At 40.7% G+C, this 62,794-nt stretch overlaps 1 protein-coding gene and 1 non-coding gene across 2 annotated transcripts; both read right to left on the reverse strand.

Annotated features, from left to right (window-relative positions):
• Positions 1-3,647: 3,647 nt before the first annotated feature.
• LOC130939697 (uncharacterized) lies at positions 3,648-4,142 on the reverse strand. The gene has a single exon (XM_057867789.1). The coding sequence runs from the start codon at positions 4,140-4,142 to the stop codon at positions 3,648-3,650; it is 495 nt and encodes a 164-aa protein (XP_057723772.1).
• A 48,967-nt stretch (positions 4,143-53,109) lies between these two features.
• LOC130942982 (small nucleolar RNA R71) lies at positions 53,110-53,217 on the reverse strand. The gene has a single exon (XR_009071523.1). It is a non-coding gene; the product is annotated as a small nucleolar RNA R71 (small nucleolar RNA).
• Positions 53,218-62,794: the final 9,577 nt, after the last annotated feature.

Genomic DNA, 62,794 nt, shown 5'->3' on the forward strand with positions numbered 1-62,794 from the left:
TTGACGTGTTTTGGGCGTTCAACTCCGGATCATGACGTTTTTCTGGCGTTTAACTCCAGACAGCAGCATGTACTTGGCGTTCAACGCCAAGTTACGTCGTCTATCCTTGCGCAAAGTATGGACTATTATATATTGCTGGAAAGCCCTGGATGTCTACTTTCCAACGCCGTTGAGAGCGCGCCAATTGGACTCCTGTAGCTCCAGAAAATCCATTTTGAGTGCAGGGAGGTCAGGATCCAACAGCATCAGCAGTCCTTTTTCAGCCTAAGTCAGATTTTTGCTCAGCTCCCTCAATTTCAGCCAGAAAATACCTGAAATCACAGAAAAGTACACACACTCATAGTAAAGTCCAGAAATATGATTTTTGCTTAAAAACTAATAAAATTCTATTAAAAACTAATTAAAACATACTAAAATCTACATGAAATTACCCCCAAAAAGCGTATAAAATATCCGCTCATCAGTCGGGAAGCCGGGCACTGCCCCGAGGACACCGACCCGAGAGATAGTACGCTTTGGGTGGTAGGTTGGTCGGGTTTTGGGTCGGGTGTTAGGGACCGACCCACTGACACCCTTTGCGGGAGGTTTGGGCCTAGGTGGTGCGGTGCCCCGACTCGGTGACTACTTAGGCTGGAGTTGTCAGCCCGTAACAGTGCTCCCAACGCGCCGGCCTTGAGGTTTGGCACTCGTGGTTGGGCACGTTTGTCCTATTCGCCAAGGCGGCAAACTTTCTTCTTTTTCGGGAACTCGTTGATGGCGCTTTGTGTCCCTCACGCGTGGTCGCTTCGATCCTTGTGCTGCTTTCTTGGCTTTTATGCTGTGCATTAAATGCCCATCATTTCAATGATTTGAAATTTTGGGTGAATTGGCGAATGTGCCCCTGCCTTTTGGCACTCTTCCTCGGCGGTTACGCTTTTCTCCCCTTATTTTTATTTCGTAACCCCCTCCTCCTACTTTTCTTTTTCCTCATCCTCTTTGTTCTTTCTTATTGCTACCGCTCCTGGTTCTTCTTCTTGCTGTGCTCAAATATTCTTGCTTCCAGTGCCCATCTTCCTTTCTGGGTTCCTCGTTCTTATCCGCTTCTTGCAGACTCTGATTTCCTAGTAAGTTTTTCAAGGCTTTCTTTTTTAGTTGCTTCTTCCTTTTAGTTTTCGTGCATTCTTGTTTGTGTATACCTGGGTTTTTGTGTTTTCCTTGTTGCTTTTTCTTCTTAAAGGGGGTGCCATTGGGTTTCACATGGGTTTTTTTCTTGCATTCTGGGTTAGTATAGGGGGCCTAGAGGGTGATTCGTAGTTTTCCTTTTTACTTTCTGTTTTAAGGGTTTCCGACTTCCCGTCTTGACTTAAGTGGTGCCCCCACTGTAGGTATGGCCGAGCGCCTTGCTTCTTCGAGTCAGGCTCAGTACCCTTTAGCCGATTTTGTCGACCACTATGCATGGGTTTCCTCCGATGTGAAGGATACCCCTTCTAGAATGACAAAGGAGGGACTCCAGCAACTACGCCAGTCAGGGCTCTTGTGCAGAGGGGGTCCCGAGGAGGCGCTTTATCAAGTTTATGTTCCTGCTGGTTGGGAGCGCGTATGCCAAAAAACTTGGCTTCCCTACGAGTTGTTGATTGGTTGTGGGTTTACGAGCCCATGTTCACGACCTTGGGGCTTTGTCTGCCTTTCTCCCCCTTCGTTATGGCTTTGATAAATCGTTGTGATGTTGCTCCATCGCAGCTTCACCCGAACAGTTGGACTTCCATCCGATGCTTCGAGATGGTTTGCGAGTATCTAGAGCTGCCGTCTTCAGTGAATGTCTTTCTCTACTTCTTCCTGCTCACGAACCCTTCTAGCCAGGGGAAAGTTAAGAAGGGATATATGTCTTTTAGGACCCAACAAGGCCGCAGAATCTTTGGCTTTTTTAGGACTCTTATCATGGCTTTAAGTATACTTTTTTTAAAGTTAGGCTAGTTGAAGGTCACCAACCTTTCTGGCTTACGACCGAAGGAGCTAGGCGGATCCTGACCTACTGGTGCTTTGGGGCGGGATCCGACTATCTGATAAAGGTCTCTTACGATTGGCTTAGTCCAGAAGATCGCAATATTGCTGATATTCTACTGGCCATTTTTGGTGAAAGGAACCTTAATCTTCGTATGGTCATGGGGGATCGGGAGGCCGATCGGTCGTATGTTGGTGAGTTTCTTTTCTTCGTACTTTTTTAAGCTTTATTCTGCTATTATTCACACATTTGCTTTCTTTTTCTTTGCTCGTAGTTTCCATGACTGGCGGGAAGAAGACTTTGGCTGATTTGATGAGCCTCATCAAGGGGGATGATGAAGGTGAGGACGACTCCTCGGCGACTCCTTTGGTGAGTCCGGAGCAGGGGGAAGTTGGGGAGGCCGGTGGTCAGGTGGGCGGGGCCGACCAGGTTCAGCCAGAGAAGGTTATTCCTCCCGAGAATTCTGCGGGGTCCTAGGGTGTGGAGCCGGAGATTTTAGAGGATTTTGGTTTTGGTGGCGAGGAGTTGAAAGCTGCGGGCAATCCAAAGAAGAGGAAACGGGATACCGAAAGGCGCTCTTGGTCATGGAAAAAAACTTCGATGCTGGGGGTTTCATTGAGTCCCAATTGCTTTCTAGTACCGAGGGGTTTTTTCACAAGGCCGACCTTTCCAGTCAGGCTAGGTGGATCTACCGCAGTCTTCTCTGTGCTGCTGCTATTGCCAAGAAGGTGGAGCCTAACTTGGGCAATTATCATGCTCTAGAGGTAAAGCTTCGGGACTCTCAGAAAGATCTGACGGATTCACAATCTCGGGAGGAGTCCCTGAAGACCAAATTGTTCGAGCAGAAGAAGAAGGCTGAGGAGGATGCCAAGGAGATTAATAGGCTGGTGGATCGGGACCTGGCCTTGTTGAAAGACTTGAACGCTTCCCGTGGTGAGGCTGCTGCTGCCAAGAAGAGGGTTAAGGAGTTGGAGAAAAAATTAAAGTTAGCTGAGAGCTCGGCAGAGGCCGCTTCTCAGAAGATGGCCGCTTTGAAGAAGAAGAACAAAAAGCTTGCAAAGGGGGCTCGGGAGGCCGTTAAGCTGACCGAAGAAGGAATTAAGCTCCAAGTGGCTGTGCTTGCTCCCGACCTTGACCTCTCCCAAGTTGGTGCTATGAAGACGGTGGAAGGCGGGAAGATTGTTGACATCCTCAAGCGTTAAATGGATACTTCTTGGCTTTTTTTGTAATCTTGCTTTTTTTTCGGGGCCTATTATAAGGCGCCCTTTGGTTGTATCGAACACTTTTTGTTTTTATTTCAACTGCTGTTATCTTGTTTATTGCTTGTTTACTCGGGCCATCGTGGCTTTGCTTTTTACTATTTTTTGCTTGGGCCGTCGCGACCTTTTGGTTTACCGTTTTTGTGGTATTTATCGGTTTTATTGCTTGTCTCGGTCGTTTTTTGGTCCCTATGGTTCCCGGGGTGATCAGTCCCGGGTTCCCGTTAGGTCGACCGTTTGCTATTTTCGTTGCTTTGTTATTTCGATGTGAATCTTGCAAAAGGTAGACTTATCATATTTGTTAGAACCGAAACAAGGAAATAATGCAATGTGTATTTAAATAAATAGAGTAAACGAGGGATATAAGAGGGATGTAAAAAGGGGAACATAAGGGGAAACTGGGGCCGTCAAGTCGTGTGGTCGCTTCTTCTTATGAGTAGAACCTCTTTAGGTTTGTCATGTTCCATGTTCTCAGCACCTCGCTTCCATCCAATTTTTCTAGCTTGTAGCCTCCTTTGCCGAGGACCTGTCTTACCCTGTAAGGACTTTTTCAGTTTGCGGCTAGCTTGCCTTCCCCTGGGGTTGGTAGCCCTATGTCGTTGCATTGTAGGACCAAGTCGCCTTCTCCTAGACTTATTTTTAGCACTTTGCCAATGTACCTTAGGGGTTATCCTTTGTTTTATTGCCGCTTCGGCTAGGTGTGCCATTTGCCTTGTTTCGTTGACCAGGTCCTTTTCGACTGCTTCACTTCTTCCTCCAAGGAGTAACCTTGGGCTTGGTTCCCCGACCTTGACTAGGATGACTTCGTCGACCCCGTATGTGAGTCGAAAGGGGGTTTCGCCGGTGGATGACTGGGGGTGGTCTTGTAGGACCATAAGACCGAGGCTAGCTCGTCTACCCATGAGTCCTTCTTTCCTTTAAGTCATTTCTTCAATCCTTTTAGGATAACTTTGTTGGCTGCCACTACTTGGTCGTTGGTTTGGGGGTGCTCGATTGAGGAGAACCTCGGTTTGATCTTTAGTCCTTCTAGGAACCCTTTCAACCTTTTGTCGGTAAACTGTGTCTTGTTGTCCGATATGACGGTTTTCAGGATTCTAAACCTAGTGACCACTTGCCTCCATATGAACTTTTGGCAATTTGCTGAGGATATGCTAGCTAGTGGTTCTGCTTCCACCCATTTGGTATAATAATCTATGGCCACTATCAAGTATTTCACTTGTCCAGGTCTAAGTGGGAATAGTCCTAAGAGATCGACTCCCCATTGGGCGAAAGGTCGGGGGGCCATCATTAAGCTGAGCTCTTCGGGCGGTGCTTTATGGAAGTTGGCATTTTTTTGGCATTTTTTTGCATTTTTTCACGAACTCCTGGGCGTCAGAGATCATTGTAGGCCAGTAATACCCTGCCCGGATGATCTTTCTTGCTAGGGATCTTCCCCCGACGTGGTGACCACAACTTCCTTCGTGGACTTCTTTGGGGATGTAGTCCGTCTGGTCGGGGTGCAGGCATTTGAGTAGGAGCTGGTTGAGACCTCGCTTGTATAACTGCCCCTGTATGATTGTGTATTTGGGAGCTTCTCTCTTAATAGCTTGTGCCTCCTTCTCATCTGGGGTGTTTCTGCATGCTCTAGATATCAAAAAATAGGGTCTATCCATGAGGGGAGGTTCGGCATCTGGGTTGTTCACATGACGATTGCAGGTTCAGTTGCTAGCCCTTGGATTAGGGATCTGTTCTCTGTCCCGGATTTGGTGCTTGCTAGCTTAAAAAGGAGGTCGGCTCGGGCGTTTCTTTCTCTGAGGACGTGCTGGATTGTGATTTCTTCGAAGCTTTTGCATAGCTCTTTAACTTTTTCCATGTATTTTTGTAGCATCGCGTCCCTGGCTTGGTAGCTGCCGTTTACCTAGGAAGTGACGATCTGGGAGTCGCTACTGACCTCCACCCTTGACGCCCCGACTTCTTTGGCTAGTACCAGTCCCCCTATCAGGACTTTATATTCGGCTTGGTTGTTAGAGACCGGGAAGTCAAACTTGATGAATTGTTCATAGGCTACTCCTACCGAGTTTTCGAGGATGATCCCGGCCCCTCCGGACGCATGGTTGGATGCTCCATCAACGTAGAGTTTCCACCGTGTGTTCGGTGTGTCAGGTGTCTCTCTTGTGACTTCCACGAGGAAATCTGCCATGGCTTGGGCTTTGATTGCCTGCCTGGGCTCGTATTGCAAATCATATTGAGAAAGTTCTATTGCCCATGCCATCATTCTTCCCGCCAGGTCGGGTTTCTAGAGGATTTGTCGAATGGCCTTATTGGTTTTTAGGATGATTTTGTGCCCTTGGAAGTATTGTTTTAGCCTTCTGGATGAGATCAGTAGGGCATAGGCCAGCTTCTCTAACTTGGTGTACCTCATCTCCGCTCCTTGGAGTATTTTGCTGATGAAGTATATTGGGCGTTGGGTTTTGTCCTCTTCTCGGACCAGTACTGCCGCCATCGCTTGCATGGATACAGCTAAGTACAAATATAGGGGCTCCCCTTCTCTAGGCTTGCTGAGTACGGGAGGTTTCGAGAGTATCTTCTCGAAGTGGCTGAACGCCTTTTCGCACGTCGGGGTCCATTCGAAGGCGATTCCTTTTTTCATTAGGTTGAAAAATGGGATGACCCTTTCTGCCGAGGCGCCGAGGAACCGAGACAAGGCCGTGAGCTTCCCGGTGAGCCGCTGTATGTCTTTGATGCACCCAGGGCTTGTCATTTTAAGGACGGCTTCACATTTGTCCGGGTTAGCTTCTACCCCTTTTTGTGTTATCATGAACCCTAGGAACTTCCCTGCTTCCATAGTAAATGCGCATTTAAGCGGATTGAGTCTTGACGGACGCAGAAATTGACCGATTAAGAATTTAATGGAATAAATATGTTGCAAGTACAGTTCTTAACTAGTGAAAATCCGCTTATCAATTTAAAAGGGTTGTCACAAAATTAGAATAAAAATACCAGGTCATCTCCCAACGAGTTGACAAAAGAGTGCAGCTTATTGGTCAGAGGTTTTTCAAGAAATTTTTGAGTTTGAGAAAGAGGAAAATAAATAAGAGAATTTCTATAATTTAAATAAAGATCTTGACCGGGAGAAGATTAATTGGAAGTTCTATCCTTATTGGATTTCTCTCAAGATCAATTGATAATTAGTAGTTATTTCCACTTAGTTATCCTTTACTGAATAAAGGAAGGTCAAGTAAGTTGGAAGTCAACTTCTATTCACAAGTTCTAATCATCTCCCTTGGGAAGGATTAGCGTCAGTGATTAGAGATTCAACCAACAATAAACCCAATTACAATTTGACTCTTGAGTATTCCAACTCAAAGTTCTCCTTTTAATCAACTCCCAATCAAGTTGGGAAACTACTCCATTATCATAAATGTAGACTTCATAATAAAAGGGAAAATAAATAAAGACATGATAAACAATAATAAAAAAGATAAATTAAAAATAAAAATAATTCTTGTATTAATAAACTCTAAAAAGAATCCTATTGTAACTCTGGACAAATTAAGGATATGAAAGAGTAAGTGAAAAGTAAGAAAACAAACTAGAATGACGAAGTCTTGGCAGAGATAACAACTCTTCTCAATATCGAAATCCAAAAGGAAATAAAAATTCTAAGAATTATGAATGTGTTGTGTCAAAACCTAGAGGAGGAGTAAAATCAGATCTAAAAACTAAAAACTATCCTAATGAGAATCTCTTTGAGTCTCTACATGTTCCCCGACTTTAGTATGTGTTTCTGGGCCAAAAATTGGGTTAAAACGTGGCCCAAAATCGCTCCTAACGTGTTCTGCAAATTCTGCAGATCGCGCACGTCACGCGTACGCGTCATCCGGCATTTTTCCTTGCCACGCGTACGCATCATCCACGCGTTCGCGTCATCCGTGCAGATTTCAATCTACGTGTTCGCGTCAGGCATGTGAACGCGTCACTGCGATTTTCTCCATTTCACGCGGTCTCGTGAGCCATGCGTCCGTGTCGGTGTTCGCTGGTTATCTCCTTGATTTCCTGTGTTCCTTCTATTTTTGCAAGCTTTCTTTCCATTCTCTAAGCCATTCCTGTCCTATGAAATCTGAAACACTTAACACACGGATCACGGCATCGAATGGTATAAAAGAGAATTAAAATACACAATAAAAAGATCTCTATGAAGCAAGTTTTTCAACTATAGAACAACTTTGAGAAGAAATTGTAATATCATGCTAATCATATGTATAAGTGGGTAAAAACTTGATAAAACCACTCAATTAAACACAATATAAATTATAAAATAATGATTTATCAAGTCTCATGTTAAATTTCCTTAGTGCCTCAAAGACATCCTGAAGGTCGTCTATTAGCTTGTTCGGCTTTGCTGTTTTTACCAAGATGTCGTCGACGTAAACCTCTACTGATTTGTCGATGAGGTCATGGAAAACTCGGCTCATTAGTCTTTGGTAGGTGGTCCCTGCGTTCTTCAGTCCAAAAGGCATCACTCTGTAGCAAAAGGTGCCTCCTGGTGTTATGAATGCCATTTTGTCCTCGTCAGGTCGGTGCATCGGGATCTGGTTATAGTCAAAATAGGCATCCATGAAGTTAAGAAAACGATATCCTGTGGCCGAGTCAACCAAGGTATCAATGTTGGGGAGAGGAAAGGAGTCTTTTGGGCATGCTTTGTTTAGGTCGGAGTAATCGACGCACATTCTCCACTTTTCGCTGGCTTTTTTGACTAGGACGACATTGGACAGCCATGTCGAGTACTCGAGTTCCTTGATGAACCCTGCTTTTAATAATCCTGCCGTCTGCTTGGCGACTTCCTCAGCCCTTTCTTGCGACATCTTCCTTCACCGTTGGGCTACCGGTTTGGCATCAGATTTTATGGCTAGTCGGTGGAACATGACCTCGGGATCTAGTCCCAGCATGTCTGATGGGGTCCATGCAAAAAGGTCGCCATCTGTCCTTACGATCTCTATAAGGGGGCCTTTAAGTTCATGGGGCAGGTTTCTATTTACGAAGGTAAATTGGTCTGCCGTTTTCCCTATCTGGAACTTTTCCATGTCTCCTTCTGGTTCTGGTCTTGGCTTGTCCTCCATCCTGACGTCTAGATCTTCCAGGAATATGCCGGCTGCCCTCTTAGATTCTTTCCTTAAGGAGAGACTGGTGCTGTCGCAGGCGACTACCATTTCTAGGTCTCCTCTTATGGAACCAACTGTTTCCTTGTCCGTTATAAACTTCATTGTTAGGAACTTGGTGCATATTACAGCTGAGAATTCATTAATCGTTTTTCTTCCTAGGATGATGTTGTAGGCGGTGGAGTCTCTAAGGTCTACGAAGTCTGCCATAACAGATTTCCTGGCGTCACTGGTTCCTAGGTAGATTGGGAGAGAGATCGTCCCGTCGGGTTTAATGTAGTTATCGCCTAGCCCCATGACTCCATGTTGGTGATTTTTGAGGTCGGATTCCCTGAGTCCCATGGCGTCGAACACGTTTCTAAATAGAATATTGGAATCTGTTCCTATGTTGATGAGGATACGCCTGACTAGTCCTGTCCTGACCATCGCGGTGACTACTATGGGGGGGTTTCGGGGAGGTCATTGAACCACTTATCTTCTGGGCCAAACGATATTGTGGGATGGCTTTTGCTGGTGGTGGGGCCATCTGTCGAGATGGAGAGTACTTGGGTGTCTCTTTTGGCTGCCGACTTGGATTTAGGGGGGCTGTCGCGTCCGACCACGATGTTGACCACGAAAGTTGGGGGTTATTAACATCCCCTGTGGGTTCTTGTCTTGGTTTGACAGTCCAGCTCCGATCTTCCTTGGAGCGTTCCCTTTCCCACCTCCTCGGTTCTCTGATGAGCCGGAAAATTCGCTCAACTTTCCTTCTCTGATGGCTTGTTCCAAGGCATCCTTAAGGTCGAAGTAGTCTTGGGTCTTGTGGCCAAACCCCTGGTGATAATCGCAGTAAAAGCTCTTATTGCCTCCCGTTCTCTCTTTCAATGGCCTAGGTCTTGACAGGATTCCCTTGTCTACAATTTGTTGGTAAACTTCTACTATGGGCACCGCAAGTGGTGTGTAGTTCGTGAACCTTCCTACCCGTGGGTGCTTGGGTGGTTTGTTTAGGGTGCCGTCCCTGGGAGCTTCTTTGTACCTGTCGACTTGGGGGGCCTGCCAGGCTGACGAGCTAGGGAGCTGCCGTTTGTTGACTGCTACAACCTGACTGACCTCTTCATCATTGATGTATTCCTTGGCCATGCTTTAAATTTCCTGCATGGTCCATAAAGGCTTGCTTGTGAGGTGCTTCCTAAAGTCTTCGTTTAGCAGGTCGTTCGTTAGGCATAGACTAGCAACTGAGTCTGTGAGGCCGTCGATCTCCAAACACTCGTCGTTGAACCTATCTAGGAACTTCCTAGTTGGCTCCCTGGGTTTTTGGGTGACCCCCAGCAAGTTAATTGGGTGTTTTGCTTTGGCTATGCGTGTCGTGAACCGAGCTAGAAAGCTTCGAGATATGTCTGCAAAAGTTGTGATGGACTCCTGCGGAAGGGCGTTGAACCATCGAATGGCTGGACCAGCCAGTGTTACGGGGAATGCCCGGCATCTGACTGCGTCACCTAACCCTTCCAAGTTCATCCTTGCGTCAAAAGCTGTGATATGCTCCTGGGGGTCGTTAGTCCCATCGTACCTCATATCTGTCGGCTTGTCGAAGTTTCTCGGGAGCTGGACCTTGAGGATTGAGGGGTGAAAGGGGGTGGCTCCCATAATAATGGGATCTTGTTGTCTCCTGGGTTTCCTTTTTGGGGATTCCCAGCGGCTTTCCGACTCGCCCTGAGTAGGTCGGGAAGTTGCTTGTGTGTGCGCCTCTTCGTGCCTTGTTAGGCTTCTTCCATGGCTGATGTGTTCTCGGGAGGGGGATCGGGTGCGGGTGTGGGACCGGCTGACGCCACCGTGCAAGTGGCTGACGTCTTCATGGGATCGGTCCCTTGCCGCCAGCTCCTGCTCAAGGTTTTGTAATCTATGCCTGAGTTCTTGCATGATCTTGGCGCTGTCGGCTCCCGTTCCCCCGAAGGGGCGCCTTTTAGGGGTCTTGGTATACATTTATTGGTTGGGTTGAACGGAGGATCTTGGTTGTTCGGTAGCGCGGGTTGTCGAACTCACCCTGCTCAGACGGTCTCCGCCTCCCTCGCGGAGCTCCTCCAAAGTGATGGGTCACTCCATGTCTGCCCTAGGTCCCCACAGACGGCATCAATGTTCTCGTCAGGTCGGATGGAAATGAGTAGGGAAGAAGGGAAGATCCCGGACGGTCGTGGAGCGAAGGCTGAAGTGTACTAGCGACGCCAAAGGTTGGACAGAATGTGCGGGAGGGGGAGTGGCCACCTGCAAGGACACTCCGACGATCAAGTCAGAATCCGTACCAAAGGATGGCTGAATTAGATAATGATGTGACGTACCTTGGGGAGAGAGCTGTCCTCCCCCTTATATACTATGTTATGGGTGGGCCTAGTGATGGTCCAGCCCATTGGTAGAGGAGGTGAGCTGTCGTATTCCACGTGGGCAGGTTGTCCCGGACTCCGGGTCGGGAAGCCGGGTGCTGCCCAGAGGACACCGACCCGAGCGATAGTACGCTTTGACTGGTAGGTTGGTCGGGTTTTGGGTCGGGTGTTAGGGACCGACCCGCTGAACCCATTTGCGGGAGATTTGGGCCTGGGTGGTGCGGTGCCCCGACCTGGTGACTACTTGGGCTGGAGTTGTCAGCCCGTAACAAATTAAATTTACTATTTATACAGCTTATTGACATTTCTTTTTTGGGTCAATCTATGATACAGATGCAAATTGGTACAGATTTACAGATATTCCTTTTGAATGAATATGGGATTGACACCTGGTGCTATTTTCTAGGGCTTGTTTGTCTTAAGGTTGGCTGAGCCAGTTAGCCAAACTTGCTTGATTTAAATGTAAGCTAGTGGATTTGTTGAAGTGGGCTTTAGCAACAGTGGATTGGGTAGCCAAAAAGGACCTGAATTTTTTTTTTTGTGAATGGAATAAAAAGGAAAAACCAGGTTCAGCAGTATCGATGGAGGGTGAAGTAAAAACAAAGATTTCCCCAAAAATGAAACCCTAGGTTGCAAGGAGAGGGATACAATCGCCGTGGTGGTGCTGTCGCGGAGGATCACGTCTATAAACCAATATTGATCGAAGACTCGGATTCATGTCATAGCCTGGTGGGCGTTGCATTGCCTGCGTATGGCCATTCATGCTTTTGCTGCCGGCGCGATCGGTAATTACGGCTGTTCTAGTTTGGTCCGTAACTGAAAAAACACTAAATTTTAACTATCATCACCACAAAAACAAATGGCCACCTGTATGTTCGATAAAGTCAAAGATTCCCTCCCCCCACACTGATCGGAGCCCTATTTACCAGAGAGGGTACTCTTCTTGTACCAGGTTCTTAGTTGTCTCGGTTGCTCCTTTCTTCAGGCTTGGCAAGGAGGAAGGGATCAGAAAGTCTTTCCTCTCGCTTTGCTGGAGACCTAAAGCCCTCCTATTCATTGTTTTTATTTGTTTTCAATTACCTTCGCCACGTGCCACGGAATGGAAGGGGGCTCGATCTGCCATCCCAAGGCGCTAAGGGGCTGAAGTTTTTGAAACAGACAGCAATGTTTTGGTGACGCCTTGAATCAAGCTTTTGACTGAGACCAACGATGTCTTTCTTATTCTGAGTCAAACACTTTCCTACAGGTATGAATTTCATTGTTTTTGCTTTGTTCGATTTGATAGTATTCAAAATGTCATGCTGACGTGATTAACAAGTGTCTAACGTTCAAATCTTCCTTCCATATTTAGTTGCTTCCACAAATTAAACTCTGAGGATTGTAATGTAAATCTAGTAAGTCTGTCAGTCTTACCCTTTTCCTAGTCTCTAATTCTGTCATTACCTACTTGTGCTGCTTATATCTTGTATAATTCAATGGTTAAAATGTTATTAATGGATCTTAGTTTTCTAGAATTGTATATAATAGTAGGGGGTGAACTTGATTTGGTTTGTTATAATATTCCATCATGTTAAATCCCTTTGGGCTTGAAGCTATTCATTTCAAAGTGCTTAATTTTGATATAAGATTGTGCCACAAGGGTTGACCTGTCGCTTTGTCGATAGTCTAATGTCATGTAATGGCTCTACTTTGTTTTAAATATTAAGTCTGCGATGCAAGTCAAGATTTGTTCAAGGTGAATTTTTTTCTCTGCCTTATGTAACTCTAGATTTCTATACTTAAGTCTCGGGCTTTATGAATTCTTGCTGCATGTTTTGTTATTTAGAGGAAAAAATCTGTGATGGTGACACTTTTCTTTCATAATATTTGTCTTTGTTCAAAGGTTGTAAAGCCTAACTTCAATTACAGTCAAGTCAAAGTTTCAAATATACAATATGTCATCAGGTAAGCTAAGCCCGTTCTTGTTTGCTGTGAATTTACTTACATACCTATCAAAAGTAATCTGATGCTAAACCTACTATTTACGAATTACAGGAAACAGAGTAAGATAATATCAGCTTTGGAGTGAATATTTGGTTACCTTTGTAGAGTTCTGAATTTACTATGAATGGTTCTCATGTACCAGGAAACACGCAAACAGTTGAATCAAGTTCAAGGAAAAAATGTTTCATGGTTATAGAGATCAATACAGCTTTTAGTAGCAGAAAGCGAATAGATTCTTTTTGTTCAACTTGGATGCCACAAGGTGATCAAGTGACATTTTAGCCCATTTTCTAGTTTTTCCTTTCTTATTCATTGTATCTGATGAATGGTTTAAAATGGAACGTCATTAGTTGAGGAAAGAAAAAATTGAAGATTTGATTACTGTACAAAATATTTTAAAACTGTTTTTTTTTTTTCTTGTGGTAGTACCATAGTTACATTTTAGCATTTTTCTCGTAATTTAAACATTTCATTATAATTTGGATCCAATAAAATTAAAGACAAAAAAAGACAACCAATAAATATTATCATGTTAAAATTTTAAATACATTATACATATTATATAAAGTTTTTTAATTCACATATCAAAATATGACAAGCTGATAATCCCACCACCGTTATAAATTCTCTTAATGATTTGTAAATCTCACTCACTCACACATACATACGTGCTGCTTTGCATATACTTCTTTTTCTTAATATTCTTAAGAGTATAGCTTAAAACTCATCTTGAAAATTGTAAGCAGAATCCAAATTCTATTAAATTCTCAACTTTTAGAAATATTTACACTTCATGATTTAACCTAAATCTTTGACATTACAGTAGGATTTAATTAAATCACAAAACATAGTATCAATAATCAGATAGCACTTACAATTTCACAAACAACAGACAAAATTAAATAAATTTATTTTGAAGCGAAGAGAAATGATTGCTTTTTTCAATTCACAAAAAAAGAGAAAATTAAATGTTGGCATGAGAAACAAACGGAAGGAAAAAAAGAATTAAAAAAAGAAAACCAAATTTATAAACAAATATTGATTATCTCTCACTCAATTTAAAAATATATTTTTATTATAATATTTATGACATAAAAAATAAGTTTATTTTTCTGTCTTCCTCCTTCCAGAAGATTAACTATTACTTTTGTTAAAATATTGATCTTCTTCTTTCTTCGTTAAATGCTTACGCACGCACGCACACACAGAGATATATATTACATCACATAACTATTAATTAAAAAAAAGATTGTTTTCAAAGTTCAAAACTTTTAAAAAAATTAATCGAGATAATTCAATTCAGTTTAAATAATAACTATTTCAATTATATTATTGGTATGTTCAAAATTGACTATATACTAAAATTAATTTATACATGTAAATAGTTTTTAAAATATTTTCATATTAATTTTTTTTGGCAATAAAAGGGGCCTAGGCCCAAGGAAGGAAAAACATTAGCTACAGTCTTGAATTACATCAAGAGTACGAGGGAGTACAATCTCCTGAACATTTTCAAGGAAAAACATTAGCTACAGTCTTGAATTACATTAAGAGTACGAGGGAGTACAATCTCCTGAACATCTTCTTGTAATAGCGTTTCTAAATTTTTAGGAGCTATGTCAAGGAACCTAAATCCTAAATCCCCATCCAAGCTTATCTTTGCCAACCAGTTAGCACTTCGATTGACTTCTCTGTAAATATGGCAGAACTTTAACTCCCATAGTCTTTGTTTCATTTTAACAATTTCTCTTATTGTCTCATGATGGATCTAATTAATTCTTCTTTCTTTGGTGATAGACATGAGAACTTCTTCTGCATCATTTTCCAAAATGACTCGGCGCATACTCATATCCCAAGCCGTTCGCAACCCATGGAGAATCCCAGGCATCTCCGCTTGCTTTACACTGCAATAACCTGTGTTAGCTTCAAATCCACCAACCCACTCTCCCAAGTAAGTGCGCAACACCCCTCCACATCCTGCTCTTTGTGTTCGGTTGTTAGATGCTCTGTCTGTATTAAGTTTTATTGTTGTTCTTGTTATCTATGACTGCTTTTTATTTACGAGTGCTTGCTTATAGTTTGTAATGTATTCTAGAATTTGGAATTTAGGATTGTTAGGTCTAGAGTACGGAGGGTTGAAAATTTCCTAACATCTCCATTTCCAGATCCACCAGCAAGTAGTTAGAAAGACATCTGTCCATTCATATTGAGAGTCCTTCCCATATCTGTTTCTCATATTATTCACTATCCATTCCTCTAAATCTGATTAAAAAAGTGGGGGACAGCTCCAGGATTTAGCATTTGTATCCACAGTCTTGCTGCCTTGGGGTAGTCTCTTAGGATGCGTTTGTTTCTGAGAACAGGACAGGACAAGACACTGAGAACAGGACAGGACAAGACATTGATGGAGAGAGACACAAAATTGTGTTCTTGTATTCTGTTTGGTGATAAACTAGAACAAATTATGAAAATCTAATTTATTTTCATTTTTTCATTCTAAAAATTTGAGATAAAAAATATAATAATGAAAAATTAACAAAAATAATGAAAAAAAGAATGAAAAATAAGTTGTGTCCCTTGTTAGTGTCCCCATGTCCTTCATGTCATGATGGACACAAAAAATACACTAATTCAGTGTCTCTGGACACACTGTCTCTGTCCATATCTCCTCTGTCAAACATGATTTTGTGTCTCTGTGTCCATGTCTCAGTGTCCTGTCTCTGTAAACAAACGTAGCCTTAATGTATGTATTGTTGTCTCAGCTTGCTCTAGGCAGTTATGACAAGAATCATCCGTATTCATCATTCTAGCCCCTCTACTTGCCGTGAAAAGTCTGTTGTGTGCCATTTGCCAAGCAAACACCTTTATTCTTTCTTGTCCTTTCCATTTCCAAAGACTCTGCCACAGGATATGCTTCTTGTTTGTTATCCCAGCTAGAATCTTATAAGCACTGGCTATAGTAAATTCTCCATCAACACTATGATTCTAGCAAAAATTATCTTGTCCTTGATTTTCAGGAATAATAAACTTATTAATCTTGTCCATATTCTGGTTAGGAGATATTTTCTTAAGAATACCATATCCCAGCTACTATCCTCGAGTCTATAAGATGATATTGTTCACCCCTCCTCATCCCTAGGCACTTGATTAATTGTCTGATTGGCCAAAATTCCTTCCTCTTTGAGCCATTTTTGCTTCCAAAACATAACCTATTTTACATCACCAACTATCCAGTGTGAGTTTTCCTGCATGAAACTCCAGAGTTTAGTCAACTCCTTTCAAAGGGGGAATCTATTTTCTTGCTATAGGGTACTGTCCTGAAACCAGATTCTCCTTCATACCGGTATTGGTATACTTTGGCCCAAAGGGTATTCTTCTCTGTTATAAGCCTCCAAATTAACTTTAATAGAAAAGCCTCATTCATCAGGTTGAGGCTTTTGAGTCTTAGACCTCTCTGTCCTTTCGGGCGACACAGAGTACTCCAACTAATGTGATGAACTCTCCTCTGGTTTCCTACTTCGCACCATATAAACTTTCTTTGCATTTTTTCAATTTCATTGCAGATTTCTTTTGGGATTCTTGTGTGTTGCATTTCATAGTAAGCAATAGGGGTGATGGCAGTACTTGCCAGGGTTATTCATCCTGCTAGAGTTAGGCACTAGGCCTTCTAACCATTCAGTTTTTTTTGTACCCTCTGAAGAATATCTTTAAATATTTCTTTTCCTTTTCTTTGGTTCGTGAAGGTCGCTCCTAGATATTTGCCAAGCTGTTGCTATTCTTAGAATTGACACTTATTAACTATCTCTCTTCTATTATCCTGTTTCATATTCTTCGAAAAACATATTACAGTTTTGGTTGTATTGATTTTAAAGCCGGAGGCCTGATAAAATCTTTCCATCACTTCACAGACTTCCTCTATTTGATCTACTGAAGCTTCAGTAAAAACTAGTAAGTCATCAGCGAACAGCAAGTGCGATATAGCAGGCCCTTGTTTTCCAACTCTCATCAGCTTCCAATTTCCACCAGCCACTTTCTCCTCTATAAGCTGGGATAATTTGTCCACGACTATTACAAAAAGGTAGGGGGATATGGGATCCCCCTGTCTTATACCTCGGGAGGGTAAAATCGTGCTGGTCTTCCCTACATTCCAAAGTAAGTTATAGGTCACAGTAGAAATACAAACCATAATGAGGTTGATCATCTCTTCTGGTAAGCCAAAATCTCTAAGACACCTTTCTATGTAACTCCATTTCAGCCTATCATAAGCCTTTTCAAAATCAAACTTTATAGCCATAAACCTTTTTTTTTCTTAACTATTTTCATAATGTGCATTATCTCCTTTTCAATAAGAATATTGTCTTGTATTCTTCTCCCTGAAACAAAGCTCGATTGGCATAAGGAGATTCTGTCCTCCAACAAAGGTTTTATTCTCTCCACAATAATTTTACTGATACCTTTATAATTAATATTACAGAGAGCGATAAGGTGATATTGAGCGATGAACTCAGGATTTTGGATCTTTGGAATCAGGGTGAGGAGAGTCTGGTTGCAGAACTCCAGAAGACTTGGGTTCCTCCATATTTGTTGAACAAATTGGTATGTGCTGTTTTGGACGACCTCCCAGTTTTGTTTGTAGAATAAACTTGGATAACCATCCGGCCTAGGGGCTTTTAAGGATTCTATAGAATGAATGGCTTTTTTTACCTCTTCTCTGGAAGGATAAGCATACATTCTTCTACTCATCTCTTAATCAATTTGGGGAAAGTAACTCTTTATGATGTGAGGGCTTGGCACAAGCCCTTCTTCTTTATATAGGTTCTCATAGAAGTTCATGGCTAGATTCATCAATTCCTCCTAATCTTCCTCCCAGTCCCCATTCTGATTCCTTAATTTAAGGATTTAATTTTTCCTTCGTCTTATAATAGTTCGTGTGTGAAAATATCTTGTATTCCTATCACCTTCGATGAGCCAGTTTTCTCAAGATTTCTGAAGCCACATCATATCTTCTCTATCTAAAATCTCTTTTAATTCTTTATTCAGGTGTTTTTCAAGTATCTCTAGAAATAAGTTTTTTTCATAGTCTGTTGCTCGTTGTATTCCACCCAGTCTTTTCATAATCTCCTTCTTCCTCTTATTAATTTCCCAAAAGTTTCCTTGTTCTACCCTTTCAAAATAATGGTTAGATATTTAAGAGATTACTTTAAGTCCATCTAATGCTTCCAATTCTGAGCAATACAATTACCAGAATCAGGATGAAGGCTCCACATAGCTTCATATCTGAATGGTCGATCCATGCGCTGGTTTTGGAAAGGGTTTAATGTGATAAGAATTGGGTGGTGATCCGAATACGTTCTGGTCAGAACTTCAAGCTTAGCCTCATCGAACCTTATCCTCCAATATGCATTAGATAATGCCCTATCTAGTCTCTTAAAGACCCTTTCCAAACCATTCCATTGAGGGCCTCTCCATGTGAATTTAGCACCAACAAAGCCTATATCAGCCCAGTATTCTGAATCCAACTAGCAAATCTTCTACAAGCATTTATGTCAGTCCTAGCTCCTCCTTTCTTCTCATTAGGGTAAGCTATTTCATTGAAGTCACCCACCAAAAGCCACTCCCCGTTCTGGTTTAGGCCTATTTCATTTAGCTCCTTCCATAAGCTTCTCCTATTTTGCTCTTGGGGACTTGCATATACAGTAGTAATAAACCAGCTTCTATCATTATTAGGTCTAATCTCCATATGTACATATTGCCTTTTAGACTTTAAAAAGGATACATTCATCCTTGGGTCTCTCCACAGAATTCATATGCCTCCGCCAAAACCGTTTGCCTCCTCCACATGGTGATAAGGCATGCCGATACTATTTACTACACTTAAAGCTTTCCTACCACTACATCTAGTCTCCATAAGAATAACTATATCATGATTATTTTGCCTAATAATCTCCTTAAGGGTATGGCAGAAAGCTCTACTAGCTGCCCCTCTACAGTTCCAAGATAATATAATCATGGTAACAAGAGAGCTGGTACCTCAACAAGAAAAACTCCTTATATACTCCCCTCTACTGGGTTTTCTTCAATCATCTGGAATGTTCCCATATCTTCTTTATTCTCTGCATCCATGCCTATCTCTCTGCTTATGTTATTCCTTCTGTTCTCTCCTCCGAGGCCTTGCTCCTTTTCATATGCTTCTAGTGCATCCACCAAAATTTCTGATTCAATAGAATGGAGATTTAGGGAGCTATAGTTTGGAGGGTCACCCATGTCTTCATCCATCTGTCCTGTTTCTGGTATGAAAGATTCTTCCATGGGGTATCTTGTGATTAGGACTGAGATATGGTCCAATTGTGTTGATGATGCATGGTATTAGGCTGGTTATGGTCATTGTTTGTGTCTTGCATAGTAATGAGCTAGTTGTGGTCATTGTTTGTGTCTTATGAGGGATCTTGTTTCTTTACTGGTTCTGGTACTTTTGGGATCTCTATTATTTTAGTCAGGTTTAAAGTCTGGTTTGGATCATGATTTATTAGGCTTTGTGGAGCTAGATTGCCTTCACAGGATTTGGTTCCAAGAGGGATTCTAGGGGTCTTAGTCTGGGTTATTTTAGAGGTGGGTTGTTTTTGGTTCTGAAGGGTGTTTGCATTTTGTTTGTGCTGATTTATAGGTCTTTGGCTCTTATCATTAATGTTTCTGGTTGTTGTAGTCTTGTTTACAGCTTGGGTGGCTGATACGACCAAGTTCTTTTCTGGATGATTCTGTTCGCCGTTATTCTTATCTTAGTTTTTCTCATTGTCCTTTTCTTGCAGTACATCATACCTAGTACCTGTCACAGTAGCTCTTCCGTTCATCCCATTACTGCCTTCTCCACTTCCACTAGCCTCACCTTTGCCTGCCCTTCTTCCACATGTCGGTCTTTGGACCACCATCCAAGGACCATAGTTGTCACTTTCTTCTATCATGACTTGTTTGCCTTTATCTTTTTCTATAATTTCTACACTGATTTCCTCATTTCTAGGGTTGCTGATCTCCTAGTTGTGTCCTCCTCCTCCTCCTACTATGCTTTCTTTCTTCTCATTGGCTACCTTCCTGTTAGCTTATGTTCTAAAATCTTTTGGGCAGGCACTCTTCTCGTGTCCCACCATACCGCATCCAAAACAGATGTTGTATAGACCCTCGTATTCTACCTTGTAGCGAACCCAATTTATAGAGTGTTGGGAAATTAGAGGCTGATGTAGATCCAGGTGCACACAAAGCCTTGCAAACTTTCCTCTGCTTTTCTCAGCCGTATTTGTGTCCACTTTAAGAGTCCTTCCAATAACGTCATTAATCTTTTTCAGCATATTTCCATCATAATATTCCATTGCCTAATTGAGAGATAGTGGTAAAAAATCTTCCAAGGGCCTTCAGTTAATGCGAAATTGAGGTCTTCTTGAGAATAAAATTTCACTATAAAGAAATCATTTCCTATATCAATCACATCTATGCTTTCCATCTTGCTCCACATAGTCTCCAATCTTCTAGTTAAAGCCATTAGATATATCTTCCTCCCCAACAGCTTAATGATCAAGGTCTCCCACCAGGGATTTCTGAGTTTCTTCATGGCTGCCTCATTAATGGCAAAATTTACAATGCCTTCCACTTTTTCCACCCTAATCTCCGATTTTTCTTTTTGAAGGTTCTCTTTCTCTTGTTCTTCTTGACTCCTCCTGGCATCATCCTCTTCCTCCATATACTCATCATCTTCTGAAGAGGAGGATATATCATCTTCTTCGATTTCCACAGGTAGCTTTCCTCCCTTAACGGTTGATAAACCACTGTTTTATGGTTTACAATGTGTTTAATTGTGTGGTTTTATCATGGTCTTTACCCACTTATTCATATAATTAGTATGCATTTATATTTCCTTCCTAAAATTGTTACATGATTGAAAACTTACTTCCTGGAGACCCTTTAATTAGGTATTTTAATCCCCCTTTATTCCATTCAATGTCGTGATCCGTGTGTTAAGTGTTTCAGGCTTTATAGGGCATGAATGAATGAGAGATTGGGAAGGAAGCTTACAGAAAATGGAAGGAGTACAAGAAATTGAGGAGATGACCAGCGAGAAGTGACGCGTACGCGTCAGCGACGCGACCGCGCGGAAGAGAGGAATTCGCAGTGACGCGGCCGCATGAGTGACGCGAACGAACGGATTGGAAAAGCAGAAGCGACGCGGAGGCATGGACGACGCGCCCGCATGGAAAAGAAAAACGCCGAATGACGCGTCCGCATGACGTGCGCGATCTGCAGAATTTCAAAAGTCGCTGGCAGAGTTTCTGGGCCGGATTTCAACCCAGTTTTTGGCCCGGAATTACAGACTAGAGTCAAGGAACATGCAGAAACGAGAGACACAATTCATTCTGCATAATTTTTAGTTTTAGATCTGGATTTACTCCTCTCCTAGGTTTTTCACTCACTTGAGCATTCATAATTAGCATTGGAAGATTTTGGCTTTAGCTTTTGAGAAGAGTTTACCTCCGGTACTAGTCATCTTATTTTGTTATTTACTTTTTATATTTATTCTTCCATATTTTTAATCCCTCTAGAGTTGACTTTGGCTTATTTTTACAAGTTATTAATATAGACTATTTTTATTTTCAATTAATCCTTTCATTATTGTTTATCATGTCTTCTTTTATTTTCACCATTAATTCTGTGAATTTTATAATTATGATGAGTGAGTAGTTCCATGACTTGATTGGGGATGATTGAAAGGAACCCTTGAGTTGAACTACTCAAGAGAGAAATTATAATTGGATTTATTATTGAATCACCCTCTAATCATTAACTCTAGTACTTCCCAAGGGAGAGGATTAGGACTTATGACTAGAAATAGATTTCCAACTTGCTTGACTTTCCTTTACCTAGTAGGGGTTAACTAAGCAGAGTAACTTCCAATTATTAATTAATCTTGAGAGTATTTCAATAAGAATAGGGCTTTCAACTAATCTACCCCAGTCAAGGCTTTTATTTAAAATTAATTAAATTCTCTAATTTAAATTTCTGTTTATCAACTCAACCATTTTTGAAAACACCCGATTGATGAAATAGCACATCTCTCTGCAACTCGTTGGGAGACGACCTGGGATTCATACTCCCAGCATTTTAATTTTCAATATTGTGACAACCCTTTTTAAATTGATAAGCGGATTTTTGGTTGGTTAAGGACTGTACTTGCAACGTATCCCTATTAATAAATTCTTAACTCGCCAATTTCCGCCACGTCAATTTTTGGCGCCGTTGCCGGGGAGTTGCAACAGTGTGCTAATTTATTGATTGGTATTTATTTTAATTGCAATTTTTCTTTTTATTCTATCAGTATGAGCTATACGTTTCTTTCATTAAATGACGCATTCACTTCCTGATCCAAGCTTGCCAGTATTTGACCTTGAGATTGAAAAAACTCTTTCACGTATAAGGCAAGCTCGGCATCGGTGACTCCTCTTTGAGGACGAACCTGAACCGTCATCTAAGGAAGAAACAAGCTCCCTCTCTACTGATCCAGTTCATTTACGTGCAGGTGACATGACAGCACCCAGAAGAGTCACTATCCAGGAGGAAGGAGCCTCTGATTTTACGCTCCAACCATTCCAGGCACACCACCCAGCAGTAGCTGTAGATTTTGAAATAAAGTCTTCACTACTCAACTTGATGCCCAAGTTTCATGGCTTACCTGCTCAAGAGCCTATCAAGCATCTTAGGGATTTTCAGACTGCTTGTTCTACTCTTAAGCGTGATGGCACTGATGAAATCTCCATTCTGTTGAAAGCCTTCCCGTTTTCTCTGGAGGGAAAGGCAAGAGAGTGGTACTACACTCAATTTGGAGCAACTGTTTCCAACTGGGATACACTTAGGAGAGAGTTTCTGGAGAAATTCTTTCCCGCTGAAGTTGTCGATAAACTGAGGAAGGACATGTCTATGATCGTTCAGGATGAATCTGAGACCCTCTATGAATACTTGGAACACTTCAATAATCTTCGAGAAGTATGCCCCCATCATATGATTGACAAGATAGTGTTGCTTGGCTACTTTACACAGGGTTTGAAATCTCAAGATAGGACCACATTGGAAGGTGCTAGCAATGGTTCTATGAAAAAGTACAAGACTACGGAAGAAGCATGGCAATTGATCAGCGACTTAGCTGACTCTACTAGGAATCATAGGCAGAAACAAAGTCGGTCAAGAGCTGTTGCAGAGGTATCCACTAGTAAAGAGACTGCTGCTATAGCTTAGAGCTTATGTGAAATGACTAACTTGCTGAAGCAGATGGAACTGAATCAACAACAGCCTCAGCAAGTTCAGCCTTCTCCACTACAGCACAGCCAGCAATTGGTTCCACAAAGAGTATGCGGAATTTGTGCAGATTACAGTCACTATATCGATGAGTGTCCGTAACTCCAACCAAAAGACAACATTGTAGCAGCCACTCATAACTTTCATGACTGCCCCAATCAAGGGTACAATTAAGGTGGCAACTATAACCAAGGATGGCAGGATAACTCTAATCAAGGTTGGAGAGATAATTCTAATCAGGGTTGGAGGGACAATAATAACAGAGGAGGTAGAGATAACAATGGAAATCAGAGGTGGAATAACAATACCAACTTCAGGCAGTAGATTCAGAATCAGACCTACAGAGCACCTCATTTAAGACAGCCTCAAGCATCTCAGCAGACCTCTCAGATCACTTACCTCTCTTCATCTCCTAATGATGAGTTACTACAATCTATTGATCAGAGACAACAGGCCATGGAAAACAACCTTACTTCTACTCTGAATGGTTTGAATTCTACTTTGCAAGCCTTTGTCTCACAGATTGGATCAATGAACAACTCCAAAACCCAGTCCTCAAGCTCTGGTGGACTCCCCTCTCAACCATTACCCAACCCAAAGGGTGGTATTAATGCCATCGCCCTAAGGTCCGGAACCACACTGCAAGAGAGGAATCAGGAAGAGCCAAATCCACCTGAACACACCTCAGCTGAAGAGGTAGTGGAAATAGAAGATGTTGAAGAAGAAAAGAGCATACAAGACATGGCTGAAGAAGAAGACGCCAAATCACAGAAAGAAGAACCAAAGGGCACAGACACTATAGAGGACGTCGTTCCTATTCCATTTTCATAACTTGCAAGGAAGCCCAGGAAGCAGTTGGAACCTGATCCCAAAATGGTAGAAATTTTCAAAAAGGTTGAGGTAACTGTTCCCCTTTTTTATGTTATTCAACAGGTACCTAAATATGCAAAGTTTCTAAAAGATTTATGCATACATAAAGACAAAATTAATGAATTAGAAACTATTCCTTTAGGAAGTTCTATATCTGCTTTAATGGGAAATATACCTGAAAAATGTAGTGATCCAGGTCCATGCATGGTTAACTGTACCATTGGAGGTGTGATATTTTCTGACTGCATGTGTGATTTAGGAGCATGTGTTAGTATAATGCCTTTATCTGTATATGATGTTTTGAGGCTCCCTCCCTTAAAAAGGTCGGAAGCTCGTTTTATGTTAGCAAATAAAAGTATTATTACAGTGGCTGGAGTTGCTGAAGATGTATTACTGGGAATTAAAGGTCTCACTTTCCCCATTGATTTTTACATCCTGGAGATGCCCCAAAATGACTCAGAGAAGCCATCGTCTATCCTACTCGGAAGACCTTTCTTGAAGACCTCGAAGTTCAAATTAGATGCTTTCGCAGGCACATACTCTTTTGAAATAGATGGCTGAGTAGTAAGCTTCAATCTGAATGGAGTTATGAAACACCCTCCAGAAGATTGTTCTATCTTCCAATGTGATATCATAGATGAAACCGTAGCTGAAGTTCACTGATAAACTACTATTTTATGGTTTACAATGTGTTTAATTGTGTGGTTTTATCATGGTCTTTACCCACTTATTCATATAATTAGCATGCATTTATATTTCCTTTCTAAAATTATTACATGATTGAAAACATGCTTCCTTGGTCTTAATTTAGCTAATCTTAATCCTCTCTTATTACCATTCGATGCCTTGATCTGTGTGTTAAGTGTTTCAGGCTTCATAGGGCAGGAATGGCTTAGAGAATGAAGAGAAAGTGTGCAAAGATGGAAGGAATACAAGGAATTGAGGAAATGACCAGCGAAAAGTCACGCGGTCGCCTGGCTCATGCGACCGCGCAAAATGGAAGAAATCAGAGTGACGCGATCGCGTGCCTGACGCGACCGCGCGGATTGAAGCTGCACGAACGACGCGAAAGCGTGGACGACACGCACGCGTGGTACGAGAAATGCTAAATGACGCGAACGCGTGGACGACGTGGACGCGTGACGTGCGCGATCTGCAGAATTATAAAAGTCGCTGTCAGAGATTCTGGGCCGCATTTCAACCCAGTTTTCAGCCCAGAAATACAAATTAAAGTCACGGAACATGCAGATACTCAACATGCATTCATAATTCATAATTTTAGTTTTAGATGTAGTTTTTAGAGAGAGAGGTTTTCTCCTCTCTCTTAGGATTAGGATTAGGATTTTTAGAACTTAGGAATATTTTTATCTCATCTTTTTATCAGGTTCAATATCTTTTTATTTCGACTTCTCTTAATTGTTGATTATTGATGTTGCTTATTTGGCTTATGACTCTTCATATTTGGATTGATTTTATTTTATTAATGCAATTGAGGTATTTCAGATTTATGATTGTTTTCTCTAATTTATGTTATTGATGCTTGTGCTCTATCTAAATTATTTTCATTCAAGTAGGTTTTATACAAACTCATTGTTGACTGAAAATTGGAATTCTTCAAGAATTAATTCGAGATCCAATAATTCTAACTTTTCCCAAGGAAAGACTGGAATTTGAAGATTCGAATTAATTCATCCACTTAACTTACCTTCATAGTTAGAGGTTAACAAAGTGGGAGAAAAAAATCCAATTCTCATCACAATGATAAGGATAACTAGGATAAGACTTATAATTTCTCATACCTTGCCAAGAGTTTATTTTACAGTCAATTATTTATTTTATTCGTCATTTATCATAATTGCCCCTCATTCTTAAAACCCCCAATTTACAAACTCATAACCAATAATAAGAACATACCTCCCTGCAATTCCTTGAGAAGACGACCCGAGGTTTGAATACTCGGTTATCAATTTTAAAGGGGTTTGTTACTTGTGACAACCAAAACATTTGCACGAAGGGATTTCTGTTGGTTTAGAATCTATATCTACAACGCGACTATTTTTATAAAATTCTTTACTAGCAAAAATCCTAACGTCAAAATGGCGCCGTTGCTGGGGAATTGCAAACGTGTGCCTTATTATTGGTTATTGTAAATATTTTTCAAAAAAAAATTTTTCAGATTTAAAATTTTTTTATCTTATCTTATCTTATTTTTCAAAATTCAAATCTTTTTCAAAATATTTTCTTTTTGTTAATTTTTGTTTTTATTTTTCTCTCACTACTATGAACTCTCACCCCTTTGGCCGTGAGTCTGGTTACAACTATGTTGCAGGAAGAGGAGATTATAATGAGAACCAGCATCAAGGTTGGAACAATCAAAGATGAGAGGAGCCACAAGGATTTAATCAACCCTCATGGCAACAACCACCTCCAATGGACTATCAACAACCGTTTTGTGATGCATATCAAGGCAATGGCTATGGTGAGCATTCTTCTGATTATCAACAACCACCACCATACGCCTATGAGCCCCCTCAACATAGCTTTGGACCACCATACTCACAAGCTCCTTTCCACCAAACACCTCCGTATGACTCTAATCCATATCCACCATACCAACCACCTTATGAGCCAAATGAACCATACATAGAACCACCACCTCAATATACACCATCTCCTTATCATTATCAAATTGAACCCTCCTATCCACCCCAAACCTCCATGGAGAAAGTATTTGCCGAATTAAACTCTACTATACAAGCTCTGGTCACCCAAATTGGACCACCGAATACCTTCAACAATCAACCCTCAAGCTCTAGTGCACTTTCTTTTCAACCATATAATGATCTACCCATCCCATCACCACCATCCATGGAAGAGCACCCACATCCATCAATCCAAGAGCAAGATGATCTCAGTTATGCTATTGAAATGGAACAAGAGTCAAGGGATCGTCTCAAGGAAATAGTAGATCAATTTTATGCAACCCTTCATCAATTGGAGCAAGCAATAAATCAATTACCTTCTAGACGTTCGGACACTCAAGAAACCCCCATGGCTTCATGTGAAGAAACTAATGAAGAACGTAGCATGAAGGAGACACTAGAAACTCCAGTGGACAGTAAGGAGCATGACTTTGTACTGGAACAAGTGGAGGAAGCCATAATTGTTGAAGAGAAAGAAGCGGTTGCAGACTTAGGAGATGTAGAACCTCCATGAGAAATTCAAGTCATAAAGCCTCCTTCTAAGGTATTTGAAATTGATGTTGAGGAGGGTGTACAACCTCCAAGGCATGTCATAATAGAAGACTTGGAAGAGGTTAATCAAGAGATGGGGATTCAAGAAGAAGAGGCACAACCTCCCATGCCCTTGGTACGCAATAAAGAAGAGATTAAATTGGAAGAAAGCTACCAAGAGGAAGAAGTTGAAATTGAAGAAGCTTACTGATGAGCGGATATTTTATACGCTTTTTGGGGGTAATTTCATGTAGATTTTAGTATGTTTTAATTAGTTTTTAGTAGAATATTATTAGTTTTTAGGCAAAAATCATATTTTTGGACTTTACTATGAGTTTGTGTGTTTTTCTGTGATTTCAGGTATTTTCTGACTGAAATTGAGGGAGCTGAGCAAAAATCTGAGTTAGGCTGAAAAAGGACTGCTGATGCTGTTGGATCCTGACCTCCCTGCACTCGAAATGGATTTTCTGGAGCTACAAAAGTCCAATTGGCGAGCTCTCAACGGCGTTGGAAAGTAGACATCCAGGGCTTTCCAGCAATATATAATAGTCTATAATTTGCGCGAAGATAGATGACATAAACTGGCGTTCAACGTCAGTATGATGCTGCTGTCTGGCGTCCAGCGCCAGAAACAGGTTACAAGCTGGAGTTCAACGCCAGAAACAGGTTACAACCTGGCGTTGAACGCCCAAAACAGCCCCAGGCACGTGAGAAGCTTAAGTCTCAGCCCCAGCACACACCAAGTGGGCTCCAGAAGTGGATTTTTGCATCATCTATCATAGTTTACTCATTTTCTGTAAACCTAGGTTACTAGTTTACTATTTAAACAACTTTTAGAGATTAACTTTGTATCTCATGACATTTTCAGATCTGAATTTTTTACACTTTGACGGCATGAGTCTCTAAACTCCATTGTTGGGGGTGAGGAGCTCTGCAGCGTCTCAATGAATTAATGCAATTATTTCTATTTCTCCATTCAAACGTGTGTGTGTTCCTATCTAAGATGTTCATTCGCGCTTAATTGTGAAGGAGGTGATGATCCGTGACACTCATCACCTTCCTCAATCCATGAACGTGTGCCTGACAAACACCTCCGTTCTACATCAGATTGAATGATCATCTCTTAGCTTCCTTAATCAGAATCTTCGTGGTATAAGTTAGAACTGATGGCGGCCACTCTTGAGGATCCGAAAAGTCTAAACCTTGTCTATGGTATTCCGAGTAGGATTCAAGGATTGAATGGCTGTGACGAGCTTCAAACTCGCAATTGCTGGGCGTGATGACAAACGCAAAAGGATCAATGGATCCTATTCCAACATGATCGAGAACCAACAGCTGATTAGCCGTGCTGTGACAGAGCATCTGGACCGTTTTCACTGAGAGGATGGGAAGTAGCCACTGACAATGGTGACACCCTACATACAGCTTGCCATGGATGGAACTTTACAAACAATTGAGTTGAATATTACATTGCAGGAATTCAGAGGACAAAGCATCTCCAAAACTCCAACATATTCTCCACTAATAAAGTAACAATTACTTATTCCAAACACTTTTACTTCTTACAATTAAATCCAAATAACCTTATTGGCATCCTGACTAAGATTAATAAAATAAACATAGCTTGCTTCAAACCAATAATCTCTGTGGGATCGACCCTTACTCACGTAAGGTATTACTTGGACGACCCAGTGCACTTGCTGGTTAGTTGTGCGGAATTGTCAAGAATTGTGATTTTCAATTTCGTGCACCAAGTTTTTGGCGCCGTTGCCGGGGATTATTTGAGTTTGAACAACTAAAGGTTTATTTTGTTGCTTAGATTAGGAAGAATTTATCCTTTTTTTTCACTAGAATTGCATCTTTTATTATCCCTTTTTAAAAATTTTTTAAAAATATTATTTTTCTTTATCAATTTTTAATTTTTTTTTCGTGAGTTTAGTGTCTTGTTCTAAGTTTGGTGTCAATTGCATATTTTATATTTTTCTTTAAAATTTTCGAACTTGTGTTCTTTGTTTTTCATTGATCTTCAAGTTGTTCTTGTTTATTTTTCTTGTTTGATCTTGAGTTTTTCTTGTTTTGTGTCTTTTCTTGTTTTTCTTGTGCTTTTTCAAAATATTAACTTTCAAAAATTATACTTTTATCCATAAAAATAATACATCTTTAAAATACGTTACATTTTTAGCTCAGTTGGTTATAGCGTTGGCTTATGTTCTTGGCAATTGGGCATCTTCTTTTTAAAATCTTTTTTTTTAAAAATAATTTTTCTTAATTTAATCTTGTGCCAAACTTTAAGTTTGGTGTTTTCTTGTTGATCTTTCTTTAATTTTCGAAAATTTATCTTGGTTTTCTAAAAATTTTAAGTTTGGTGTTCTTTCTTTTGTTCTTAGTGTTCTTGTGAATCTTCAAGGTGTTCTTGAGTCTTTCTTGTGTTTTGATCTAAAAATTTTTAAGTTTGGTGTTCCTTGGTGTTTTCCCTCCAAAATTTTCGAAAATAAGGAGCATTAGATTTAAAAATTTTAAGTCTTGTGTCTTTTGTGTGTTTTTTCCCTTTCATCAAAAAATTCAAAATTAAAAAAAAATATATCTTTTCTAACTAATTTTAAACTCTAACTTCAAAATTTTTTTATATAAAAATTTCAAATTTCAATTTCAAAATTTTTTTCGAAAATCTTTACAAAATATTTTTAATTTCTTTTTTTTATATTTTATTTATTTCGTTTTTATTTATTCCATTTTTATTTTATTTTTATTAAATAAATAATATTAACATACATATCATCTCCCTTGTTCCATCATGGAATTAAGTGGAAATGAACAGTCCAGGAGGACTCTGGGGTCATATGCTAACCCCACTACTGCTTCATATGGGAGTAGTATCTGTATACCCTCCATTGGAGTTAGTAGCTTTGAGTTGAATCCTCAGCTCATTATCATGGTGCAGCAAAACTGCCAGTATTCCAGTCTCCCACCGGAAGAACCTACAGAGTTTCTGGCACAATTTTTACAAATTACTGACACAGTACATGATAAGGAAATAGATCAGGATGTCTACAGATTATTACTATTTCCATTTGCTGTAAAAGATCAAGCTAAGAGGTGGTTAAATAACCAGCCTAAGAACAGCATAAAAACATGAAAACAGCTGTCAGAAAAATTCCTGAATCACTATTTCCCTCCAAAACGGATGACACAGCTAAGGCTAAGCATCCAAGGCTTCAAACAAGGAGATAATGAATCCCTTTATGATGCCTGGGAGAGATACAGAGAGATGCTAAGAAAATGCCCCTCTGAAATATTTTCAGAGTGGGTGCAATTAGACATCTTCTACTATGGGCTTACAGAAAAAGCTCAGATTTCTCTAGACCACTCAGCTGGTGGATCTATACATATGAGAAAAACAATTGAAGAAGCTCAAGAGCTTATTGATACAGTTGCCAGAAATCAGCATCTGTACCTAAGCAGTGAATCTTCCATGAAAGAAGAAGCTAAAATAGTAACTACTGAACTCAGTCCTGTGGATCAAGCTAACGAATTCAATCAGCAATTAGACTTTCTAACCCAGCAACTAGCCGAATTCAAGGAAATACTACAGGAAACAAGAATGGCTAACAGGAATATGGAAGTACAGTTAAAGCAAACAGAAAAGCAACTGTCAAAACAAATAGCAGAAGAATGCCAAGCAGTTCAATTAAGAAGTGGAAAAACATTAAATACTTCACTTCAAAGCAGCAGGAAGCCAAGAAATGAACAAATAGCTACTCAAAATCCCTCTGAGGACAATCAGAGCCCAGAGAAGAATAATGCTGGCGCTGAACGCCCAGACCATACTCATTCATGGCGTTCAACGCCATAAACAAGCATGAATCCGGCGTTAAACGCCCAAAGGGAGTACAGTTCTGGCGTTCAGACGCCAGTAACAGATAAGGAGTTAGCGTCTAACGCCACTCCAGCTCCCACCCCTGGCATTCAAACACTAGTGGGGGATCAGTCACATACAAGTGCTGATAACAACCCTTCTAAAAAGGCTTCCCAATCCACATCTGTAGGCAATAAACCTGCAGCAACTAAGGTTGAGGAATACAAAGCCAAAATGCCTTATCCTCAAAAACTCCGCCAAGCGGAACAGGATAAGCAATTTGCCCACTTTGCAGACTATCTCAGGACTCTTAAAATAAAGATTCCGTTTGCAGAAGCACTTGAGCAAATACCCTCTTATGCTAAGTTCATGAAAGAGATCTTAAGTCATAAGAAGGATTGGAGGGAGACTGAAAAAGTTTACCTCACTGAAGAATGCAGTGCAGTCATTCTGAAAAGCTTACCTGAGAATTTAAAGATCCCGGGAGCTTTATGATACCATGCACATTAGAAGGTAATTGTACCAAGCAAGCTCTATGTGACCTTGGGACAAGTATCAACCTAATACCTGCATCTATTATCACAAAGCTCGGTTTGACTGAAGAAGTCAAACCAACCCGGATATGTCTTTAACTTGCTGATGGCTCCATTAAATACCCATCAGGCGTGATTGAAGACATGATTGTCAAGGTTGGGCCATTTGCCTTTCCTACTGACTTTGTGGTGTTGGAAATGGAGGAGCACAAGAGTGCAACTCTCATTCTAGGAAGACCTTTCCTAGCAACTGGCTGAACCCTCATTGACGTCCAAAAAGGGGAAGTAACCTTGAGAGTCAATGAGGAGGAGTTCAAGTTGAATGTTGTCAAAGCCATGCAACATCCAGACACCCCAAATGACTGCATGAGTGTTGATATTATTGACTCTCTGGTAAGAGAGGTCAATATGGCTGAGAGTCTCGAATCAGAGCTAGAGGACATCTTTAAAGATGTTCAGCCTGATCTGGAAGAATCAGAGAGAATAGTAAAACCTCTAAAAATCCCTCAGGAAGAGGAGAGACCTCCTAAACCCGAGCTCAAACCATTACCACCATCCCTAAAATATGCATTCCTGGGAGAAGGTGATACCTTTCCTGTAATCATAAGCTCTACCTTAGAGCCACAGGAAGAGGAAGCACTAATTCAAGTGCTAAGGACACACAAGACAGCTCTTGGGTGGTCCATCAGTGATCTCAAGGGCATTAGCCCAGCCAGATGCATGCACAAGATCTTACTGGAGGGTGACGCCAAGCTAGTGGTTCAACCACAAAGGCGGCTGAATCCAGCCATGAAGGAGGTAGTGCAGAAAGAGGTCACTAAGTTACTAGAGGCTGGGATTATTTATCCTATTTCTGATAGCCCCTGGGTAAGCCCTGTCCAAGTCGTCCCTAAGAAAGGTGGCATGACAGTGGTTCATAATGAAAAAAATGAACTAGTTCCTACAAGAACAGTTACTGGGTGGCGTATGTGTATTGATTATAGAAGGCTCAATACAGCTACCAGAAAGGATCATTTTTCTTTACCATTCATAGACCAGATGCTAGAAAGACTGGCAGGTCATGAATACTACTGCTTCCTGGATGGATATTCAGGTTATAATCAAATTGTAGTAGATCCAAAAGATCAGGAGAAAACGGCATTCACATGTCCATCCGGAGTATTTGCATACAGAAGGATGCCATTTGGCCTGTGCAATGCACCTGCAACCTTTCAGAGGTGCATGCTCTCAATTTTCTCTGATATGGTGGAAAAATTTCTGGAAGTCTTCATGGATGACTTTTCAGTATTTTGAGACTCATTCAGCTCTTGTCTTGACCATCTAGCACTTGTTCTAAAGAGATGCCAAGAGATTAACCTGGTTTTAAACTGGGAAAAATGTCATTTTATGGTGACTGAAGAAATTGTCCTTGGGCACAAAATCTCGAACAAGGGAATAGAGGTGGATCAAGCTAAGGTAGAGGTAATTGAAAAATTACCACCACCTGCCAATGTTAAGGCAATCAGAAGCTTTCTAGGGCATGCAGGATTCTATAGGAGGTTTATAAAGGATTTTTCAAAAATCGCCAAACCTCTGAGCAACCTGCTAGCTGCTGACATGCCATTTGTGTTTGATAAGGAGTGTCTGCAGGCATTTAAGACTCTGAAAGCTAAATTGGTCACAGCACCAATCATCTCTGCACCAAACTGGACATTGCCATTTGAACTAATGTGTGATGCCAGTGACCATGCCATTGGCGCAGTGTTGGGACAAAGGCATGACAAGCTTCTGCACGTCATTTACTATGCCAGCCGTGTTCTAAACGACGCACAGAAGAATTACACAACCACAGAAAAAGAGCTACTTGCAGTGGTTTACGCCATTGACAAATTTAGATCCTATTTAGTAGGATCAAAAGTGATTGTGTACACTGATCATCCTGCTCTTAAATATCTACTCACAAAGTAGGATTCAAAACCCAGACTTATAAGATGGGTGTTGCTTCTGCAAGAGTTTGATATAGAAATAAGAGACAAAAAAGGGACAGAGAATCAGGTAGCAGATCACCTGTCCTGAATAGAACTAGTAGAAGGGGCGTCCCTCCCTCTTACTGAGATCTCTGAAACCTTTCCGGATGAGCAACTCTTTGCCATCCAGGAAGTGTCATGGTTTGCAGATATTGCAAACTACAAGGCAGTGAGGTTCATACCCAAAGAGTATAGTAGGCAGCAATCAAAGAAATTAATCACAGATGCAAAGTACTATCTTTGGGATGAACTATATCTCTTCAAGAGATGTGCAGACGGAGTAATCCGTAGATGTGTGCCTAAGGAAGAAGCGCAGAAGATCCTATGGCACTGCCATGGATCACAGTATGGAGGACATTTTGGAAGTGAGCGAACAGCCACAAGAGTCCTCCAATGTGGCTTCTACAGGCCTACTCTCTATAAAGATTCCCGAGTGTTTGTACTTAATTGTGACAGTTGCCAAAGATCTGGCAATCTGCCTCACAATTATGCCATGCCTCAACAAGGGATCTTGGAAATTGAGTTGTTTGATGTATGGGGTATTGACTTCATGGGACCTTTCCCACCATCATACTCAAACACTTATATTCTGGTGGCAGTGAATTATGTATCCAAATGGGTGGAGGCTATTGCAACACCCACTAATGACACTAAAACAGTGTTAAAATTCCTCCAGAAACACATCTTCAGTAGATTTGGTACCCCTAGAGTATTAATCAGTGATGGGGGTACTTATTTCTGCAATAAACAGCTTTACTCTGCTTTGGTTCGTTATGGAGTTAGCCACAGGGTAGCTACTCCATATCACCCACAGACTAATGGGCAAGCTGAAGTCTCAAATAGAGAACTCAAAAGAATCCTGGAATGGACTGTAATTAACCGTAGAAGGGATTGGGCAAGAAGCTTGGATGATGCTCTGTGGGCATACAGAACAGCATTCAAGACCCCTATAGGGACCTCTCCATACCTGCTTGTATATAGAAAGGCGTGTCACTTGCCAGTGGAACTGGAACACAAGGCCTACTGGGCAACTAGATTCCTAAACCTTGATGCCAAGTTAGCTGGGGAAAAACGATTGCTCCAGTTAAATGAGCTAGAGGAATTTAGACTCAATGCTTTCGAGAATGCAAAAATTTACAAAGAGAAAGCGAAAAGATGGCATGATAAGAAATTGTCATCCAGAGTCTTTGAGCTGGGGCAGAAAGTTCTGCTATTTAATTCTAGGCTCAAATTATTCCCCGAGAAATTAAAATCCCGGTGGAGAGGTCTATATGTGATTACAAGTGTATCACCATATGGATACGTAGAGCTTCAGGATAATGAATCTAACAAAAAGTTCATTGTTAATGGACAGAGAGTTAAACATTATCTTCAAAGCAATTTTGAGCAAGAATGCTCAAAACTGAGACTTGATTAAAAGCTCAGTAATAGTCCAGCTAACGACATTAAAGAAGCGCTTGCTGGGAGGCAACCCAGCCATTCACAAAATTTAATTTTATTTGTTTTGCTAATTTATTGATTTTTACAAGTATATGTCAGAGTATCTTCAAAAGGTAAAATAACAATTGATTGAATTCACAGAGTTACAGGGAAATTTGGAAGCTCACTGGCATGAAAAAGCCAGTAAGAAACGTTTTGGGCGTTGAACGCCCAAAAGAAGCACCCACTGGGCATTCAACGCCAGTAAGGGTAGCCATCTGGGCGTTAAACGCCAGAAAGGAGCATCTTCTGGGCGTTGAACGCCAGAAAGAAGCACCTTCTGGGCGTTTAACGCCAGATTGATAGCGTCCTGGGCGTTCAGAAAAACGCCCAGTGACAAAGGACTTCCTGGCGTTCAACGCCAGAAAGAAGCAACAGCTGGGCGTTGAACGCCCAGGAGAAGCAACAATTGGGCGTTAAACGCCCAAAACATGCAGCAGTTGGGCGTTTAACGCCAGGATGGTGGGGAGGAGGTAAAAATTCGTTTTTCTTCAAAAATTTTCTAATTTTTTATATTTCAATTCATGATTTCTTGCATAAACATGTTTCCAAATATCATCCTTCAATTCCAAAAATTTTAATCCTAATTTCTAAAATCCCTAATTTCTGAAATCCCTTTTTCAAAGATTTTACATGCATCTTCATCCATAAAGACAAATGATTTCCAATCCAATCCAACTCTTTTTTTTTTAGTTTTTCAAAATTTAATTATCTTTTAAAATCTTTTTCAAATTAAAAATTCAGATTTATTTCATATCTTTTTAAATTATATCCTTTTCTTATCATATTTATTTTTTATAAATCATATCTCTTATCTTATATCTTTTTCTTATTTTCGAATACCCACCCACTCCCTTTATATTCACTTTCGGCGCCCCTCTCATCATCCACCATTCCACACTTGCTCTCCTCCTATCCCTCTTCTCTCTCTTCTTTTGCTTGAGAACAAGCAAACCTCTAAGTTTGGTGTGCTTATCCGTGATCACAAAAATATACTCACTTTGATCATGGCCCCTAAAGGAAAACAACCCAACCCAAGAGGCAAGAAAGAGAGTATTCCAAAGCCACTTTGGAATCAAGGGAAGTTCTTAACTAAAGAACATTCAGACCATTACTACAAAATAATGAGTCTAAGATCAGTGATCCCGGAAGTCAAGTTCGATCTGAAAGAAGATGAATATCCGGAGATCCAAGAACAAATTTGAAACAGGAACTGGGAAATCCTAGCTAATCCTGAAACGAAAGTGGGAAGGAACATGGTTCAGGAGTTCTATGCTAATCTATGGCAGACAGACAGGCAAAGAATAATTGGAGCTGCCCTCTATGACCATCGGACCTTAGTCAGAGGAAAGATTGTTCATACCCATCCTGACAAAATCAGGGAGATCTTTAAGCTTCCTCAACTGAAAGATGACCCAGACTCCTTTAATAGGAGAATGATGAGGGTAAATAAAGGCTTGGACAAGATTCTAGAGGATATATGCATCCCTGAAGCCAGGTGGACCACCAGCACGACTGGCATCCCAAATCAACTCAAAAGAGAAGATCTCAAACCAGCAGCCAGAGGCTGGCTGGATTTCATTGGGCGTTCTATATTGCCCACCAGCAACCGTTCTGAAGTTACAATTAAAAGAGCAGTGATGATTCACTACATCATGTTGGGAAAAGAAGTAGAAGTCCATCAACTGATCTCGTGTGAACTATACAAAATAGCAAACAGGAATTCCAAGGATGCCAGATTGGCCTATCCAAGCTTAATTTCTATGCTATGCAGAGATGTCGGAGTGAAGATGGGAATAACAGAGTATATCTCAGTTGAGAGGCCAATCACTAGAATATCAATGGACAGACAACAGCTGCAGGATGATCCAATCAAGAGGAGAGCACAGGAAGTCCTCCCAGAACTTCCTCAATTCGAATATTGGGAACATCTTGAGGCATCTATTTCCAAATTTCAAGAAGCTATGAACCAAATAAAGGAAGAACAGAACAATCAAAGTAGCATGCTTTGCAAACTGCTTAAGGAACAAGAAGAGCAAGGGCGTGATTTAAGGGAGCTGAAGCGCCAGAAATTAATCCTTGAAGGACCAAGCACCCCACAGATAAGAGGAACATCTACTTCTCAAAACACAGGTTGTTGAGTTCTAATTTTAGCTTTAACTCTGTGATAGTATTATTATAGAAATTTACCTTAGGAGATATATATAGTAGTAGTAGTAGTAGTAATTAGTATATCTATTCTGGTTTTATTCCCAATTAAGTTATAATTTATTTTTCTCATCATCATCAGACATCAATAAAATAGTAGATAATTAGAATAAAGAAGTAATTTATTTTTTCGAGTTCTTAATAATAAAAATTATAATTAACTATATGTGGTGGCAATACTTTTTGTTCTTTGAATGAATGCTTGAACAGTGCATAATTTTTATCTTGAATTTTATGAATATTGGCTCCTGAAAGAATGAGGAACACGAAAAATATTATTGATGATCTGAAAAATCATGAATTTGATTCTTGAAGCAAGAAAAAGCAGTGAAAAAAAAAATTTACAAAAAAAAAATACAAGGAATCATTGGATCAAGAAAAGGAATAAGAGCCAACAGCCCTTAAAACCAAAAGGCAAGGGTGAAAAGGATCCAAAGCTTTAAGCATCAGTGGATAGGAGGGCCCAAGGAAATAGTTCCAGGCCTAAGCGACTAAATCAAGCTGTCCCTAACCATATGCTTGTGGCATGCAGGTCCAAGTGAATAACTTGAGACTGAGTGGTTAAAGTCGTGATCCAAAGCAAAAAGAGTGTGCTTAAGAGCTCTGGACACCTCTAACTGGGGACTTTAGCAAAGCTGAGTCACAATCTAAAAAAAGGTTCACCCAGTCATGTGTCTGTGGCATTTATGTATCCGGTAGTAATACTGAAAAACAAAGTGCTTAGGGCCACGGCCAAGACTCATAAAGTAACTGTGTTCAAGAATCAACATACTACACTAGGAGAATCAATAATACTATCTGAATTCTGAGTTCCTATGGATGCCAATCATTCTGAATTTCAAAGGATAAAGGGAGATGCCAAAACTGTTCAGAAACAAAAAGCTACAAGCCCCGCTCATCTAATAAGAATCTGAGCTCCACTCAAAAACTCTGAAATATTATTACTTCTTAATTTCTTTTCATCCTATTTTATTTATCTAGTTGCTTGAGGACAAGCAACAGTTTAAGTTTGGTGTTGTGATGAGCGGATATTTTATACGCTTTTTGGGGGTAATTTCATGTAGATTTTAGTATGTTTTAATTAGTTTTTAGTAGAATATTATTAGTTTTTAGGCAAAAATCATATTTCTGGACTTTACTATGAGTTTGTGTATTTTTCTGTGATTTCAGGTATTTTCTGGCTGAAATTGAGGGAGCTGAGCAAAAATCTGAGTTAGGTTGAAAAAGGACTGCTGATGCTGTTGGATCCTGACCTCCCTGCACTCGAAATGGATTTTCTGGAGCTACAGAAGTCCAATTGGCGCGCTCTTAATGGCGTTGGAAAGTAGACATCCAGGGCTTTCCAGCAATATATAATAGTCCATACTTTGCGCGAAGATAAATGACATAAACTGGCGTTCAACGCCAGTATCATGCTGTTGTCTGGCGTCCAGCGCCAGAAACAGGTTACAAGCTGGAGTTCAACGCCAGAAACAGGTTACAACCTGGCGTTGAACACCCAAAACAGCCCCAGCACACACCAAGTGGGCCCCAGAAGTGGATTTTTGCATCATCTATCATAGTTTACTCATTTTCTATAAACCTAGGTTACTAGTTTACTATTTAAACAACTTTTAGAGATTAACTTTGTATCTCATGACATTTTCAGATCTGAATTTTTTACACTTTGACGGCATGAGTCTCTAAACTCCATTGTTGGGGGTGAGGAGCTCTGCAGCGTCTCAATGAATTAATGCAATTATTTCTATTTCTCCATTCAAACGTGTGTGTGTTCCTATCTAAGATGTTCATTCGCGCTTAATTGTGAAGGAGGTGATGATCCGTGACACTCATCACCTTCCTCAATCCATGAACGTGTGCCTGACAAACACCTCCGTTCTACATCAGATTGAATGATCATCTCTTAGCTTCCTTAATCAGAATCTTCGTGGTATAAGTTAGAACTGATGGCGGCCACTCTTGAGGATCCGGAAAGTCTAAACCTTGTCTATGGTATTCCGAGTAGGATTCAAGGATTGAATGGCTGTGACGAGCTTCAAACTCGCGATTGTTGGGCGTGATGACAAACGCAAAAGGATCAATGGATCCTATTCCAACATGATCGAGAACCAACAGCTGATTAGTCGTGCTGTGACAGAGCATCTGGACCGTTTTCACTGAGAGGATGGGAAGTAGCCACTGACAATGGTGACACCCTACATACAGCTTGCTATGGATGGAACTTTACAAATAATTGAGTTGAATATTACATTGCAGGAATTCATAGGACAAAGCATCTCCAAAACTCCAACATATTCTCCACTAATAAAGTAACAATTACTTATTCCAAACACTTTTACTTCTTACAATTAAATCCAAATAACCTTATTGACATCCTGACTAAGATTAATAAAATAAACATAGCTTGCTTCAAACCAATAATCTCCGTGGGATCGACCCTTACTCACGTAAGGTATTACTTAGACGACCCAGTGCACTTGCTGGTTAGTTGTACGGAATTGTCAAGAATTGTGATTTTCAATTTCGTGCACCACTTGCAAAGAGGTGGAAGATGTCAAAGAAAAGCACAAGGGAGTGGAGCTTGCACGTTCATTAAAAACACCTCCCCCTAAGTTGCCATCATCCTTCACAACATTCAAGTGGATAAAATTCATATCCCTTAGCTTTCTAATTCCACTTGAATACGGGCTACTGGAGACGGATGGTCAACTTAGAGCTCTTTGTGGCATTAAGGGTAAGAAGAAGATGGTCAGTGGTAAGATCTGTCCTGCAAGGTTCATTATGGTTAGAAGCTCAAAGTTTAAACGCAAAGGTTGGTATAGAGCTCAGCTAAATGGGTCTAGGAAGCTGTTTGGTTACTTCAGTGAGAATTCTAAAGCTGAACCACCCGGATGGAATCATGATAATCAACTTGAAGACGGGTGTATAAACAAGATTTGGGATCCCGGAGGATATTGGATTTGCAAACATTGGTGGAGATTCCTGAATCATTACAAGCATAAGCCACCATGACAAGGAGCTCGCCAAATGTCCAACTTAAGGACTTTAACTAAAAGCGCTAGGTGGGAGACAACCCACAATGGTATGATCGTTCTTTTTTAATTTTATTTTGTGTTGTTTATTTTTTTATTTTTTTTTATTTTCATTGAACCTATAAGTTTTCATAGCATCTACATTAACACTGCATATTGCATACTGCATAATTGCATAATAAAAAATAAAAAATAAAAAGAAAGGGAAAACACGCACGCGACGCGGCAGCGTCGCTGATGTGTCCGCGTCACTAGTACGTTAGGAAGAAAAGAATTGAGCAGAGAGTCATGCGAGAGCTGGCTGGAGGCGCGCCACTAGCACAAATCAAGTGACACGATCACGTGACATACGCGTCCGCGTCGCCTGACCTTATTGCGCACCACGCGGCAGCGTCACCCACGAAATAGGTTTTATTCCCTTGTGCTCTATCCAAATTATTTTCATTCAAGTAGGTTTTATTCCCTTTTGGATTTGGTTGATTAATTGGTAACTCTTGAGTTATCAAACTCATTGTTGACTGAAAATTGGAATTCTTCAAGAATTAATTCGAGATCCAATAATTCTAACTTTTCCCAAGGAAAGACTGGAATTTGAAGATTCAAATTAATTCATCCACTTAACTTACCTTCATAGTTAGAGGTTAACAAAGTGGGAGAAAAAAAATCAAATTCTCATCACAATTGATAAGGATAACTAGGATAGGATTTCTAATTTCTCAGACCTTGCCAAGAGTTTATTTTACAGTCAATTATTTATTTTATTCGTCATTTATCATAATTGCCCCACATTCTTAAAATCTCCAATTTACAAACTCATAACAATAATAAGAACATACCTCCCTGCAATTCCTTGAGAAGACGACCCGAGGTTTAAATACTCGGTTATCAATTTTAAAGTAGTTTGTTACTTGTGACAACCAAAACGTTTGCACGAAGGGATTTCTGTTGGTTTAGAATCTATATCTACAACGCGACTATTTTTATAAAATTATTTACTAGCAAAAATCCTAACGTCATTCACCAGGAAGAGTTTGAAGATAAGTACATAGGACAAGGTCCAAGTGTGGGGAATTCCGAGGACAATGCAGGCACTCTACCACTGCCACCAGTTCCAGATAATCCAGAGCCAGACTATGAATAGAAGTTAGAATTGAAACCCCTCCCTCCACACCTCAAATATGCTTACCTCGAGGACAAGCAGAAGTTTCCAGTTATCATTGCACAGGACCTCACTTCTCAGCAGGAAGAGCAATTACTTAGTGTGTTGAGGAAGCACAAGAAAGCAATTGGGTGGAGTTTAGCAGACATAGTAGGCATCAACCCTCAAGTCTGTGAGAACAAGATATTTTTAGAAGAAAGAGCAAGACCTGTTCGTCAACCCCAAAGAAGATTGAACCCCACTATTTTAGAGGTTGTCAAGAAGGAAGTGACCAGACTATTAGAGGCAAGTATTATCTACCCCATCTCAGATAGTGAATGGGTGAGCCCAGTACAAGTGGTGTCCAAGAAGTCTGGAGTCAGTACAGTGAAGAATGAGCATGGAGAGCTCATAGCAACTAGAGTACAGAACGCCTGGAGGGTCTGCATTGATTACAAGCGTCTCAACCAATCTACTCGTAAGGATCACTACCCTCTTCCATTCATTGATCAAATGCTGGATCGCCTATCAGGTAAATCACATTATTGCTTTTTAGATGGTTACACAGGCTATTTCCAGATTCATATAGCTCCTGAGGATCAGGAAAAGACTACCTTTACCTGTCCCTTTGGGACTTATGCTTACAAGAGAATGCCCTTTGGCTTGTGCAATGCACCAGCTACTTTCCAAAGGTGCATGATGAGTCTTTTCTCTGATTTTATTGAGGACTGTATGGAGGTTTTTATGGATGATTTTAGCGTTTATGGTGATTCTTTTAACCTTTGCTTGGATAGTTTATCTAGAGTATTAGATAGATGTGTCAGTACAAACCTTGTATTGAATTTTGAAAAATGTCATTTTATGGTTAAACAAGGAATCGTACTGGGACATGTTGTATCTAATACTGGCGTTTCTGTAGATCTAGCAAAGGTGGATGTTATTTCTAGTTTGCCTTACCCCTCTTCTGTGAGGGAAGTCCGTTCATTCCTTGGACATGCAGGTTTTTACCGAAGATTCATGAAGGACTTTAGTAAGGTAGCACTTCCCCTATCCAGATTACTGCAGAAAGATATTGAGTTCGAGTTCAGTGAGGATTGCAAACAAGCGTTCGACAAGCTGAAAATCGCCCTGACTCAAGCTCCAATTGTAAGAGGACCAGATTGGAGCCAGCCATTCGAAATCATGTGCGATGCTTCCAACCATGCAGTAGGAGCAGAACTGGCTCAGCGTGAAGGTAAGGATCCTTTTGTTATTGCTTATGCGTCTAAAACTTTAGATGCCGCTCAGTCTAACTACACTACTACTGAAAAAGAGCTTCTTGATATTGTTTTTGCTCTGGATAAATTTCGAGCCTATTTACTTGGTACTAAGGTAGTAGTGTATTCAGACCACGCAGCTCTAAAGTATCTATTAGCTAAAAAGGAATCCAAACCAAGGCTTATACGTTGGATACTGCTACTACAAGAATTTGATTTAGAAATAAAGGACAGGAGTGGTAACCAGAATCTAGTGGCAGACCACTTAAATCGCCTTGAACACATTAAGGATGACTCCACTCCTATAGCTGATAATTTTCCATTTGATAACCTACAAGTAGTATCTGAGGTAGCCCCTTGGTATGCACCTGTAGCTAATTATCTAGTTAGCCGCACTTTTCCTCCACACTTTACTAAGCACCAAAGAGACAAGCTGAAAAGCGAGTCTAAATATTATATATGGGATGACCCATATTTATGGAGATGTGGCGCTGACCAAATAATTAGAAGATGTGTGCCTCAATCAGAATTCTAGTCCATTTTAGAGGCCTGTCACTCATCTGAGAGTGGAGGACATTTTGGCCCTCAAAGAACAGCTAGAAAAATCTTAGACTGTGGATTCTGGTGGCCCACCCTTTTTAAAGACGCTGCTGAATTTTGTAAATCTTGACCCCCATGCCAAAGGTTTGGCAATATATCCCAGAGGAATGAAATGCCTCAACAAACTATGCTTTTCTGTGAAATTTTTGATGTCTGGGACATTGACTTCATGGGTCTATTTCCAAATTCTAATGGCCACCTCTATATATTGTTAGCTGTAGACTATGTTTCTAAATGGGTGGAAGCAATTCCTACCCGTACTGATGATGCTAACACTGTTGTTTTCTTTGTTAGAAACCACATTATTTGTCGCTTTGGATCACCACGAGCAATCGTGAGCGATCAAGGCACCCATTTTTGTAACAGGAGACTAACAGGATTACTGAAGAAGCATGGGATCATTCATAAAATTGTAACAGCCTACCATCCTCAGACTAATGGGCAAGTCGAGGTGTCTAACAGAGAGATAAAGCGCATCTTACAGAAGATAGTCAAACCTCATAGAAGAGACTGGAGCACCAGACTACAAGATGCACTCTGGGCATATAGAACAGCATACAAGACACCCATTGGGATGAGTCCTTTCCACTTAGTCTACGGAAAGGCTTGTCACCTTCCAGTTGAGGTGGAGCACAAAGCTTTTTGGGCAGTAAATGAATGCAATATGGGATTTGAGAAAGCCGAAGCTGAAAGGAAGTTGCAACTGCAAGAATTGGAGAGCCTTCGCCTAGAAGCTTATGAGAACTCAAGACTGTACAAGGAGAAAATGAATGCAGTATATGATTAACACATCAAGAGAAAGGAGTTCCAACCTGAGGATTTGGTCCTTCTTTACAACTCTAGATTGAGGCTCATGCCAGGCAAACTGCGATCAAGGTGGGAAGGTCCATATAGAGTCGAGAAGGCTGAACCGTACGGAGTCTTCCATCTAAGTCACTCTTCAAGCTCTGAACTCCTCAAGGTTAATGGACATCATTTGAATCTCTACCATGGTGAGAAGGCGACGAAAAACAAGGAGTTAGAGATCTTCCTCCTGGAGGATCCACTTGCAACTGAAAACTGAGCTACTGAAGCGTCCAACTTAAGGACGTTAAAGCAAAGTGCTAGGTGGGAGACAACCCACCATGGTATGATCGTTCCTTTTCTTCTCCTTATCTTTCCTCATCTATAACTCTTCTCCATACTACTACCTCTATCTTGCACCTCATCTGCATACTGCATTTGCATAAAAAAAATTCACGCGACGCGACCGCATCATTGACGCGTCCGCGTCGCAGGTGGATCCGAGAATATAAGAATTGAACAGAGAGTCACGCGAGAGCGTGGCTGGAGGCGTGCCTTTGGCATAAATCATCACACGCGACCGCGTCGCTGACGCATCCGCGTCATATGCAAAAATTAGCCTCCCACGCATCCGCATCACTCACGCGGCCGCGTGCCCCGGAATTCGACGTAAAATGGGTGCACGACCGAAAGTTGTGCTAGAGTGGTGATAGATCAGTGCTGAACGCACATTCTTCCCACGTGGACGCATGGCTTACGCATCCACGTCATATCCTTCGCATGGCTGACCCACGTGATCGCGTCACCCAACATTTGGCAAAAATAAAAATTCGAACAGAGAGTTGTGTGCGCGCGAGGCTGCCCTCGCGCCAGTAGCATAACATGTGTCACGCGTCCGCGTGACCGACGCTTCCGCGTCGATTCATTTAATACGCATTCGCGCGAACGCGTCACTCACGCGTCCGCGTCGCTTGCGCCGCACAGCTTATCCTAAATTGCCAAATATCTTATCTTTCTCTTCCCCAAATCCTACTTTTTCTTTTCCCTTCCTATTTCTTTCTTCCCTTTTCTTCCTTCTTTCCTCATTCTCACTTTCTACTTTTTCTCTCCCTCATCACCATTATCAAGGTTTTTCTTTTCTTCTTCCCTCCTCACTTTTCTATTCTTCTTCTTTATTTATGTTTTCTTCTTCCCTTCTCTTTCTTTTTACTTTCATTGCATATGTTTTCTTTTTCTTTCTTTTTTATTGGTGTTGGAAATTTATTTGTTCATTGTGGATTGTTGCAAAATTGTTTGGCAATTATATTTTTTAAAGGGTTGCTTGCATGTTCAATTTATTATTTTTATTGGATTAGTTATCATGCATGCTATGTGTTTGTGAATAAGCCCATATGCCATTGTGCACTTTTCTACATTATTCTATTCTACTATTCAATGCATGTTTTTTACAAATTTCCTTTACTATTTTATTAATTGAATTTAATTGCCAATACAAACGTGATAGTTTGTTACGAAGTGATGCTTGATCTATGCTACTCATGCCCTTGCCGGCATGCCAATAAACATCTTGCATCTACTTCCCTATCGTGCACTTGTTCTATTCCCTTTATTGATCTTTTCACATGTTGTCATGACCATGTGTTTATTTCATTCATCTTTACCATGCACTGATTATCACTCACTCAATCCTCTTCCTTGCTTTATCTCTTTGGATTTAACTTACTTTCTCTTCCCTTTTTCTGAATGGCCACCAAGAAAGGCAAAGAGAAAGCTACCCCTAAACCCACAGCAAGGAAAAGAACGAAGAAAGCATTAGTGGCAGAGCCTTCTTCAACTGTAGTCAAGCCCTCAACAAAAAGAATTAAAAGGATTATCAAGGTTGATGAAAAGGAGATAGCCTTCCCAGCAAAGGACACTGCACGATTTCCAAATCGCTATTGTGAGCAGATATTCCCTATTCTGGCAGCTCGAAATTACAACAATGAACACCTTCTTATCCTTCCGCCTCGTATTGCTGAATTTGTTGAACCACAAATTGCACAAAGACATTGGGGATTCTTACAGAGACAGCCACGACAGGTTAATCTTTCTTGGGTTGTTGAGTTCTACTCCAACTTCCACCTGCCGACTCTACAGTCTGTTTATTTACACCAGAAGCAAGTTCCCATCACAGAAGAGGCCATTCAGCAAGCCTTAGATCTCCCTCTGCTCCAGAAGGATTGGACGCTTTTCAGAAAGCCGCCATCAAACACCAGGCGTACACCTTTGATTGGGACGCTGTTCTCAGAGTTATCGCTTAACCTGGCCGCAAATGGATCTTCGGATACCATCGTTCCTGTCCTAAGGGAATCTCGGCTTCCGCACTTACCTTAGAGGCTCACGTATGGGCACAGATTATGTCACATTACGTCTTCTCGAGTACTCATGAGTCCTCCTTCACAGCAGACATGGCCGTTCTACTATGGTGCATCCTCACAGACCAGCCCCTTAATTTACCGAGACATATCCGGAATGCTATGGAACATGTGCAGATCGCGGGCAACCTACCCAAATACTGAAGCGGTTGGACCAACTAGAAAGAAAGCAAAGCTCTGAGAGCGCCGTACCCACAGCCGTTTCAAATACCTCAATGAGCTACTTACAGGAAATCACAGACCCCATGATGACTCAGACACTCCAGACTCCACTTCTTTCACCAGCACAGGGAGCCACGATGATCCCGACTGTGGAGACACTGCCACCAGCCCACCACTGTTCATGACAGATGGCACCGAGGACAGTGCAAATCCCTAAGTGTGGGGAGGTCGGTCAGTACCTGACTTCCGGAGGTAATTTTTCTTCCCTAAACACCAATAAATTAGGATATTTAGTTAGTTTTTCTTTCTTTTGTAGAATAGGATAAATTACATAGTAATAGATTAGTTACATGCATGTTCTACTTGATTGAAAAGACAATAAGTTTCTTCTAAAACTCTATCTTTGGAACAAAATTTCACTAATTTTAATTAAAACTCTTATGTTAAATTTGCTTGAAGTTGTATTTGGATTATGAATTTTAAAGCTAAAAAAACACACAACCTGTGAGAATTGAGCCTTTATGCATGGTTACATTATTTAACCATATTTGTTTTATTCTTGTGAGTTTACTTCTCTATGACTGTAACCTATATTTTTGTTCCATCTTATATGTCTAATGTTTAATATATTTATATGCTGCATATGATTGAGGCCATTAATTGTTTAGCTCACTTATCCAAATTAAGCCTACCCTTTCAATTACCTTTGTTAGCCACTTTGAGCCTTTAAATCCCATTTGTTCTATAATCTACCACATTACTAGCCTTAAGCGGAAAAATAATTATATACCCCAATTTGAATCTTTGATTAGCTTGAGATAGAATTGTGTGTCCTAATTAAGTATGGGAAATTGTGGGAACAAAGGATATTAAGGGGACATGTCATGATAATATAATGGGAATTTGGACACCTACTCATGTGAAACTACAAGAACAAAAAAAATCTATGTACATTGATAAGCTATGTTGATTTTGAAAAAAAAATAATAATAATAATAAGGGGACAAAATTGTCCCAATGTTGAGTTAAGAATTCAAAGGTCAATGCATGTATGATAGAATTAAAATAAACAGTTGATACATGAGTGTGGAATGTGAAGAGAGAATTCTGGGTAGCTAGGTATGAACTCCATAGTTATACAAAATATATAGGTTATGTTAGAGTTTGAGTTAATTAAAGATTCAATTTATAAGCTCACTTAACCATATATGTATCCTTACCCTTACCTTGGCCCCATTACAACCCTGAAAAGACATCATCATGTTGCATAGGTATATTAAATGTTGTTGATTGGTTAGGAGAAGAACAAAACTTAGGGAGCATGATTAGAGAAGGATAGAGTGATTACCCTATACACTGGAGAGATTAGAAGATACATACATCATCAGTGAGGGTTCAATGCTTAAAATTTTATGTTCCCTGCTTTCATGAGCTACCTTCTTGCATTTTTATTTGTTCTTACTGAATGAGAATTGAATTAGTAAAACTTGATTTGTAATTGTTTGAAGAACTTATTTATTCTTGATCAAGTGGACAAGAATCATATAGTTGTATTCACATGTATAGGTTGCATTGCATTGCATGAGTTTTACATGTTCCTACTCATTTATTTTATCTCCTTCAACTAAACATGAGGACATGCTAATATTTATGTGTGGGGAGGTTGATAAACCACTATTTTATGGTTTATAATGTGTTTAATTGTGTGGTTTTATCATGGTCTTTACCCACTTATTCATATGATTAACATGCATTTATATTTCCTTCCTAAAATTGTTACATGATTGAAAACTTACTTCCTGGAGACCCTTTAATTAGGTATTTTAATCTCCCTTTATTCCATTCGATGCAGTGATCCGTGTGTTAAGTGTTTCAGACTTTATAGGGCATGAATGAATGAGAGATTGGGAAGGAAGCTTGCAGAAAATGGAAGGAATACAAGAAATTGAGGAGATGACCAGCGAGAAGCGACGCGTACGCATCAGCAACGCAACCGCGCGGAAGAGAGGAATTCGCAATGACGCGGCCGCATGAGTGACGCGAACGCGCGGATTGGAAAAGCAGAAGCGACGCGGAGGCATAGACGATGCGCCCACATGGAAAAGAAAAACGCATAAGGACGCGTCCACGTGAATGACTCGTCCGCGTGACGTGCGCGATCTGCAGAATTTCAAAAGTCACTGGCAGAGTTTCTAGGCCGGATTTCAACCCAGTTTTTGGCCCGGAATTACAGACTAGAGTCAAGAAACATGCAGAAACGAGAGACACAATTCATTCTGCATAATTTTTAGTTTTAGATCTGGATTTACTCCCCCTAGGTTTTTCACTCACTTGAGCATTCATAATTAGCATTGGAAGATTTTGGCTTTACCTTTTGAGAAGAGTCTACCTCCGGTACTAGTCAACTTATTTTGTTATTTACTTTTTATATTTATTCTTCCATATTTTTAATCCCTCTAGAGTTGACTTTGGCTTATTTTTACAAGTTATTAATATAGACTATTTTTATTTTCAAGTAATCCTTTCATTATTGTTTATCATGTCTTCTTTTATTTTCACCATTAATTCTGTGAATTTTATAATTATGATGAGTGAGTAGTTCCATGACTTGATTGGGGATGATTGAAAGGAACCCTTGAGTTGAATGATGAGCGGATAATTTGTACGCTTTTTGGCATTGTTTTTAGTATGTTTTTAGTAGTTTTAGTTAGTTTTCAGTATACTTTTTATTATTTTTTAGTTAAAATTCACTTTTCTAGACTTTACTATGAGTTTGTGTGTTTTTCTGTGATTTCAGGTATTTTCTGGCTGAAATTGAGGGACCTGAGCAAAAATCTGATTCAGAGACAGAAAAGGACTGCAGATGCTGTTGGATTCTGACCTTCCTGCACTCGAAGTGGATTTTCTGGAGCCACAGAAGCCCAATTGGCGCGCTCTCAACGGCGTTGGAAAGTAGACATCCTGGGCTTTCCAGCAATATATGATAGTCCATACTTTGCCCAAGATTTGATGGCCCAAACCGGCGTTCAAAGTCACCTTCAGAATTCCCAGCGTTAAACGCCAGAACTGGCACCAAAATGGGAGTTAAACGCCCAAACTGGCATAAAAGCTGGCGTTTAACTCCAAGAAGAGTCTCTACACGAAAATGCTTCAATGCTCAACCCAAGCACACACCAAGTGGGCCCGGAAGTGGATTTTTATGTCATTTACTTATCTCTGTACACCCTAGGCTACTAGTTCTCTATATATAGGACATTTTACTATTGTATTTTCATCTTGAGATCTTTGAATCTTTTGATCACTGGGAGGCTGGCCTCACGGCCATGCCTAGACCTTGTTCTTATGTATTTTCAATGGTGGAGTTTCTACACACCATTGATTAAGGTGTGGAGCTCTGCTGTACCTCGAGTATTAATGCAATTACTATTGTTCTTCTATTCAATTCCGCTTGTTCTTATTCCAAGATATCACTTGTTCTTCAACTTGATGAATGTGATGATCCGTGACACTCATCATCATTCTCACCTATGAACGTGTGACTGATAACCACCTCCGTTCTACCTTAGATTGGGTGAATATCTCTTGGATTCCTGATACACGATGCATGGTTGATCGCCTGACAACCGAGCGCTCGCCTGACAAACGAGCCAGCCATTCCGTGAGATCAGAGTCTTCATGGTATAGGCAAGAACTGATGGTGGCATTCAAGAGAATCCGGAAGGTCTAACCTTGTCTGTGGTATTCTGAGTAGGATTCAATGATTGAATGACTGTGACGTGCTTCAAACTCCTGAGGGCGGGGCGTTAGTGACAGACGCAAAAGAATCACTGGATTCTATTCCGGCCTTATCGAGAACCGACAGATGGATAGCCGTGCCGTGACAGGGTGCGTTGAACATTTCCACTGAGAGGATGGGATGTAGCCACTGACAACGGTGAAACCCTTGCATAAGCTTGCCATGGAAAGGAGTAAGAAGGATTGGATGAAGACAGTAGGAAAGCAGAGAGACGGAAGGGACCAAGCATCTCCATTCGCTTATCTGAAGCTCTTACCAATGAATTGCATAAGTATCTCTATCTTTATCTTTATGTTTTAGTCATATATCATCTATACCCATTTGAGTCCGCCTGACTAAGATTTACAAGGTGACCATAGCTTGCTTCATACCAACAATCTCCGTGGGATCGACCCTTACTCGCGTAAGGTTTATTACTTGGACGACCCAGTGCACTTGCTGGTTAGTTGTGCGGAGTTGTGATAGAGAGTTGAGTTTGCAATGAGCGTACCATGTTGATGGCGCCATTGATGATCACAATTTCGCCCACCAAGTTTTTGGCGCCGTTGCCGGGGATTGTTCGAGTATGGACAACTGACGGTTCATCTTGTTGCTTAGATTAGGTATTTATTTTCAGAGTTCTTAAGAATGAATTCTAGTGTTTCAAGGTGATGTTATTATCATCACCAAGGCTGATTGATTATCATCAATTTAGCTCTTGAATGCAATGTCCTGCTGAAGCTTGGCTAGCCATGTCTAATTCCTTTAGACTAAAGCTTTAGACTAACATTGCATGATTCCTGGAATTCTCATTAAGAATTTTGATACCTTTATTTTCTTTTCCACTTAATTTTCAAAAAATCCAAAAAAAAAATTTACAAAATCATAAAAAACCAAAAAAATATTGTATGTTTCTTGTTGAGTCTAGTGTCTCATTTTAAGTTTGGTGTCAATTGCATGTTTCTGTTCTTCTTGCATTTTTCGAATTCATGCATGTGTATTCATTAATCTTCAAGTTGTTCTTGATGATTTCCTTGTTTTGATCTTTGAATTCTCTTGACTTGAGTGTTTTGTTGTTTCTCATATGCATTCTCATTTTGTTAGTGTCAGTAGTATACAAACTGCTAAGTTTGGTGTCTTGCATGCATTGTTATTTGATTTTAGTTGCATTTTGATTATTCCTCATTATTAAAAATCCAAAAATATTTTTAATTTGTGTCTTTTCAAGTCAATAATACAGAGAATTGAAGATTCAGAACATACTGCAGAGGAATTATATAGAAAAAGCTGGACGTTCAAAACGCCCAGTGAAGAAGGACAGACTGGCGTTTAAACGCCAGCCAGGGTGCCTGGTTGGGCGTTTAACGCCCAAGAAGGTAGTGCATTAAGCATTAAACGCCAGAATGTGCACCATTCTGGGCGTTTAACGCCAGGATGTCACAAGAGGGAAGATTCTGTTTTTAATGCAAATTTTTTTTCAAGTTTTCAAAGTTTTTCAAAATCAAATCTTTTTCAAATCAAATCTTTTCAATCAAATGTTTTCAAAATCAATTTCTTTCCTTTTTCAAAGATACTTGCTATCAATTAATGATTTGATTCAACATTTCAAGTATGTTGCCTTTTCTGTTGAGAAAGGTTTAATGTTTGAATCATATCTTTTCTTGTTAGGCAAGTCATTTTTTTCTAAAAACAAATCTTTTTAAAATTGTTTTCAAATCATATCTTTTCAATCATATCTTTTTAAAAACATAACTTTTCAATCATATCTTTTTAATCACATCAAAATAGTTTTCAATCATATCTTTTTAAATTCTAATTTCAAAATCTTTTTCAAAAATTTCTTGATTTCTTTCCCACTCTTGGTTTTCGAAAATCAATTAAAGTTTTTCAAAATGTTTTTAAAATCTTCCCACTCTTGGTTTTCGAAAATCAATTAAAGTTTTTCAAAATGTTTTTAAAATCTTTTTAACTTAATTTTCGAAATTTCTTCCCCTCTTCTCACATCCTTCTATTTATGGAGTACCACTCCTCCTCAATGCACAATTCGAACTCTATCTGACTAAGTTCGAATTCTTCTACCTCTTCCTTCTATTTTTCTTTTTCTCTAACACCTCAAGGAATCTCTATACTGTGACATAGAGGATTCCATATTTTCTTGTTCTCCTCTCTTTCATATGAGCAGGAACAAAGACAAAGGCATTCTTGTTGAAGCTGACCCTGAACCTGAGAGGACCTTGAAGCAAAAGCTAAGAGAAGCTAAGGCACAATTCTCTGTAGAGGACCTAACCGAAATCTTCAAAGAAGAAGAACACATGGCAGCCGAAAATAACAACAATGCCAACAATGCAAGGAAGGTGCTTGGTGACTTTACTGCACCTACTCCTGACTTCTATGGGAGAAGCATCTCTATCCCTGCCATTGGAGCAAACAACTTTGAGCTTAAGCCTCAATTAGTTTCTCTAATGCAACAGAATTGCAAGTTCCATGGACTTCCATTGGAAGATCCTCATCAGTTCTTAGCTGAATTCTTGCAAATCTGTGACACTGTCAAGACTAATGGGGTTGACCCTGAGGTCTACAGACTTATGCTATTCCCTTTTGCTGTAAGAGACAGAGCTAGAATATGGTTGGACTTACAACCTAAAGACAGCCTGAACTCTTGGGAAAAGCTAGTCAATGCCTTCTTGGCAAAGTTTTTTCCACCTCAAAAATTGAGTAAGCTTAGAGTGGAAGTCCAAACCTTCAGACAGAAGGATGGAGAATCCCTCTATGAAGCTTGGGAAAGATACAAACAATTGACCAGAAAGTGTCCATCTGATATGCTTTCTGAATGGAGCATCATAGGTATTTTCTATGATGGTCTCTCTGAACTATCCAAGATGTCTTTGGATAGCTCTGCTGGAGGATCTCTTCATCTGAAGAAGACGCCTACAGAAGCTCAAGAACTAATTGAAATGGTTGCAAATAACCAATTCATGTACACTTCTGAAAGGAATCCTGTGAACAATGGGACAAATCAGAAGAAAGGAGTTCTTGAGATTGATACTCTGAATGCCATTCTGGCTCAGAACAAGATATTGACTTAACAAGTCAATTTGATTTCTCAAAGTCTGTCTGGAATGCAAAATGCACCAAGCAGTACTAAGGATGCTTCATCTGAAGAAGAAGCTTATGATCCTGAGAACCCTTCAATGGAAGAGGTGAATTACCTAGGAGAACCCTATGGAAACACCTATAATTCTTCATGGAGAAATCATCCAAATTTCTCATGGAAGGATCAACAGAGACCTCAACAAGGTTTCAATAACAATAATGGTGGAAGAAACAGGTTTAGCAATGGCAAGCCTTTTCCATCATCTTCTCAGCAACAGACAGAGAATTCTAAGCAGAGCCACTCTGACTTAGCAACCATGGTCTCTGATCTAATCAAAACCACTCAAAGTTTCATGACTGAAACAAGGTCCTCCATTAGGAATTTGGAGGCACAAGTGGGACAGCTGAGTAAGAAAATTACTGAACTCCCTCCTAGCACTCTTCCAAGCAATACAGAAGAAAATTCAAAAGGAGAGTGCAAGGCCATCAACATGGCCGAATTTGGAGAGGAAGGAGAGGCAGTGAACGCCACTGAGGAAGACCTCAATAGACGTCCACTGGCCTCCAATGAGTTCCCCAATGAGGAACCATGGGAATCTGAGGCTCAAAATGAGACCATAGAGATTCCATTGGACTTACTTCTGCCTTTCATGAGCTCTGATGAGTATTCCTCCTCTGAAGAGGATGAGTATGTCACTGAAGAGCAAGTTGCTAAATACCTTGGAGCAATCATGAAGCTGAATGACAAGTTATTTGGAAATGAGGCTTGGGAGAACAAACCTACTTTGCTCACCAAAGAACTGGATGACTTGTCTAGGCAGAAATTACCTCAAAAGAGACAAGATCATGGGAAGTTTTCCATACCTTGTACCATAGGCACCATGACCTTCAAGAAGGCTCTGTGTGACTTAGGGTCAAGTGTAAACCTCATGCCTCTCTCTGTAATGGAGAAGCTAGGGATCTTTGAGGTACAAGCTGCAGAAATCTCACTAGAGATGGCAGACAACTCAAGGAAACAAGCTCATGGACTTGTAGAAGATGTTTTGGTGAAAGTTGAAGACCATTACATCCCTACTGATTTCATAGTCCTAGAGACTGGGAAGTGCATGGATGAATCCATCATCCTTGGCAGACCCTTCCTTGCCACAGCAAAGGCTGTGATTGATGTTGATAGAGGTGAACTGATCATTCAAGTGAATGAGGAATCCTTTGTGTTTAAGGCTCAAGGATATCCCTCTGTCACCATGGAGAGGAAGCATGAAGAGCTTCTCTCAAAACAGAGTCAAACAGAGTCCCCACAGTCAAACTCTAAGTTTGGTGTTGGGAGGCCACAACCAAACTCTAAGTTTGGTGTTGAACCCCCACATTCAAACTCTAAGTTTGGTGTTGGGAGATTTCAACATTGCTCTGAGCATTTGTGGGGCTCCATGAGAGCCCACTGTCAAGCTACTGACATTAAAGAAGCGCTTGTTGGGAGGCAACCCAATCTTACTATATTTTATCTATTTTCCTTTGTTATTTTATTATTTTTTTTTGTAGGTTGATGATCATGAGAAGTCACAAAAACAATGGAAAAAGCAAAAATAGAATGAAAAATAGAAAGAAAAACAGCACACCCTGGAGGAGGATGTTGCTGGCGTTTAAACGCCAGTAAGGCTAGCAGTTGGGCGTTTAACGCCCAGTCTGGCACCATTCTGGGCGTTTAACGCCAGAAAGGGGCACCAGACTGGCGTTAAACGCCAGAAAAGGGCAATCACTTGGCGTTAAACGCCAGAAATGGGCACCAGCCCGGCGTTTAACGCCAGAATTGGCTCAAAATGCGTTTTTGCATGCCATTTGGTGCAGGGATGACTTTTCCTTGACACCTCAGGATCTGTGGACCCCACAGGATCCCCACCAACCCCACCACTCTCTCTCTTCTTCACCCATTCACCAATCACCTCAACACCTCTTCCCCAAAAACCCTTCACCTATCAAATCCCATCTTTCTCTTCACCACTCACATCCATCCTTCATAAAACCCCACCTACCTCACCCTTCAAATTCAAACCACTTTCCCTCCCAAACCCACCCATACATGACCGAACCATGAGCCCCCCTCTCCTATATAAACCCTTCTTCACTCCTTCACTTTCACACAACCTAAAACACCACTTCTCCCCCTCTTTGGCCGAACACAAAGCCATTCCCTTCTTCCTCATTTCTTCTTCTTCTACTCTCTTCTTTCTTCTTTTGCTCAAGGACGAGCAAACCTTCTAAGTTTGGTGTGGTAAAAGCATTGCTTTTTGTTTTTCCATAACCATTTATGGCATCTAAGGCCGGAGAAACCTCTAGAAAGAGGAAAGGGAAGGCAAAAGCTTCCACCTCCGAGTCATGGGAGATGGAGAGATTCATCTCAAGGGTGCATCAAGACCACTTCTATGAAGTTATGGCCTTGAAGAAGGTGATCCCCGAGGTCCCTTTTTCACTCAAAAAGAGTGAATATCCGGAGATCCGACATGAAATTCGAAAAAGAAGTTGGGAAGTTCTCACCAACCCCATTCAACAAGTCGGAATCTTAATGAAAAAGAAGTTGGGAAGTTTCACCAACCCCATTCAACAAGTCGGAATCTAATGGTTCAAGAGTTCTATGCCAATGCTGGATCACCAAGAGCCATGATCAAAGTGTGAACCCGGATCCAAAGAATTGGCTTACTATGGTTCGGGGGAAATACTTGGATTTTAGTCGGAAAATGTAAGGTTGGCATTCAACTTGCCTATGATGCAAGGAGATGAACATCCTTACACAAGAAGGGTCAACTTTGATCAAAGGTTGGACCAAGTCCTCACTGACATTTGTGAAGAGGGCGCCCAATGGAAGAGAGATTCAAGAGGGAAGCCGGTTCAATTGAGAAGGCATGACCTCAAACCCGTGGCTAGAGGATGGTTGGAGTTTATCCAACGCTCAATCATTCCCACTAGCAACCGGTCCGAAGTTACTCTAGACCGGGCCATCATGATTCATAGCATCATGATTGGAGAAGAAGTGGAAGTTCATGAGGTTATAGCCCAAGAACTCTATAAGGTGGCGGACAAGTCCTCTACCTTAGCAAGGTTAGCCTTTCCTCATCTCATTTGTCACCTCTGTTATTCAGTAGGAGTTGACATAGAGGGAGACATCCTCATTGATGAGGACAAGCCCATCACTAAGAAAAGGATGGAGCAAACAAGAGACCCCTCTCATCATGAGATCCCTGAGATGCCTCAAGGGATGCACTTTCCTCCACAAGACTATTGGGAGCAAATTAACACCTCCCTAGGAGAATTGAGCTCCAACATGGGACAACTAAGGGTGGAGCATCAAGAATATTCCATCCTCCTCCATGAAATTAGAGAAGATCAAAGAATCATGAGAGAGGAGCAACAAAGACAAGGAAGAGACATTGAGGAGCTCAAGCACTCCATAAGATCTTCAAGAGGAAGAACAAGCCGCCATCACTGAGGTGGACCCGTTCTTTGATCTCCTTGTTCTTTATTTTCCTGTTTTTTCGAAAATTTATGCTTTATGTTTGTCCATGTTTGTGTCTTATGATCATTAGTATCTTAGTGTCTATGCCTTAAAGTTATGAATGTCCTATGAATCCATCACCTTTCTTAAATTAACAATGTTCTTAATTGAAAAGGAGAAGAATTGCATGAATTTTGAATTTTATAACAGATTAATTATTTTGATGAGGTGGCAACACTTTTGTTTTCTGAATGTATGCTTAAACAGTGCATATGTCTTTTGAATTTGTGGTTCATGAATGTTGGCTCTTGAAAGAATGATGAAAAAGGAGACATGTTACTGAGGATCTGAAAAATCATAAAAATGATTCTTGAAGCAAGAAAAAGCAGTGAATATAAAAAAAACGAAAAAAAGGGAGAAAGAGAAAAAGAAAGAAAAAGAAAGAAATAAAGTTGTGATCCAAGACAAAAAGAGTGTGCTTAAGAACCCTGGACACCTCTAATTGGGGACTCTAGCAAAGCTGAGTCACAATCTGAAAAGGTTCACCCAATTATGTGTCTGTGGCATGTATGTATCCGGTGGTAATACTGGAAGACAGAGTGCTTTGGGCCACGGCCAAGACTCATGAAGTAGCTGTGTTCAAGAATCATCATACTTAACTAGGAGAATCAATAACACTATCTGGATTCTGAGTTCCTAAAGAAGCCAATCATTCTGAATTTCAAAGGATAAAGTGAGATGCCAAAACTATTCAGAGGCAAAAAGCTAAAAGCCCCGCTCATCTAATTAATACTGATCTTCATAGATGTTTTTGGAGTTCATTGCATATTCTCTTCTTTTTATCTTATTTGATTTTCAGTTGCTTGAGGACAAGCAACAATTTAAGTTTGGTGTTGTGATGAGCGGATAATTTGTACGCTTTTTGGCATTGTTTTTAGTATGTTTTTAGTAGTTTTAGTTAGTTTTCAGTATACTTTTTATTAGTTTTTAGTTAAAATTCACTTTTCTGGACTTTACTATGAGTTTGTGTGTTTTTCTGTGATTTCAGGTATTTTCTGGCTGAAATTGAGGGACCTGAGCAAAAATCTGATTCAGAGACTGAAAAGGACTGCAGATGCTGTTAGATTCTGACCTCCCTGCACTCGAAGTGGATTTTCTGGAGCCACAGAAGCCCAATTGGCGCGCTCTCAACGGCGTTGGAAAGTAGACATCCTGGGCTTTCCAGCAATATATGATAGTCTATACTTTGCCCAAGATTTGATGGCTCAAACCGGCGTTCAAAGTCACCTTCAGAATTCCCAGCGTTAAACGCCGGAACTGGCACCAAAATGGGAGTTAAACGCCCAAACTGGCATAAAAGCTGGCGTTTAACTCCAAGAAGAGTCTCTACACGAAAATGCTTCAATGCTCAACCCAAGCACACACCAAGTGGGCCCGAAAGTGGATTTTTATGTCATTTACTCATCTCTGTACACCCTAGGCTACTAGTTCTCTATATATAGGACCTTTTACTATTGTATTTTCATCTTGAGATCTTTGAATCTTTTGATCACTGGGAGGCTGGCCTCACGGCCATGCCTAGACCTTGTTCTTATGTATTTTCAACGGTGGAGTTTCTACACACCATAGATTAAGGTGTGGAGCTCTGCTGTACCTCGAGTATTAATGCAATTACTATTGTTCTTCTATTCAATTCCGCTTGTTCTTATTCCAAGATATCACTTGTTCTTCAACTTGATGAATGTGATGATCCGTGACACTCATCATCATTCTCACCTATGAACGTGTGACTGACAACCACCTCCGTTCTACCTTAGATTGGGTGAATATCTCTTGGATTCCTGATACACGATGCATGGTTGATCGCCTAACAACCGAGCGCTCGCCTGACAAACGAGCCAGCCATTCCGTGAGATCAGAGTCTTCGTGGTATAGGCAAGAACTGATGGCGGCATTCAAGAGAATCCGGAAGGTCTAACCTTGTCTGTGGTATTCTGAGTAGGATTCAATGATTGAATGACTGTGACGTGCTTCAAATTCCTGAGGGCGGGGCGTTAGTGACAGACGCAAAAGAATCACTGGATTCTATTCCGGCCTGATCGAGAACCGACAGATGGATAGCCGTGCCGTGACAGGGTGCGTTGAACATTTCCACTGAGAGGATGGGAGGTAGCCACTGACAACGGTGAAACCCTTGCATAAGCTTGCCATGGAAAGGAGTAAGAAGGATTGGATGAAGACAGTAGGAAAGCAAAGAGACGGAAGGGACCAAGCATCTCCATTCGCTTATCTGTAGCTCTTACCAATGAATTGCATAAGTATCTCTATCTTTATCTTTATGTTTTAGTCATATATCATCTATACCCATTTGAGTCCGCCTGACTAAGATTTACAAGGTGACCATAGCTTGCTTCATACCAACAATCTCCGTGGGATCGACCCTTACTCGCGTAAGGTTTATTACTTGGACGACCCAGTGCACTTGCTGGTTAGTTGTGCGGAGTTGTGATAGAGAGTTGAGTTTGCAATGAGCGTACCATGTTGATGGCGCCATTGATGATCACAATTTCGCCCACCATTGAACTACTCAAGAGAGAAATTATAATTGGATTTATTGTTGAATCACCCTCTAATCATTAACTCTAGTCCTTCCCAAGGGAGAGGATTAGGACTTATGACTAGAAATAGATTTCCAACTTGCTTGACTTTCCTTTACCTAGTAGGGGTTAACTAAGCAGAATAACTTCCAATTATTAATTAATCTTGAGAGTATTTCAACAAGAATAGGGCTTCCAACTAATCTACCCCCAGTCAAGGATTTTATTTAAAATTAATTAAATTCTCTAATTTAAATTTCTGTTTATCAACTCAACCATTTTTGAAAACACCCGATTGATGAAATAGCACATCTCTCTGCAACTCGTTGGGAGACGTCCTAGGATTCATACTCCCAGTATTTTAATTTTCAATATTGAGACAACCCCTTTTAAATTGATAAGCGGATTTTTGGTTGGTTAAGGACTGTACTTGCATCGTATCCCTATTAATAAATTCTTAACTCGCCAATTTCCGCCACGTCAATTTTTAGCGCCGTTGCTAGGGAGTTGCAACAGTGCGCTAATTTATTGATTGGTATTTATTTTAATTGCAATTTTTCTTTTTATTCTGTTAGTATGAGCTGTACGTTTCTTTCGTTAAATGACGCGTTCACTTCCTGATCCAAGCTTGCCAGTATTTGACCCTGAGATTGAAAGAATTTTTTCACATATAAGGCAAGCTCGGCGTCGGTGACTCCTCTTTGAGGACGAACCTGAACCGGCATCTAAGAAAGAAACAAGCTCCCTCTCTACTGATCCAGTTCATTTACGTGCAGGTGACATGGCAGCACCCAGAAGAGTCACTATCCAGGAGGAAGGAGCCCCTGATTTTACGCTCCAACCATTCCAGGCACACCACCCAGCAGTAGCTGTAGCTTTTGAAATAAAGTCTTCACTACTCAACTTGATACCCAAGTTTCATGGCTTACCTGCTCAAGAGCCTATCAAGCATCTTAGGGATTTCCAGACTGTTTGTTCTACTGTTAAGCATGATGGCACTGATGAAATCTCCATTCTGTTGAAAGCCTTCCCATTTTCTCTGGAGGGAATGGCAAGAGAGTGGTACTACACTCAATCCGGAGCAACTGTTTCCAACTGGGATACACTTAGGAGAGAGTTTCTGGATAAATTCTTTTCCGCTAAAGTTGCCGATAAACTGAGGAAGGACATGTCTATGATCGTTCAAGATGAATCTGAGACCCTCTATGAATACTTGAAACGCTTCAATAATCTTCGAAAAGCATGCCACCATCATATGATTGACAAGATAGTGTTGCTCGGCTACTTTACACAAGGTTTAAAATCTCAAGATAGGACCACATTGGAAGGTGCTAGCAATGGTTCTATGAAAAAGTACAAGACTACGGAAGAAGCATGGCAATTGATCAGCGACTTAGCTGACTCTACTAGGAATCATAGGCAGAAACAAAGTCGGTCAAGAGCTGTTGCAGAGGTATCCACTAGTAAAGAGACTGCTGCTATAGCTTAGAGCTTATGTGAAATGACTAACTTGCTGAAGCAGATGGAACTGAATCAACAACAGCCTCAGCAAGTTCAGCCTTCTCCACCACAGCACAACCAGCAATTGGTTCCACAAAGAGTATGCAAAATCTGTGCAGATTACAGTCACTATACCGATGAGTGTCCGTAACTCCAACCAGAAGACAACACTGTAGCAGCCACTCATAACTTTTATGACTGCCCCAATCAAGGGTACAATCAAGGTGGCAACTATAACCAAGGATGGCAGGATAACTCTAATCAAGGTTGGAGAGATAATTCTAATCAGGGTTGGAGGGACAATCATAACAGAGGAGGCAGAGATAACAATGAAAATCAGAGGTGGAATAACAATACCAACTTCAGGCAGCAGATTCAGAATCAGACATACAAAGCACCTCATTTAAGACAGCCTCAAGCATCTCAGCAGACCTCTCGGATCACTTACCCCTCTTCATCTCCTAACGATGAGTTACTACAATCTATTGATCGGAGACAACAGGCCATGGAAAACAACCTTACTTCTACTCTGAATGGTTTGTCTCACAGATTGGATCAATGAACAACTCCAACAACCAGTCCTCAAGCTTTGGTGGACTCTCCTCTCAACCATTACCCAACCCAAAGGGTGGTATTAATGCCATCACCCTAAGGTCCGGAACCACACTGCAAGAGAGGAATCAGGAAGAGCCAAATCCACCTGAACACACCTCAGCTGAAGAGGTAGTGGAAATAGAAGATGTTGAAGAAGAAAAGAGCATACAGGACATGGCTGAAGAAGAAGACGCCAAATCATAGAAAGAAGCACCAAAGGGCGCAGACACTATAGAGGACGCCGTTCCTATTCAATTTCCACAACTTGCAAGGAAGCCCAAGAAGCAGTTGGAACCTGATCCCAAAATGGTAGAAATTTTCAAAAAGGTTGAGGTAAACTGTTCCCCTTTTTTATGTCATTCAATAGGTACCTAAATATGCAAAGTTTCTAAAAGATTTGTGCATACATAAAGACAAAATTAATGAATTAGAAACTATTCCTTTAGGAAGTTCTATATCTGCTTTAATGGGAAATATACCTGAAAAATGTAGTGATCCAGGTCCATGCATGGTTAACTGTACCATTGGAGGTGTGATATTTTCTGAGTATATGTGTGATTTAGGAGCATGTGTTAGTATAATGCCTTTATCTGTATATGATGTTTTGAGGCTCCCTCCCTTAAAAAGGTCGGAAGCTCATTTTGTGTTAGCAGATAAAAGTATTATTACAGTGGCTGGAATTGCTGAAGATGTATTACTGGGAGTTAAAGGTCTCACTTTCCCCATTGATTTTTACATCCTGGAGATGCCCTAAAATGACTCAAAGAAGCCATTGTCTATCCTACTCGGAAGACCTTTCTTGAAGACCTCGAAGTTCAAATTAGATGCTTTCGCAGGCACATACTCTTTTGAAATAGACGTCCGAGTAGTAAGCTTCAATCTGAATGGAGTTATGAAACACCCTCCAGAAGATCGTTCTATCTTCCAGTGTGACATCATAGATGAAACCGTAGCTGAAGTTCACCAGGAAGAGTTTGAAGATAAGTACATAGGACAAGGTCCAAGTGTGGGGAATTCCGAGGACAATGCAGGCACTCTACCACTGCCACCAGTTCCAGATAATCCATAGCCAGACTATGAACAGAAGTTAGAATTGAAACCCCTCCCTCCACACCTCAAATATGCTTACCT

This window comes from Arachis stenosperma, chromosome 7, assembly GCF_014773155.1.
Source record: "Arachis stenosperma cultivar V10309 chromosome 7, arast.V10309.gnm1.PFL2, whole genome shotgun sequence".
In the NCBI taxonomy this organism is placed as follows: domain Eukaryota; kingdom Viridiplantae; phylum Streptophyta; class Magnoliopsida; order Fabales; family Fabaceae; genus Arachis; species Arachis stenosperma.

Bases quoted from the DNA above. Each gene is read 5' to 3' on its own strand.
- LOC130939697 (XM_057867789.1), bottom strand. From the start codon at position 4,142: ATGGGTAGACGAGCTAGCCTCGGTCTTATGGTCCTACAAGACCACCCC.